At 43.4% G+C, this 70,905-nt stretch overlaps 4 protein-coding genes and 10 non-coding genes across 14 annotated transcripts; 8 read left to right on the forward strand and 6 right to left on the reverse strand.

Moving 5' to 3' along the window:
* The first annotated feature begins 6,914 nt into the window (after positions 1-6,914).
* LOC140715768 (histone H3) lies at positions 6,915-7,363 on the forward strand. The gene has a single exon (XM_073028140.1). The coding sequence runs from the start codon at positions 6,953-6,955 to the stop codon at positions 7,361-7,363; it is 411 nt and encodes a 136-aa protein (XP_072884241.1). The 5' UTR covers positions 6,915-6,952.
* Positions 7,364-11,015: 3,652 nt separating this feature from the next.
* Positions 11,016-11,470, forward strand: LOC140716079 (histone H2AX-like). The gene has a single exon (XM_073028772.1). It carries the CDS (start codon positions 11,046-11,048, stop codon positions 11,424-11,426), a length of 381 nt encoding a protein of 126 aa, XP_072884873.1. The 5' UTR covers positions 11,016-11,045; the 3' UTR covers positions 11,427-11,470.
* A 4,260-nt stretch (positions 11,471-15,730) lies between these two features.
* Positions 15,731-15,804, forward strand: trnat-agu (transfer RNA threonine (anticodon AGU)). Its single transcript has one exon. It is a non-coding gene; the product is annotated as a tRNA-Thr (tRNA).
* A 606-nt stretch (positions 15,805-16,410) lies between these two features.
* trnal-aag (transfer RNA leucine (anticodon AAG)) lies at positions 16,411-16,493 on the reverse strand. The gene has a single exon. It is a non-coding gene; the product is annotated as a tRNA-Leu (tRNA).
* A 4,457-nt stretch (positions 16,494-20,950) lies between these two features.
* On the forward strand, positions 20,951-21,024 carry trnat-agu (transfer RNA threonine (anticodon AGU)). Its single transcript has one exon. It is a non-coding gene; the product is annotated as a tRNA-Thr (tRNA).
* A 591-nt stretch (positions 21,025-21,615) lies between these two features.
* On the reverse strand, positions 21,616-21,697 carry trnal-aag (transfer RNA leucine (anticodon AAG)). The gene has a single exon. It is a non-coding gene; the product is annotated as a tRNA-Leu (tRNA).
* Positions 21,698-26,106: 4,409 nt separating this feature from the next.
* On the forward strand, positions 26,107-26,180 carry trnat-agu (transfer RNA threonine (anticodon AGU)). Its single transcript has one exon. It is a non-coding gene; the product is annotated as a tRNA-Thr (tRNA).
* Positions 26,181-26,736: 556 nt separating this feature from the next.
* trnal-aag (transfer RNA leucine (anticodon AAG)) lies at positions 26,737-26,818 on the reverse strand. The gene has a single exon. It is a non-coding gene; the product is annotated as a tRNA-Leu (tRNA).
* A 2,417-nt stretch (positions 26,819-29,235) lies between these two features.
* On the forward strand, positions 29,236-29,309 carry trnat-agu (transfer RNA threonine (anticodon AGU)). Its single transcript has one exon. It is a non-coding gene; the product is annotated as a tRNA-Thr (tRNA).
* Positions 29,310-29,836: 527 nt separating this feature from the next.
* Positions 29,837-29,918, reverse strand: trnal-aag (transfer RNA leucine (anticodon AAG)). The gene has a single exon. It is a non-coding gene; the product is annotated as a tRNA-Leu (tRNA).
* Positions 29,919-41,248: 11,330 nt separating this feature from the next.
* Positions 41,249-41,330, forward strand: trnal-aag (transfer RNA leucine (anticodon AAG)). The gene has a single exon. It is a non-coding gene; the product is annotated as a tRNA-Leu (tRNA).
* Positions 41,331-41,971: 641 nt separating this feature from the next.
* trnat-agu (transfer RNA threonine (anticodon AGU)) lies at positions 41,972-42,045 on the reverse strand. The gene has a single exon. It is a non-coding gene; the product is annotated as a tRNA-Thr (tRNA).
* Positions 42,046-47,241: 5,196 nt separating this feature from the next.
* LOC140716078 (uncharacterized) lies at positions 47,242-52,880 on the forward strand. Its single transcript, XM_073028771.1, has 2 exons — positions 47,242-47,292; positions 49,764-52,880. The coding sequence occupies exon 2, from the start codon at positions 50,241-50,243 to the stop codon at positions 51,003-51,005; it is 765 nt and encodes a 254-aa protein (XP_072884872.1). The 5' UTR covers positions 47,242-47,292; positions 49,764-50,240; the 3' UTR covers positions 51,006-52,880.
* Positions 52,881-64,456: 11,576 nt separating this feature from the next.
* Positions 64,457-70,065, reverse strand: LOC140716076 (uncharacterized). Its single transcript, XM_073028765.1, has 2 exons — positions 69,865-70,065; positions 64,457-68,398 (listed from the first exon to the last, which is right to left on the reverse strand). The coding sequence occupies exon 2, from the start codon at positions 67,535-67,537 to the stop codon at positions 66,107-66,109; it is 1,431 nt and encodes a 476-aa protein (XP_072884866.1). The 5' UTR covers positions 67,538-68,398; positions 69,865-70,065; the 3' UTR covers positions 64,457-66,106.
* Between the last annotated feature and the right edge of the window lie 840 nt (positions 70,066-70,905).

Here is a 70,905-nt window from a genome sequence, read left to right on the forward strand (position 1 = left end):
TTCCCTCCCTCTCCTCTGATCTTCTATTCCCCACTGTCCTCTTACCTCTTCTCACCCTGGTGCTCTTACTCCTTCACTTTTTCCTGTGGTCCATTCTCCTCTCCTAACAAATTGCTTTGTCTCCAGTCCTTTTCCTTTCCTACCCACTTGGCTTAACCTGTCACCTTCTAGCTATCCTTCTTCCTCTCCCCCACCTTTGTGTTCTCTTATCTTCCCCCTGCTTTCCAGTCCCGAAAAAGAGTCTCGCCCCGAAAGATCGACTGTTTGTCTATTTTCCATGGATGTTGCCTGACCTGTTGAGTTCCTCCAGCATTTTATGTATGTTGTTTTCGATTTCCAGCATCTGCAGAATCTTTAACAACTTTGTTTGCTGCAAGTATCTTCTCCTGAACAGGGAGAGGGAACCCACCACTATAATAGTGGGTAAAGGCAGCTGAACTCACCATGAAGAATAAACTATTCTTTGAGGATTGTGTAGTGACAGTATTATCTCTGTTTAGTGAGAGTATTTGTGGCGATTTATATCTGATAGGTCTAACTATCCTCGCTTGAGTTTAGAAGTTCACAGCCAGCAAACCCAATACCATCACATAACTCAGGCCTCAATTCCATCCGTTATTCTTCTAAATCTTCTTTGCTACTTAATGAATAGCAAGTTGGATGCGTTTACAAGTGGAACAGCAAGTGTCTGGGAACAAAATGTTCCTGTTGGTGTGAAGGGTAAACTGGCAGTTTTAGGGAAACTTGGTTCATTGAGGAGGTTGGCATGACAGCTTAGACTGGTGAGACTGTCAAGTCAGGTTTATTGTGTTATGAACCCCATAACTGGGTCACTTACCAGCAAAGATAGAGAGGTCCGCTGAAGTCTGATGGTACTATTTTTAAACGTTTTTATTTATAAAGGGGCACAAAAGTAAGGTTAATACAAACAGTCAGATAATATACGTCGTCAATACTCAATCTAAAGCACGGGTATAGTAATAATCAACAATACGAAGTAGCTCTGTCGTTTGTCTAGGGGTAAAACTATTGTCCGATGGAAATATCAAAGTCTCTGAAGTTCATGCAGGCTTTTAGCCTTTCGGAGACCGCTGGGGCTCACGTGTTGGAGAGAGAAAATAAACTTGCCAGCCTGTTGGACTCAAATCGTTGAATCGGGAACTTGAGTTCCCCGTTGTCAGTTAGGAATCCTTTTCGGGGTTATAAGCCACTCGATTCCCTAGCTAGGGGAACCGAATCACACGTGGCTCCCGAACAGCTTCCCGTCCTTACGGGAGCGATGAGCGATGGTGTCTCCATCTGGTGCATCGCTGGCGTACTGCCTCCTGCTGTCCCCTTTTATCGTGACTGGCAGATTTGTAGATGTCACTCAAGGTAGGGTGATACAATCCCCACCCCACATTGCCCGAGGGTGTCCATGTCCCTGATAGCTGGCACGTACTATAGAGTTGCAATTCACACAGGTGTCTCTAAGAACAATGGTCAAATCCGTTGCATTGTCTCTCATTTCCTGGGTCCAAGACCCGAATTAATAGCGATCTTGCGATTCTCCGGAAGGAGGGGGCTGGTCCCGCACCCTTCGGCCCCTCAGAGCTGTGGTATATTCATAACAATTGTCATTTAACAATATACATGTATACGGTCAAACGAGACATTTCTCAAAACTAGAGTGTAAAGCACCATAAACAAACATAACACATAATAACTTATGAAATCAAGGATGAAATCTATAGATGGATTACACATAAATAAAGAAATAAAGTGTGTAAATTAAATATTGCAAGATATTTAAAGTGAACAGATAAGGATAACAGATACTACAGGAAGGATGTGGAAGCCATAGAAAGGGTGCAGAGGAGATTTACAAGGATATTGCCTGGATTGGGGAGCATGCCTTATGAGGATAGGTTGAGTGAACTTGGCCTTTTCTCCTTGGAGCGACAGAGGGTGAGAGGTGACCTGATGGAGGTATATAAGATGATGAGAGGCGTTGATCATGTGAATAGTCAGAGGCTTTTTCCCAGGGTTGAAATGGTTACCACAAGAGGACACAGGTTTAAGGTGCTGGGGAGTAGGTACAGTGGAGATGTCAGGGGTAAGTTTTTTACTCAGAGAGTGGTGAGTGCGTGGAATGGGCTGCCGGCAACGGTGGTGGAGGCGAATACGATAGGGTCTTTTAAGAGACATCTAGGTAAGGCCATGCCACCCTTTTTTTAAGATTTTTGGAGATAGACTTTATTAATTCTGGAATGCTTATTCTTCCACAGATATGACAAAATAATAGAGTCTAAGGAATCAAAAAAAGTTTTAGGAATAAAAATTGGGATTGATTGAAATACATATAAAAATTTAGGGAGAACATACATTTTAACAACATTAATACGACCTACCAAAGACATAGATAGAGGTGACCATTGTGACAGACTCTGTTTTGTAGTATATATATAAGATTGGCAAAATTTTCACGAAAAATATCTTTAAAATTCCTTTATATATAACTTTCGTTTATATTATTGGGCAGCCAATATACTTTGTGCTACCTTTTGGTCTTTTTTCCATAGCCAACCCGAGTGCCCTAATTGGGTGGCAATGGAGTTGAGTTCCACTAAAGATTTATCTATTTCTGCACTTCTTGGCTCTGTACTCCCTAGTAGTTTGTCAAGACTAATTGTTAACCCTCTTGTTAGACACACTTTGCGAATATGGGCTCAGTTTAGGAAATCTTATGGTTTCTATGGTTTTTCCTTTTCTAGTCCTATCTTACATAATCACCTTTTTTTTTACCTACTATGTATGATTCAACATTCCATGATTGGTATAGGAAGGGCATTAGACATTTTGAAGATCGTTTTATTGATAATCGCTTCGCCTCTTTTCAACAGCTCTCTGCTAAGTTCAATCTGCCTAATGCCCATTTTTTTAGATATCTCCTAATTAGACACTTTATTAATCCTTTAATTCCTAACTTCCGTGAAATGCCTGAGAAAAATGTTATGGATTTATTTCTTTCTATTAATCCACTGGGTAAAGGTTTAATATCACATTCATAGTAAATTAGCATTCTTAAGGCGTGCCCCTGTGGATAAAATTAGAATGGCTTGGGAGCATGATTTAAATATCTCTTTATCTGATGAGACTTGGGACTCGATTCTCAAATTGGTTAGTTCAACCTCTCTTTGTGCTTGCCATTGCCTTTTACAGTTTAAGATTGTTCATAGAGCCCATATGTCTAAATCTAAATTATCTCGATTTTACCCTAATATTAGTCCTCTTTGTGATAAATGCAAAAGGGGTGAGGCCTCTCTTATTCATATGTACTGGTCCTGTCCTAGCTTAGAGAAATTTTGGAAAGATGTCTTAATAACTTTGTCCTATATTCTGAATCACCACTTAGAACCTAACCCTTTAATTGCTTTGTTTGTTTTTTTGGGTGAGACAGATATACGTTTGAGTTTGACTAAGTGTTGAATATTATCTTTTGCTTCTCTCCTGGCTAGACGTTTAATCCTCCTTAGATGGAGAGATGTTGCCCCACCCACGCATGCTCAATGGCTTAATGATATTATGTCCTGCTTAGACCTTGAAAAAAATCATTATTCAGTTCTTAATTCGGATATAAAGTTCCATAAGGTCTTGGGACCTTTTATTGAGTACTTTCATAACCTTCCTCTTAAGGTTTTTTTCGGTCCCTTGCTTTCAGCTCCTTTTTTTTGGTAGTAGGCATTATTATCTTCTGTTTTCAAGTGTATTTACAGTTTTGGGGGTTTGAATGTCCTGATTTATATTCTTTATATTGTGTTGTGGTTGGTCTGGAGTTTTTTTTTGTTGTGGGGCTTGGGGAGGATACTAACTTTACATGACTTCAATTTGGGTGCTTTCTCAATTATCTTTTTTGTATTATATTATTATTGTATGTTTATTTTTGCACTGTATTAATTTTCTTCATTTTGGTTTGGGGTTTTTTCCTATCTGTAGTGTTGTAGAAAATGCATAAAAAAACAATTTAAAAAAGAGACATCTAGATAGGTACATGGAGCTTAGAAAAATAGTGGGCTATAGGTAAGCCGAGTAATTTCTAATGTTCAGCACAACTTTGTGGGCCGAAGGGACTGTATCGTGCTGTAGGTTATCTATGTTTCTAGCGCCACTTTGAATGCAATGAGGCTGTGTTTGTAAGTCCGATCGCATTGCCGGATTTCGCCGTCCCTCCTGTGGAAAATAAAAAATGATGTACCTATCACGGGATAGCCCAGCTCCACAGCTCAGTCCTGAAGTGGGAATTAACCACAAACTTTTGGTTGGTTTCAATATTACAGTTGGAAAACAGCGAATGCTGGAGAGAACGAAGTCAGTGCAACAGTGAAACAGATTTATATGAAAACTTTGGCCTTTAATTCGGACAAAACTTTCTTCACAGCAAAGAATCTGGCCTCGGACACAGACAGAAAGCAGTCTGGGTGATGGGGATGCCCGATCTTAATTGGAATGGGTCAGGGCCGGATTAAGCTAGTGCGGGGCCTGTAGCATATGTTATAAAGAGGCCTTAAATTAAAAGAAATACACATACGTATTAAGACATAAAGTATTTACTTGCATAGTAAAGTGATTCATTTTTTTTCATTTGCTATACAGCCAGATAATACGACACGTCTGACACTTCAGTAATTGTATTACTTACATGTAGGTATCAATTTCAAATGTCAAAAGTAACAAAACTACAATTTAAAATTTAGATGTTCTAGATTTCGCATAAACAAATTTATTGATGATAGTGGAAATGTCTATTTCACGCAGAAATTCATGTTCAATGCTTATTAGAGTGAGATTGTTCAATCTGTTTTAACCCCTTGTGCTCCTTAGATAATTTTTAATCCTTTTCAGTTTTGAAAATGAGCGTTCTCCACTGTAGTTGGTAACCATGAGTGACAAGTAGATTCGCAATTAGAGTGTTGCAGCCTTACCCGAAGTACAGCTCCCAATCTCCGGCCTCTCCCCAGACCGTCCCGAACGCACATCGTCCCGCCCACTGACACACCTGAGCCAATCAGAGCATGCTTCTCCCAGCGGTACTGACTGATTGGCTATAAGTGTGCCTGAGGTCGGGCTGCTACCAGGAACTGGAGCTGTCAGTCTCAGTTTGTTGTTTCCCGAACAGTAAATGTTATTATCAGAATGAAACTGGGTCCGCAGCTTTTAGGAAATGCATTGTTATGAACTCAATCCACAGTACTTTGTCAAAGAACAGAAAACAGATGGCTGAAGTCATTAATTTAAGTGTAAATGAACCGGCTACCCAAAACCCACTTTAACAGTGTGAGAATACGGTGAGAATGCCGATTTCACCAGAATGCAGCTTGCAAACACTTAGTACAGGCGGGGCCCGTAGCCTATGCTACTTTTGCTACTAGGTTAATCCGGCCCTGGAATGAGGCGTTTTTGAGGAGAAAGAGAGACAGAGTGGCCGGGAGCTGACTCCAGGGTGTCTCCGCTCCGACCGCTCGCTGCCTTTAAATTCCTTTGCACCGCCGCCTCTCGCTTCGTTTCTCACTCAGTTCTGAGTTTTGAGAGAGTTTCTGCAGAGTTAACGACATGACCGAGACCGCAATCGCTGAATGCCGCTGCAACCGAGGCTCCCAAGAAGAAGGCGGCCGCCCGGACCAAAACTGCCGGTCCCAAACTGGGCGAACAGATCTACAAGATTGTGGCGGGTTGCCGCAGTCACCGAGGGGTGTCCATAGTCGCGAAAAAGAAGGAGTTGGCCGCAAACGGCGTCGATGTGGAAAAGCTGAAAAGTCAGATCAAGATGGTCATTAAAAGGAAATTGGAAAGCGGCTCCCTGGTTCACACCAAGGGCGCAGGTGCCTCTGGCTCCTTGAAGGCCGCTAAAAAGGACAGTACCGCGAAAAAAGTGAAGAAACCAGCGGCCAAGACTTCTCAGATCAAGAAGCCAGCGATCAAGAAAACTGCGGCCAAGAAAGCAGCAAAGAAATCTCCCGCCAAGAAACTGACGGCTAAAAAAGCGGCAGCTAAGAAAACTGCGACGAAGAAGTCTGCGCAGAAGCCCAAGATCCCCGAAAAGATCGCAGCTCCGAAGGCGAAGTCGCCCAAGAAGTCAGCAAAACCCAAGCCGAAGGCAACATCTGTGAAAGCCAAGACGACGGCGGCTGAAAAGTAATTTAAAAAAACGCAACTTGTTCTGAAATACCATATCTGAAACTTACGGTTCTTCTCAGAGCCGCACACACCTCCCAAGAAAGAGCTAGAAAATTTACGGCTGCAGTAAATACTCTCGGGCGGTATGTATAAAGTGACAAGAGCAGTCGTTTTGTCATTCAGCAGCGACTTGGAGCGTGAAGAAATGAAAAATTTAATGATATGGTTTTAATGAATGTTTTGTAGATATATTGAGTGGCGTTTCAGTTCGGTATTGATTCCTGGGGTCTTTTCGAAAACCTCTTGCAGCTGTTTCCCGCAAAACTATTTAGTAAATGCAGTAAATTAAAATCGATCTCAATTCGCTCACGTCGAGAAGCTATTCAATAAACATTCAGATTCAGCTAATTGACGGAAGAAGAAATTATGATTTAAAATGAAGGTGAACTTTAATAATTTATCATTCTATTAATTGTAAGAAACTCGTTTGTTCTTGAAATTGGCGGGCGATTTGAAATTGAACCGGCATCCAATCACTGCAGTCGGATTGGCTGAGTCAGTCACCAGTTTCCATTTTTGGTCAGAGGTAATATTCCCCACCATCACCCATCCCCTCTCCCACCGCCGCCAGAGGCCAGCCTCAAACTGGTAATGGTAAAACAACCAATCACAATGCTGATCAGCCTTGCAAGCAATCAGAGAGCGGGGCGGCCCTTCATCAACTCTTTAAAAACCGGTTCCCGAATCTGCTCAGCACACCAATCCGGTATTTCAGGTTGTATTCAGTCTGCTGAAAGAAATGGCCAGGACCAAGCAAACAGCGCGGAAATCGACTGGCGGGAAAGCTCCCCGCAAACAGCTGGCCACCAAAGCGGCGCGGAAGAGCGCTCCAGCCACCGGCGGAGTGAAAAAGCCTCATCGTTACCGCCCCGGCACTGTGGCGCTGAGGGAGATCCGGCGCTACCAGAAATCCACCGAGCTGCTCATCCGCAAACTGCCCTTCCAGCGCCTGGTGCGAGAAATTGCTCAGGACTTCAAGACCGACCTGCGCTTTCAGAGCTCTGCCGTAATGGCTCTGCAGGAGGCCAGCGAAGCCTACCTCGTTGGGCTCTTTGAGGACACCAACCTGTGCGCCATCCACGCCAAGCGAGTCACCATCATGCCCAAAGACATCCAGCTGGCCCGCCGCATCCGCGGGGAGCGCGCCTAAATTCGCCCTCGGCACCAAGCATCTTAAAAGGCTCTTTTAAGAGCCACTAATCCCACAGTGAAAAGGGCTGTCACTTGTCCCCTGACCGCCTGTATTACCTACAGGCCATTTTTCTCTGAGAAATGTTATCTCCCCCTGTGAAATAACCTCTCCCTGACCGTCAGCGTGTTCCTGTCCCAGATCCCTGTCGTGTACTGTAGTTTATTTGTGGCAAGTTTTGCAGGAAGTTGCCATTACTGTTTGTCTTGCCTTTAATAACCAGTTCTATTTCTAGTCGATTCCATGATAGTTTAACGGGGACACTGTAGTCTGTAGATGCTGTGATTGCAGTTCTTTCACAGAACCAGCTTTTTTATACGGGTTGCAAACTGGCCTTAGACCGCAGTTTGATAAGAGAGGCTAGTGTATCACTAACTGACGTTATTTTCACCGCGAAAACAAACTGGATTGGATTTTGGGAGCTAAATGGCCAGACACATTCAAACAGGCAAGTTGGGCTGATACCTAAAAATATAAACTTGTTCGAAGTACTAATATATATTGCGTGCTGCGGATCAATAAATAACTTTTCCGGCTGGCTTCTCAAATTTCAGGTCACCCGGGGAACTAACAGTTACTTTCGGCGCTTTTCTTGCTGGTCTCTGTTCATTGGTGAATAAGGTGGCTCTCTGATTGGCTTATTGCACTCACCAGAAAAGAATGGGAATTTTATCCCTAGACCCTTGGGGAGCTAATACGGTATCTATAATTACAGTACTTTGTATTATACATTGATTAGAACAGACTCAAATTATTCTATGTTGTACTGGGTCTGCTGCCCCCTCCCTTTTGAAATCGCTGGTTGTTATCCAAGCCCAGGTTTTACATCTGTTTGTGATGCTGTTAAGTCTTCTGTTTCTGCTCTGCAGGTAGAAATGCTGATTCCATTGTTATTTGCGAAGTTTGCAGACGGCTATGAATTATTTGTTACACCTCAATGGTCATGAGGATGATCATCCAGCTCAGCATACTGGAAGATTGTTGGGATCATCAAGAACACAAAATTTGCATTTCTGGGTGGGAAGGAAATGATCAGGCAGAGAACATGGCTCTGTCCAATATGACCAAGGCTCCTTGTGTGGCTTTATCCATTATTCCTCTTTAGGTGTGTTTAGTTCCTTTCCCTGGGAGTAGATTTGACTCTTTAGGAGAGGAGTGTTACCATGTGCCTGGTGTGTAACTGAAGAGGTAATGCTGTCTCAATCTGTGCATCATCAATATGACTGAATGGTTCCATTGTTTACAGAAGGTTCTAAAGGTCCAGCATCTCATAACATTGGTGCAGCAGTCTTTAACCCAGAATTTCAAGTGTTAGTTAGAAAAAGGATATCCAGTGATCTTTCAGCTTGTACTGTTGAAATGGTTGCAATCCTTCTTACCTTGCAGTGGATAGAGGATATACAGCCTAAGTGTGTTGTTGTCTGTTCTGATTCCTTGGCCATACCAGTTTAAATGCCAAAAGATCATCAGATATACTGTAGGAGCAGAATTAGGTCATTTGGCCTATCGAGCTTTCTCTGCCTTTTCATCATGGCTGTCCCACTTCCCTCTCAGTCATAATCTCCTGGCTTCTCCCTGTAACCCTTTTGGCCTTGTCTAATAAACCATCTTTCAACGTCTGCCTTAAATTGCTTGGCAAGCAATTTAAATTGCCTTTTGGCCTTGTCTAATAAACCATCTTTCAACGTCTGCCTTAAATTGCTTGACGTTGTGGCAAGCAATTCCACAGATGCACCACTGTCTGGCTAACAGAATTCCCCCTCATCTCCCTTTTAAATAGATGTCCCCCTGATTGTTTTTTTACAAAACTATAAAAGTTTAATTTACACAAGTACACAAAGTGAAAACATTCAGTATTTACAAGACATTGAATAAATATTAATTAAAATATGAATATTACCACCTATAAAACAGTCAATTGCAGGGAGCCCACTGCTCCAGGAAATCCCCCACTGTACCCATTGTGACCGCATGCTCACTCTCCAATGACAGCCGGGCACGAATGTGTCCTCATAAGAGGGGCAGGCAGTCGGTCCTGACAGACTTTCTGTCACCTGAATCTGTGAATGACCAACTTGGTGGGGTCCAGGAGCAAGCCCACCAGTAGCTCCTCCTCGCTGGGTGCCCATGTATGTGGAGCACGGAGCTGAAGTACAACCAGAACCTGAGCAGCAGCCCCTTCAGAGAGTTAAACATGGATGCAACTAGTCTTAAACTCCTCCACAATAAGAAACTTTCTCATCATATCTACTCTATCAAGGCCTATAATATAGGCCTAATGCTATATCAAATATATCATTTGATATTTTAATGTGGTTTTCTCATTCTTCTGCATTCCAGTAAGTAGAGGTCAGAACCATCAAAAGCTCTTTATATGCTAAGCCTTTCAATCACAGAATTATTTTTGAATCTCCTTTCAACCCTTTACAATATCAGCACACCTTTTCTTAGATAATGGTCCCTCAATTGCTCATTGTACTCAGCGAGGACTTACAGATGCTTTATAAAGCCTCACCATTGCATTCTTGCTCTTATATTCTACTCCTCTAAAATAAGTGCCAAAATTACATTTGCCTTCCTCACCACTGACTCAAACTCCAAATTATCCTTCAGGAAATCCTGCACAATGATTCCCAAGGACATCTGCACCTCAGATTTTTTTTTCCCCTTTTAGAAATAGTCTATGCTTTTATTTCTTCTACCAATGTGCATAAGCAAACACTCCCTGACACTGTATTGAATCTGCTACTTCTTTGCCTATTCTCCTAATCTGTCTGTCCTTCTGCAGATTGTCTGCTTGTACCTCCACCTATCTTTGTATTATCCACAAACTTGGCACAAAGGCTCAATTGCATCATTCAGCTCATTGACATATAACTTAAAGAGAAGCAGTCCCAACACAGACCCTTGTGGAACACCGGCATCCCCTTGCCACTTTGTACATCTGAAGAAACTTTTGGTCTCCTCTTTATTATTGTTGCTTAGTTTACCTTCGGACTCCATTGTTATAACTTTGTTTTCCTTGTGTTGTTTTTAAAAGATTTCAATTCTCTAACCCCACTAGTTTTTTCTCCATTATATGCTCTCTCTTTGCCTTTGTTATGTTGGCTCTGACTTCCCTTGTTCCCCTTTACATTGCAAAATCTGCAGGCTAAACTCCAGTCGCAGTTTGAAAAGAGTAATACATTGGGAACATGATGCGGTTCATGCAGTGACCGCGAACAGAAGCTGACAATAGATTTTTGAAAGAAATCGGCGAAATAATCGCCAAACACTGTTACAAAAATACCTACACTTATACTAAATGTGGCGGAATTCAGTAATGGTTGAATGGGGAGTCGAAGTCGACAAAGAAACCTGCAATTATTTGATTTTAGATAAGGTTTAAACAAATGATTTTTGGCGGGCTGTTTCAAGTTTCTGCTTGTTTAGGACGGGAAGCGGTTATTTTCCGCGCTTCTGCTGTTGTTTCTTGATTGGTGAATAAGGCAGCTTTCCGATTGTATTATTGGTTCTTTCTATGTGACTAAACTTTGTTGAACCAATCATACGCGTTCCGCTGCATTCCCCCAGAAGGTACAAAAAGGGCATGGGCGCGATGCGATTCCTCATTCTCTGTGAAAGTATTATCGAGATTGTGAAAATGAGTGGACGAGGAAAAACTGGCGGCAAAGCTCGGTCCAAGGCCAAGTCTCGCTCGTCCCGGGCAGGACTGCAGTTCCCGGTGGGCCGTGTTCACAGGCTCCTAAGAAAGGGTAACTATGCTGAGCGGGTGGGTGCAGGCGCCCCGGTCTATCTGGCTGCTGTGCTCGAGTATCTGACGGCTGAAATCCTTGAGCTGGCCGGCAACGCGGCCCGGGACAACAAAAAGACCCGCATCATCCCCAGGCATCTGCAGCTGGCCGTCCGCAACGATGAGGAGCTTAACAAGCTGCTGGGAGGGGTGACCATCGCTCAGGGCGGGGTACTGCCCAACATCCAGGCCGTGCTGTTGCCCAAGAAAACCGGCGGTGTTAGCAAGTGAAGCGACAGAATCTGACCCAGTGACCCAAAGGCTCTTTTCAGAGCCACTCACAGTGTCTGTGGAAGGGCTGCTCTGCGGATACCATGAGCGCCGGGTAAAGGGCTCAGTTTCGGTTTAGATTTTTGTACTGGTTGTTAGGCAGGGCGCATTGAAATTCCTTGGTGGTGCGAAGATCACAGGGTGAACGGTGGGTGTAGTGTGAAACGTCGGAGCTGGGTCCTCAGTTGAATATAGGAGTTGAATCGCTCCAGCGGTGCGATCGGCTTCATATACGTCGTCGATTTCAAGCAGCCGCCTTTTCCAGAACAGCTACGGGCGGGTGGGAGAAGTGGGGTGAACATAATCTCTGCCCAGGTACCGATGTCTGATTGGCAGGCAGTCCGAAATGATTGGCTGCGTTTTCCAATTCGAATAATCCGAACATTTGGCTGTCATCGAGAATGGTTGAGGAAGTTAATTTTGTAGAAACAGGAAAATTATCATAACTTTACTTACATTTATCTTCTAAACAAGCCGGTTTAGATGTGCGGTGGCTTACTGAATCGCGTTCGGAGCTGAGTGAGTTTTCTGTGGGAGTACAAAACGTGGGAATCCACCTCCCTTCCCCCCCCCCACCCCCGAGAGGTGATTGGAATCAATTTTAGTCTCACTACTTTACATTGATCAGCAGTGTAGTACAGGGGAGCAAATTCTTAGCCCACCACAATATCATCCCGCAGTTGCCTCAAATCACTGTCAATTTTCCCCCCATTACCAACCATCAATACTACTTCGCTGCATTCAAAAAAACACCTCAACCTCTACTGTAACGTTTAGAGTACTCACCTCGCATGTTAAGGAAACCACCAAGAAACACAAGATTTGCTTCACTGCTAATTTTTCCGAATGTCATCTATTTCTAATCCGGGTCACTGCTCTCTCTGTGAGGTGCTGGGTGGCTTTTAGAAGAGCCTTTGTGTCGTGTTCAGGAGAACGGAGACTTTTTCAACCGCCGAAGCCATAGAGGGTGCGGCCCTGGCGTTTCAGAGCGTACACCACATCCATGGCAGTGACCGTCTTGCGCTTGGCGTGCTCCGTATAGGTGCTGGCATTGGAGAGGGCCCTGAGAAATTTAATTAGAATTATATTGGGAATGAAAGGGTTAATGTGTGAGGAACATTTGATAGCTCTGGATGTACTCATTGGCGTTTGGAAAAATGAGGAATCTCTTTCAATTCCATCGAATATTTTAAAGGGCTAGATAAACTCTCTTCCATACATGCTGCCTGGTCTGCTGAGTTCCTCCAGCATTTTGCATGTATTGTTCAGGTGTCTAGAATCAAAAGCACAGCTTCAGAATAGCAGGGCACCCACTTAGAGCAATGGTGAGGAGGAATTTATACAGCCAGTGGGTGATGAACCTGTGGAAATCATTGCAACAGATGGCCATGGAGGTAAAGTCACTGGGTATTTTTAAAGTTGAGGTTCATAGGTTTCTGATTGATAAGGGTGTCAAAGGTAGAAGGAATAAGGCAGGAGAATGGAGTTGAGAGGTATAATAAATCAGCCATGATAGAAAGGCAGAGCAGAATTTATGAGCCAAATGGGTTACTTCTACGGATACATCTTACGGACTTATGATCTAAGACAACCCATTCACTGTACTTTAAGTACACAGACTTGTTATGTCCTATGTCTTTAGTGTCTGCATTAAATTCCAGTTGCCATTTTTCAGCAGATTTTTTGTTCATCTCTTCCAGATCCTTCTGCAAGCTGTGACAGAGTGTGAGTGAAGACCTGTACCTAGTGATGTACACAATGCTGCGGGGTGCGCTATTACGGTATTTGTAATCCATACTGTTGCAAGAGGAAGGTATCTTAGAGACTGTCAGTCAAGAAAAGTGAATAGACAGATAGTGTAGTGTAGCCATATAGCCATTCCCCTCAGCAACAGGTTATCATTGGCTACAGTTTCTAAACTGTAGAGAAGCGGGGGTGGGAAGAGAACCTACCAGGGGAAAGCCACAGCAACCAAGTCTCTGGCAATGTGTTTGGCTCTGTAGCTCAGAAAGGAAGGGGGAGAATAGGAGAGCAGTGGTGATAAGGGATTCCATAGTTAGGTAAGCAGACCGGAGATTCTGTAATCATAAAAGGGACTCTCAGATAGTATGTTGCCTCCCACAAGCCAGGATCAGATGAATCAGATTAGATGTACAGTGTTTTGAAGGGGGAGGGTGGGTAGCCAGAGGTTGTGGTACATACTGGTGCCAACAACATAGGTGGGAAAGGGGAGAAGGTCCTGAACAGAGAATATAAGGAGCTAGTCAAGCAGGAAGTCAAGAGTGGTAATCTCTGGATTAGTGCCTACACCATGCGTCAGTGATGGTAGAGACAGAACAATTTTGCATATATGCGGCTGAGGTGCCAAACTTGGGGATCTCTTCTTTGAAAGGTATGACCCATACAAAAAGGACTGGTTGTACTTGAATTTGAATGGGACCAACATCCTTTGGGTAGATTTGTTAGAGCTGTTGGGGAATGTTTCAACTAGTTTGTCAAGGGACTGAGTACCAATGTGATAGGTCAGAGGCTGGGACAGTTTGTATACAGGCAAATGTAGCTTGTACATAGATTGGGAATAAGGATAAGTAGTTGACAGGGCAAAATTGCAGACAATAGGATGGGTTGAGCTGTGACTATTTTAATGCAAGCAATGTCAGGACAAGGGTCATAGGTTAGTACAAGAGCGTTGGTGTTTCCATACCAGGCCATGAAGCAACCAGTCAATATACTCTCCACTATACATTTACAGTATAGCAGTTTATGACAGTTTTAGATGTCAAGCCAATCTTCACAAACTTCTAAGTAAGTAAAGGCACACCAGCCAAATTTTCAATCTCCCTCCTATAAGCTGATTCGTCACTACCTTTGATTGAATCAACAAGAGTGTCCAACAAACTTAAATACAGCATTGGAGCTGGGCGTAGCCTCACTGTCACAAGTATGAAGAGAGTAGAGTAGGGGAGCTAAGCACTCAGCTTTGTGGTGCACCTGTCATGATGGAGATTGTGGAGGACATGTTGTTGCCAATCAGAACTGATGAGGGTCCGCGAGTCAGGAAATCAAGGAAACAATAGCACAAGAAGATATTGAGCCCTAGGTCTTGAAGGTTATTGATTAGTTTTGAGGGGATGATAGTAATGAATGTTGATCTGTAGTTGATGAAAAGCATCCTGGTGTATGTATCTATCTTCAGTGTTCAGATGTTCCAGGATTGAGTAAAGAGCCAATGAAAGTAGCATCTGCTGTTGACCTGTTGTGATGGAAAGCAAATTGGAGCAGGTCCAAGCTGCTTCACAGGGAGAAGTTGATATGTTTCATGGCCAGATTTTCAAAGTAATTCATCATAGTGGATGTAAGTGCTTTTGAATAATAGTCATTGAAGCCACGTTCTTTGGTATAATTGAAGACTGCTTGAGGAAGGTTGGTACCGCAGAATGCCAAAGCAAGTGGTTAAAGATATTAGTAAACAGTCCACCCACTTGATTGGACAGGTCTTTAGAACTCAGCCTGGTACCCCTCTGAGATGTCTGCTTTTCATGGATTCACCCTCCTGAAGGGTATACTCACATCTCCCTCAGAGATCACAGCATTAGTGAGGGGCTGATTCATTATATGTCCTGCTCACATTGTATGACCTTCTCACATGCATCACTTCACATTTGTCTTGTTGAAATTAATTTGCAGAGGGATGGGAACTAAGACGTTTAGGGCAATTAGGAGTAGTTGTGGGAAACAATGATGCTCATTGAGCATACAATGACATAAATCGAAAGGTCAAGCATGGTGGTAATAATGTTCTGAGTTGTGTCTGTTTCAATGCAAGAAGCATTGCAGTAAGATGGAAGAGTTCAGAGAATGGATGAGCATGTAGAATTATGACATTGATTGCAGTAGGGACAACCTCGTTTTGTTGCAGGAGCTGCATGACTGGTAGCTCAGTGTTCTAGGTTTCCAATGTCTTAGATGTGACAGAGAGGGAGGGAGTGTTTTCCTTTATCGATATATAGAGGTCCCACCAGAATCTCCTGTTACAGCAAGGCAGGAGATGTGACCGGAATATGTGTAAGGGAGCACTTTGGATATAATGATAATAATTCCATTTGATTCAGGATAATTATAGAGAAGGATAGGTCTGGTCCTTGGGTTGAAATCATAAATTGGAGAAAGGCCAATGTTGATGGCATCAGGAAGGATTGGTAGAGGTTGCTTTCTGACAAATGGATGTTTTAACTATCATCATTACAGTTGCCTTTTAGTGTGAGGGTTCCGTGGCTTAACTGGTCAAAGCGCCTGTCTAGTAAACAGGAGATCCTGGGTTCAACTCCCAGCGGAGCCTTTTAAGTTATGGGGTGAATTGTCGTGTGAAGAAAGCTACAAAGCAGAAATATGCTCATTGCAAATCATAAATTACACTTCAAGGAACGGAACATATTATTCCTCGAAAATGTGGTAAGTCTGGTGCTTTCTGCGGAGCAAGAAACAGGACGACGTAGTCATACATAGATATTTTTGCTGTAGCGTTTTTACATTGTTGGTCAGCTTTACTAACTTGCCTGGTCTTACTGAGGAATATCACACTGAGTTTCATACGTCTTTCCTATTGAACTCCGAAGAGTTCGCTGCCTATTTCAAGAAACCGGACAGACGGTGTCACTGAAATGAAGTCAAATACATATTGATGTTAATTACTTTTTCACCCACTACTTTCATTAACTAGAGGTCACGAATCCCACCCATCCACACGATCCCCTGCCTGATCTAGAGTGTACAGCAGTCACACAATAATATACTTGGCCATGACACCAATATACTGTAGTATTATCCAGGAACATAGTCATGATGATTTGTGATTCTTATATTTAGCTCTGCAAAACGTTTCGGGTTTCACTTTAATACCACAACTGAAAACCTGGCGGAAAAGAACAATGTACATACTCCGCAATGGCAGTGGTGGGATTCGAACCCACGCCTCCTTGGGAGACTGGAGCCTTAATCCAGCGCCTTAGACCGCTCGGCCACACTACCACGTTTTTTAACTGTTACACAGTGACATGATTTGTTGCTGACCTTAATCTTCAAAGTGTATCATCGGTATAATAATTAGAAATATTCTCCCACATACTATGCTTGAGGTTCCATGCATTTTCCATTTTTTCCAACCCAAAGCAATTCCAGAGGGTACACTGGTACAGAGTTGCCTCTTCAAATTGCCGAGTGCCAGCCAATGGTTTTCCAGATGTCACTGTGAGTACTCTCAGTATATTCATGGAACAGTAGAGATAAATATTCACATTTCCAGCCGATGCGAAAAGTAAAATCACCCCCTAACGACTGATGTTGTCTCATTCAGAGACCTTTGCACGTGTATGCCAAAATGTTGCAAGGTTTTCATTCACATGACTACCTGGTAGGCGCTTCAGATCCCTCCAGACTAAGACTAATAGGCATTGGAGAAGTTTTTTCCCTACTGCGGTCACTTTGCTGAACAGTTAACTGCCGGTTAACTGTCGGCTAACTATTACTTGGATTGCACTACCTGTATGTATAATCTATATTTTCATTTATATTTATCATTATTATTGTTATGAGCAGAGAGACAACATCTGCCGGAAGTAAATTCCTTGTATGTGCATAGGTACTTGGCGATTAAAGTCTGATTCTGATTATGACCAATCCCATCCCCGCGCCCTGACATTTCAAATTAAAACACTCACGTTGACAACGGTTCTCAAAATCTATACTTGGCCCTTTCTGGGATATTTAAAGCTGTTTGAAAATACAAACACAAAACTCCAATATGAGTTGAAACAGATTTTGTGAAGTTGTTTTAGGATTAAATAGCATTGACTTGCAATTACACCGCACCAGACACTGTTCCATCTGCACTGTCCAAATTTTTAATTTAAAAAGTGATGAAGATTACAGTCTTCAAACAGTGGTTATGCGAGGACCAGGTAGCAGGTCATTTGGACACTTGTGTGTTTTTGAGGTGACAAATTCCAGGTTGTTTCCTGAACCACAGGAAATACAAAACACATCAGCAGGAAGAAGACTGCGCAGCTCTGTCATTCAATCACGTCATAGCTGATCCAGATTGTCTGCCCAACTCGTCACTTCCACCGATCTTGTTAATTTATCGTTTCCTTTTTTGTTAATCATTTATTTCCCACCTTATGAATTGGCGAGGACTCTATCTCCTCTGCATTTTGCCTAATTAATTCAGTGGATGACAACGACCTGAAAGAAATGGGATCTTCTGATTGACATGTTTTGTGAATTATTCGATTACTTCAAACCATGATTAAATTGTTTGATACTCTGCCATCACACGACATCAGCCACTCGAATTCTGACCGTATTTGTCATTGTGGAGAAAATACCGTCTCTGGAGGCAATAACTGTTTTTTACTTATTACTTAATCACTCATCAGTAGAAGTTCAACACGCTTGCCTTTGCGCCACAGAGCCCACAGTTACATCTTTTAGTGCAGAAAGATAAACTTACTGAAGAGCAAACTGCAATTTATGGAAAACAATCTTTCGTCCGCCCTCCTTTCACTCAGGAAGAGGGAAAACTAGCAACAATCCAGCAACAATGAATATATTTGAGAGAGGTTTTTTTTATAACAAATAAAACATTTATTCAACACTGCTAAAAAAAAAAGTAAAGAAACGACTAACTTAACCGGAAGAACAGTTCTTAAAGCAAGAAATACAAACTCAGTTCTTTAAAGTAGTATTGCAAAAAGTCCAAAATGATTAAAGGAAAGTCTTTCCTTGAATTAAATCCTCTTTTGTGACGTTACTGCTGATCCCAGTCGAAGTATGCTTTGCTGAGGGATTTACCATTGAAGGAAATAAAACGGCTTAAAGGCACTGACCTCTCCTTGGCGAAGCTCTGCATCCAACTCTTTCTGCTCACACGCGACACCAACTTTCCTCGATCTTTCAGCTTCCCAAACTTCGATGAATCTTCACTCTCGGACTGCACTTTAACAGGCAGTATTGTGACAAAACTGTCCGAAATAAACTTTGAATTAAGGCAGAAAGTAAATCTCCACTTTAAAATAAATCTGCGTCATAACATAGAATACGCAGCGAAACGGGACTCTCTGCCCAATTCAACCACGGACTGCCCCCACTGCCCCCACCGCCCCCAAACACAGGGAGGGGTTATCCTTTTATATCCTGTTGAAAATCTATCACATGACCGCTCACTGGCGAGAAAATGATGTCACTCCACCATCACAAGACCATTACCTCATGTACAGCATAGCCTCAATTACATCATGGTCACGTGACAGGCACAAGGTAACCGCGGGTACGTAACACCATTCTGTTATATTGCAGCTTTCTCAACAAAGTTTCACAAACAACTGGACGGCAAGAATTTTAGGTGACGCAGCAGAATTTTTCAGTCTGAGAAACAAAAACACATCACGTGGTCTTCCCCTCCTATCGACGGCAGCGCGACGCCGATCTTCTGCAGCACCGGTGTGGTTCCGGAGAAGATCTCGTGAGCGGTTTTCAGCGCAACTTCCCCGGGAGCACAGTGCCACATCCTGACATTGACCGCAGAATTCCGGATTCCTTGCAAATTCCTCAGTGATTAAAATAGAATTTGTAGAAGAACCAATGTGTCTCTACTTATGGTTGAGGGGATTACCATTTTTCTCATGAAACCCCAATTAATTCATCTGAATAGAATGTATTTTCAGATCCCTCCATGAAGCAGGCGTCCTGCTGCAACATTTCTGCGGCGCTTCAAACGTTGTTTGCGGTTGTTCCTCATTTAGTAATGTCTATTGGCGGTTGGCTGACCAGCGTGTGATACAGTACCGACACCTACAGTATCATACAAACACACCAAATACTTTTCTTCCAGAAAGTATTCCACCACCGTCCCATTCACATTTATGTCACTATGACGCTATTCAGCACGAGGAGTATTAAAATCACTTAGCAAACAAACTTTTAGCATTACTTTGTAAGGTCAAGAAGTGCGGGGCGTGGTGGGGGAGTAAACAATGAAAGAAGGAAAAGAACAAAAGACAAACATGCGAACACTTCTCTGACCATTAGCAAGAAATGTGATCATTAACACATCTTTAAAGTCTGAATATTTTTTATCCCTCCAAGTCTTTGGTCTGCAGATGTTTGTAGTTTTCAATATAATTTTATTTTTTGTGTCCTACTTTTCGTTTGTGCTGTACAATTCACTACTTCTGCTTTGAAAGTGAGAAATTTTAGTTCATCAACAATCAACGAATTCTTTGTTGGTAGATCATGCACTTTACACACCCGACTGTAATCCATCTGTATTCTGGATATTAATAGCTCTAAAAAGCACAGTCTTCTGCACTTTCTGCAGAGGCTCTGTATGTGAGATGCCTATTTCTTCCTGAATGCGCTGCACTGCCACAGATTTCTTATTTACCGGACACCCTGCATTAGCAGAGCTGTGTTCCCCTCCACTAGGTTCAAGAACAGTTACTTCCCCTCAATCACCTGTCTCTCGCACAAAGCAGGCTAACTACTCTCATTCTGTAACTAGTGTTCCCACAACCAATGATCTCACTTTAAAGAGTCTCTTATCTTGTTATTTCATGATCTCGTGATTTATTGCTATTTATTTATATTTGCGTTTTCACAGTTTCTTGTTCATTGATCCTGTTTACAGTTACTGTTCTATAGATTTGCTGAGTATACCCGCAGGAAAAAGAACCTCACTGTTGGATGTATGTGGTGACATGCGCTGATAATAAATTTTACTTTGAACTTTGAAATACATTTTGGCCTAATGACTTCTCCATTATTACCATAGTGATGAATGGATACTGACTGGATTCCCATACAGTAAAATGGCTACATGTGATAGAGTTTGCTTAGTGTTTTCCTTTATCAATATCCAGAGTTTCCACCAGGATCTCCTGTTTGAGGAAGACATGGCATGTGACCGGAATGTGTGTAAGGGAGCACTTTGGATCTAGTGATAATATTTCCATTTGTTTCAGGATAATTATAGAGAAGGATAGGTCTGGTCCTTGGTTTGAAATCATAAATTGGAAAAAGGCCAATTTTGAAGGCGTCAGAAAGGATTGGGAAAGGTTGCTTTCTGACAAATGGAGGTTTTTCATAGGAGGCCTTAAAAGCGAAACTTTGAGAGTAATGAATTTGTATGCCCCTGCCAGAATAAAACAGGAGGCTATCAGGTTTAGGGAATCTCGGTGTTCAAGACATAGAGGACATATTTACGAAGAAGTAGGTGTGTAGCAGGTATAGGCAGAAAGGAATAAACAATGTACATGAGATGTGGTGAACCTGTATTACGCAGGCAGACTGTATAGGGGGATTCTCTCAGTAGAGTCTACTTTGTTTTATGTCTTCTTTACGGTATGAATCCGAAGCAATTCCCTCGCTAGCAGACGAAGAATAGTTAATGCAAATTAACTATCATCATTACATTTGCCTTTTAGTGTGAGGGTTCCGTGGCTTAACTGGTCAAAGCGCCTGTCTAGTAAACAGGAGATCCTGGGTTCAACTCCCAGCGGAGCCTTTAAGTTATGGGGTGAATTGCCATGGGAAGAAAGCTGCGAAGCGGAAATACGCTCGATGCAAACCATAAATTGCAATGCCTCAAGGAACGGAACATATTTTTCTTCGAAAACCTGGTAAATCTGGTGCTCTCTGCGGAGCAAGAAACGGGACGACGGTGTCATGTAGATAGCATTTTTGCTGTAGCGCTTTTACAGTGTTGGTCAGCTTTACTAACTTGCCTGGTCTTACTTAGGAATATCACACATTTTCATACGTCTTTTCTATTAACTCCGAAGAGTTTGCTGCCTATTGCAAGAAACTGGATAGACGGTGTCACTGAAATGAAGTCAAATACATATTGATGTTAATTACTTTTTCACCCACTACTTTCGTTAGAGGTCACGAATCCCACCCATCCACACGATTCCTCGCCCGATCTAGAGTGTTCAGCAGTCACACAATAATATACTTACTACTATATTGATGTCGTGACCATTTAGGATCGTAGTCATGATGATCTTACATTTAGCTCTGCAAAACGTTTCGGGCTTCACTTTAATACCGCAACTGAAACCCTGGCCGAAAAGAACAAATGTGTACGTACTCGTGATGGCAGTGGTGGGATTCGAACCCACGCCTCCTTGGAGACTGCAGCCTTAATGCAGCGCCTTAGACCGCTCGGCCAAACTACCACATTTTTTAACTGTTACACAGTGACGTGGTTTGACGACGACCGTAATCTTCAAAGTGTTGTATCATTGGTATAATAACTTGAAATATTCTCCCACATACTGTGCTTTAGTTTCCATGCATTTTCCATTTCTTTCCAACCAAAAGCATTCCAGAGGGAACACTGGTACAGAGTTGCCTCTTCAAATTACCGAGTGCCAGACAATGGTTTTCCAGATGTCACTGCGAGTATTCTCACTATATTCATGGAACAGTAGGGTTAAAAATTCACATTTCCAGCTGGTGCGAAAAGTAAAATCACCCCCTAACAACCGATTTTGTCACATTCAGAGACCTTTGCACGTGTACGCCAAAATGTTGCAAGGTTTTCATTCACATGAACCAATCCCAGCCCAGCGCCCTGACATTTCAAATTAAAACACTCACGTTGACAACGGTTCTCAAAATCTATACTTGGCCCTTTCTGGGATTTTAAAAGCTGTTCCAAAATACAAACACAAACCTTCAATACGAGTTGAAACAGATTTTGTGAAGTTGTTTTTGGATTAAATAGCATTGACTTGCAATTGCACCGCACCAGACACTGTTCCATCTGCACTGTCCGAGTTTTTAGTTTAAAAAGTGATGAAGATTACAATCTTCAAACAGTGCTTATGCGGGGACTAGGTACCAGGTCATTTGGGCACTTGTGTGTTTGTGAGGCGACAATTTCCAGGTTGTTTCCTGAACACTGGAGATACAAAACACATCAGCAGGAAGAAAACTGCGCAGCTGTTATTTAATCACGTCATAGCTGATCAGATTGTCTGCCCAACTCGTCACTTCCACCGATCTTGTTAATTTATCGCTTTCTTTTTTGTTATTCATTTATTTCCCGCCTTATGAATTGGCGAGGACTCTATCTCCTCTGCATTTTGCCTAATTAATTCAGTGGATGACAACGACCTGAAAGAAATGGGATCATCTGATTGACATGTTTTGTGAATATCTTGATTACTTCAAACCATGTCTTAAATTGTTCGATTCTCTGTAATCACACGACATCATCGGCCACTTGAATTCCGACCATATTTGTCATTACAGTGCGGAGAAAATACCGTCTCTGGAAGCAAAAACTTTTTTTACTTATTACTTAATCACTCATCAGTAGAAGTTCAACACGCTTTCCTTTGCGCCACGGAGCCCACAGTTACATCCTTTAGTGTAGAAAGATAAACTTACTGAAGAGCAAACTGCAATTTATGGAAAACAATCTGTCATCCGCCCTCCTTTCACTCAGGAAGAGGGAAAACTAGCAACAATCCAGCAACAATGAATGATTATTTGAGACAGGTTTTTTATAACAAATAAAACATTTATTAAACACTGCTAAAAAAAACCCCAAATGTAAACAAACGACTAACTTAACCGGAAGTCAGCTGCCATAAGGCAGCTAGAAAAGTTCTTAAAGCAAGAAAAACAAACTCAATTCTCTATAGTATTGCAAAAACTCCAAAATGATTTACAGTCAATTAAATACTTTCCTTGAATCAAATCCTCTTTTGTGACGTTACTGCTGATCCCAGCCGAAGAATGCTTTGCCGAGCGATTTACCATTGAAGGAAATAAAACGGCTTAAAGGCACTGACCTCTCCTTGGCGAAACTCTGCATCCAACTCTTTCAGCTCTTTTGGCAAAGCAGCAGTTAACACGGACACAGGTTACTAATTCCTCTTGCGAAGAGTAAATAAAGTTCGAACGTGCTTCACAGGCGACATGAACTTTCCTCTGTCTTTCAGCTTCACAAACTTCGATGAATCTTCACTCTCGGACTGCACTTTAACAGGTAGTATTGTGGCAAAACTGTCGGAAATAAACTTTGACTTAAGGCAGAAAGTCAATCTCCACTTTAAAATAAAACTGCGTCATAACATAGAATACGCAGCGAAACGGGACTCTCTGCCCAATTCAACCACGGACTGCCCCCACCGCCCCCAAACACAGGGAGGGGTTCTCCTTTTATATCCTGTTGTAAAACTATCACATGACCGCTCACTGGCGAGAAAATGACGTCACTCCACCATCACAGGACCGTTACCTCATGTCCAGCATAGCCTCAATTACACCATGGTCACGTGACAGGCACAAGATACCCGCCGGTACGTAACACCATTCTGTTATATTGCAGCTTTCTCAACAAAGTTTCACAAACAACTGGACAGCAAGAATTTTAAGTGACGCAGCAGAATTTTTCAGTCTGATCAGTAAACAAAATCACATCGCGTGGTCTTTCCCTCCTATCGACGGCAGCGCGACGCCGATCTTCTGCAGCACCGGTGTGGTTCCGGAGAAGATCTCGTGAGCGGTTTTCAGCGTAACTTCCACCGGGAGCACAGTGCCACATCCTGACATTGACCGCAGAATTCCGGATTCCTTGAGAATTCCGCAGTGATTTAAATAGAATTTGTAGAAGAACCAATGTGTCTCTACTTATGTTTGCGGGGATTACCATTTTTGTCATTAAACCCCAATTAATTCATCTGAATGGAATGATATTTTCAGATCCCTCCATGAAGCAGACGTCCTGTTGCAACATTTCTGCGGCGCTTCAAACGTTGCTTGCGGTTGTTCCTCATTTAGTAATGTTTATTGGCGGTTGGCTGACCAGCGTGAGATACAGTACCGACACCTACAGTATCATACAAACACACCAAATACTTTTCTTCCAGAAAGTATTCCACCACCGTCCCATTCACAGTTATGTCACTATGACCCTATTCAGCACGAGGAGCATTAAAATCACTTAGCAAACAAACTTTTAGCATTACTTTGTAAGGTCAAAATGTGCGGGGCGTGGTGGGGGAGTAAACAATGAAAGAAGGAAAAGAACAAAAGACAAACATGCGAACACTTCTCTGACCATTAGCAAGAAATGTGATCATTAACACATCTTTAAAGTCTGAATATTTTTTATCCCTCGAAGTCTTTGATCTGCAGTGGTTTGTAGTTTTCAATATAATTTTATTTTTTGTGTCCTACTTTTCGTTTGTGCTGTACAATTCACTACTTCTGCTTTGAAAGTGAGAAATTTTAGTTCATCAACAATCAACGAATTCTTTGTTGGCAGATCATGCACTTTACACACCCGACCGTAATCCATCCGTATTCTGGATACTAATAGCTCTAAAAAGCACAGTCTTCTGCACTTTCTGCAGAGTCTCTGCATGTGAGATGCCTATTTCTTCCTGAATGCGCTGCATTGCCACAGATTTCTTATTTACCGGACACTCTGCATTAGCAGAGCTGTGTTCCCCTCCACTAGGTTCAAGAACAGTTACTTCCCCTCAATCACCTGTCTCTTGCACGAAACAGGCTAACTACTCTCATTCTGTACCTAGTGTTCCCACAACCAATGATCTCTCTTTAAGGAGTCTTTTTCTTGTTATTTCATGATCTCGTGATTTATTGCTATTTATTTATTTTTGCATTTGCACAGTGTTTTGTTCATTGATCCTGTTTACAGTTACTGTTCTATAGATTTGCTGAGTATACCCGCAGGAAGAAGAACCTCACTGTTGGATGTATGTGGTGACATGCGCCGATAATAAATTTTACTTTGAACTTTGAAATACCTTTTGGCCAAATGACTTCTCCATTATTACCATAGTGATGACTGGATACTGACTGGATTCCCATACAGTAAAATGGCTACATGTGATAGAGTTTGCTTAGTGTTTTCCTTTATCAATATCCAGAGGTTCCTACAGGATCTCCTGTTAGAGGAAGACATGGCATGTGACCGGAATGTGTGTAAGGGAGCACTTTGGATCTAGTGATAATATTTCCATTTGTTTCAGGATAATTATAGAGAAGGATAGTTCTGGTCCTTGGTTTGAAATCATAAATTGGAGAAAGGCCAATTTTGATGGCGTCAGAAAGGATTGGGAAAGGTTGCTTTCGGACAAATGGAGGTTTTTCATAGGAGGCCTTAAAAGCGAAACTTCCAGAGTAATGAATTTGTATGCCCCTGCCAGAATAAAACAGGAGGCTAACACGAGGAAATCTGCAGATGCTGGAAATTCAAATAACAACACACACAAAATGCTGGTAGAACACAGCAGCATTTTGTGTGTGTTGTTGTTTAAAACAGGAGGCTATCAGGTGTAGGGAATCTCGGTGTTCAAGACATAGAGGACATAGTTACAAAGAAGTAGGTGCGTAGCAGTTATAGGCAGAAAGGAATAAACAATGTACTTGAGATGTGGTGAACATGTATTATGCAGGCAGACTGTATAGGGGTGATTCTCTCAGTAGAGTCTACTTTGTTTTATGTCGTCTTTACGGTGTGAATCCGAAGCAATTCCCTCGCTAGCAGACGAAGAAGAGTTAATGCAAATTAACTATCATCATTACAGTTGCCTTTTAGTGTGAGGGTTCCGTGGCTTAACTGGTCAAAGCGCCTGTCTAGTAAACAGGAGATCCTGGGTTCAACTCCCAGCGGAGCCTTTAAGTTATGTGGTGAAGAATCTGTGAAGTAGAAATACGCTCTCTGCAAATTCAAGGAACGGAACATGTTATTCCTCGAAAACCTGGTAAATCTGATGCTCTCTGCGGAGCAAGAAACATGACGGCTGTGTCATATAGATAACATTTTTGCTATAGCGCGTTTACAGTGTTGGTCAGCTTTACTAACTTGCCTGGTTTTACTGAGGAATATCACACAGTTTCATAGGTCTTTCCTATTGAACTCCGAAGAGTTTGCTGCCTATTTCAAGAAACCGGATAGACGGTGTCACTGAAATGAAGTCAAATACATATTGATGTTAATTACTTTTTCACCCACTACTTTCGTTAAGTAGAGGTCACGATCCCCCGCCCGATCTAGAGTGTTCAGCAGTCACACAATTATATACTTAGTACTATATTGATGTCGTGGCCATCTAGGATGGTAGTCATGATGATTTGTGGTTCTTACATTTAGCTCTGCAAAACGTTTCGGGCTTCACTTTAATACCGCAACTGAAACCCTGGCGGAAAAAAACAAATGTGTACGTACTCGTGATGGCAGTGGTGGGATTCGAACCCACGCCTCCTTGGAGACTGCAGCCTTAATGCAGCGCCTTAGACCGCTCGGCCACACTACCACATTTTTTAACCGTTACACAGTGACGTGGTTTGATGACGACCGTAATCTTCAAAGTGTTGTATCATTGGTATAATAATTTGAAATATTCTCCCACATACTGTGCTTTAGTTTCCATGCATTTTCCATTTCTTTCCAACCCAAAGCATTCCAGATGGAACACTGGTACAGAGTTGCTTCTTCAAATTGCTGAGTGCCAGACAATGGTTTTCCAGATGTCACTGCGAGTATTCTCACTATATTCATGGAACAGTAGGGCTAAATATTCATATTTCCAGCCGGTGCGAAAAGTAAAATCACCCCCTAACGACCGATGTTGTCTTATTCAGCGACCTTTACACGTGTATGCCAAAATGTTGCAGGTTTTCATTCACATGAACGAATCCCAGCCCCGCGCCCTGACATTTCAAATTAAAACACTCACGTTGACAACGTTTCTCGAAATCTATACTCGGCCCTTTCTGGGATATTTAAAGCCCTTCGAAAATACAAACACAAACCTCCAATACGAGTTGAAACAGATTTTGTGAAGGATTAAACAGCATTGACTTGCAATTGCACGTATCAGACACTGTTCCGTCTGCACTGTCCAAATTTTTTATTTAAAAAGTGATGAAGATTACCATCTTCAAACAGTGCTTATGCGGGGACTAGGTACCAGGTCATTTGGGCACTTGTGTGTTTGTGAGGCGACAAATTCCAGGTTGTTTCCTGAACCACGGGAGATACAAAACACATCAGCAGGAAGAAGACTGCGCAGCTGTTATTTAATCACGTCATAGCTGATCAGATTGTGTGCCCAACTTGTCACTTCCACCGATCTTGTTAATTTATCGCATTCTTTTTTGTTAATCATTTATTTCCCGCCTTATGAATTGGCGAGGACTCTATCTCCTCCGCATTTTGCCTAATTAATTCAGTGGATGACAACGACCTGAAAGAAATGGGATCGTCTGATTGACATGTTTTGTGAATGACTCGATTACTTCAAACCATGTCTTAAATTGTTCGAATCTCTGCCATCACACGACATCATCAGCCACTCGAATTCCGACCGTGTTTGTCATTGTGGAGAAAATACCGTCTCTGGAGGCAAAAACTGTTTTTTACTTATTACTTAATCACTCATCAATAGAAGTTTAACACGCTTGCCTTTGCGCCACGGAGCCCACAGTTACATCCTTTAGTGCAGAAAGATAAACTTACTGAAGAGCAAACTGCAATTTATGGAAAACAATCTTTCGTCCACCCTCCTTTCACTCAGGAAGAGGGAAAACTAGCAACAATCCAGCAACAATGAATGTGTATTTGACACAGGATTTTTATAACAAATAAAACATTTATTAAACACTGCTAAAAAACCTCAAAAGTAAACAAATGACTTACTTAACCGGAAGTCAGCTGCCATACGGCAGCTAGAACAGTTCGTAAAGCAAGAAATGCAAACTCAGTTCTTTATAGTATTGCAAAAAGTCCAAAACGATTTACAGTCAATTAAAGGAGAGACTTTCCTTCAATTAAATCTTCTTTTGTGACTTTACTGCTGATCCTAGTCGAGGTATGCTTTGCTACCATTTAAGGAAATAAAACGGCTTAAAGGCACTGACCTCTCCTTGGCGAAACTCTGCATCCAACTCTTTCTCCTCTTTTGGCAAAGCAGCAGTTAACACGGACACAGGTTACTAATTGCTCGTGCAAAGAGTAAATAAAGTTCGAATCTGTTTCACAGGCGACATGAACTTTCCTCTATCTTTCAGCTTCCCAAACTTCGATGAATCTTCACTCTCAAACTGCACTTTAACAGGCAGTATTGCAGCAAAACTGTCGGCAATAACCTTTGACTTAAGGCAGTAAGTAAATCTCCACTTTAAAATAAAACTGCGTCATAACATAGAATACGCAGCGAAACAGGAATCTCTGCCCAATTCAACCACGGACTGCCCCCAAACACAGGGAGGGGTTCTCCTTTTACATCCCGTTGAAAAACTATCACATGACCTCTCACTGGCGGAGAAAATGACGTCACTCCACCATCACAAGACCATTACCTCACGTCCAGCATAGCCTCAATTACATCATGGCCACGTGACAGGCACAAGATACCCGCGGGTACGTAACACCATTCTGTTATAACAGGAGGCTATCAGGTGTAGGGAATCTCGGTGTTCAAGACATAGAGGACATAGTTACGAAGAAGTAGATGCGTAGCAGTTATAGGCAGAAAGGAATAAACAATGTACTTGAGATATGGAGAACATGTATTATGCAGGCAGACTGTATAGGGGCGATTCTCTCAGTAGAGTCTACTTTGTTTTATGTCGTCTTTACGGTATGAATCCGAAGCAATTCCCTCGCTAGCAGACGAAGAAGAGTTAATGCAAATTAACTACCATCATTACAGTTGCCTTTTAGTGTGAGGGTTCCGTGGCTTAACTGGTCAAAGCGCCTGTCTAGTAAACAGGAGATCCTGGGTTCAACTCCCAGCGGAGCCTTTAAATTGTGTGGTGAAGAAACTGTGAAGCAGAAATACGCTCGCTGCAAATTCAAGGAACGGAACATGTTATTCCTCGAAAACCTGGTAAATCTGATGCTTTCTGCGGAGCAAGAAACAGGACGGCTGTGTCATATAGATAACATTTTTGCTATAGCGCGTTTACAGTGTTGGTCAGCTTTACTAACTTGCCTGGTCTTATTGAGGAATATCACACTGAGTTTCATACGCCTTTCCTATTGAACTCCGAAGAGTAATTACATATTGATGTTAATTACTTTTTCACCCACTACTTTCGTTAAATAGAGGTCAAGAATCCCACCCATCCACACGATCCTCCGCCCGATCTACAGTGTTCAGCAGTCACACAATAATATACTTCGCCGCGACGTCAATATAGTACTATCTAGGATCGTAGTCATGATGATTTGTGATTCTTACATTTAGCTCTGCAAAACGTTTCGGGCTTCACTTTAATATCGCAACGGAAACCCTGGCGGAAAAGAACAAATGTGTACGTACTCGTGATGGCAGTGGTGGGATTCGAACCCACGCCTCCTTGGAGACTGGAGCCTTAATCCAGCGCCTTAGACCGCTCGGCCACACTACCACGTTTTTTAACCGTTACACAGTGACGTCATTTGTTGAGGACCTTAATCTTCAAAGTGTTATATCATCGGTATAGTAATTTGAAATATTCTCCCACATACTGTGCTGGAGGTTCCATGCATTTTCCATTTCTTTCCAACCCTAAGCATTCCAGAGGGAATGGATGAGGTAAGAAGCTGGGAGGCGATAGGAGAGGGGGGGGGGGGTGATGAATGAGGGAATATGCTGAGAGGTGATAGGTGGGGGGAAGTGATGGATGAGGGAAGCTGGGAAGTGATATGAGAGTGGGAGTGATGAATGAGGGAAGCTGTGAGGTGATTGGAGAGGGGGAAGTTCTTCAAATTGCCGAGTGCCAGTCAATGGTTTTCCAGATGTCACTGCGAGTATTCTCAGTATATTCATGGAACAGTGGGGCTAAATATTCATATTTCCAGCCGATGCGAAAAGTAAAATTACCCCCTAACGACAGATGTTGTCACATTCAGCGACCTTTGCACGTGCACGCCAAAATGTTGCAAGGTTTTCATTCACATGAACCAATCCCAGCCCCACACCCTGACATTTCAAATTAAAACACTCACGTTGACAACGGTGCTCGAAATCTATACTCGGCCCTTTCTGGGATATTTAAACCCCTTCGAAAATACAAACACAAACCTCCAATATGAGTTGAAACAGATTTTGTGAAGTTGCTTTAGGATTAAATAGCATTGACTTGCAATTGCACCGCACCAGATACTGTTCCGTCAGCACTGTCCGAGTTTTTAATTTAAAAAGTGATGAAGATTACCATCTTCAAACAGTTATGCGGGGACTAGGTACCAGGTCATTTGGGCACTTGTGTGTTTGTGAGGCGACAAATTCCAGGTTCTGAACCACAGGAAATACAAAACACATCAGCAGGAAGAAGACTGCGCAGCTCTGTCATTCATCACGTCATAGCTGATCAGTTGTCTGCCCAACTCGTCACTTCCACCGATCTTGTTAATTTATCGCTTTCATTTTGTTAGTCATTTATTTCCCGCCTCATGAATAGTCGAGGACTCTATCTCCTCCGCATTTTGCCGAATTAATTCAGTGGATGACAACAACCTGAAAGAAATGGGATCTTCTGATTGATGCGTTTTGTGAATGACTCGATTACTTCAAACCACGCGCCGTGATCAGCTACTCGAATTCCGACCGTATTTGTCATTACAGTACTGAGAAAGTACCGTCTCTGGAAACAAAAACTTTTTTTTTACTTATCGAGCAAACACGAGGAAATCTGCAGATGCTGGAAATTCAAACAACACACACAAAATGCTGATGGAACACAGCAGGCCAAGCAGCATCTATAAGGAGAAGCACTGTCGACATTTCGGGCCGAGACCCTTCGTCAGGACTAACTGAAAGGAAGGATAGTAAGAGATTTGAAAGTAGTGGGGGGAGGGGGAAATGCGAAGTGATAGGAGAAGACCGGAGGGGGTGGGATGAAGGTAAGAGCTGGAAAGGTGATTGGCGAAAGTGATACCGAGCTGGAGAAGGGAAAGGATCATGGGACGGGAGGTGTTATGATACCAGCCCCCTCCTTTGTGAGAATTGCAAGAGCCCTAGTGAAAGGGGGGTCAATGACCCGAGAGAGAGAGAGAGCAAGAGAGAGAGAGAGACAGGCTGAATGGACACAGGAAATGGAAAGACAGCAACGTGCTGGATACCGCATTCCACTGGGACAAAAGCTGGGGACTGTGGCATTGTTCTCAGGAGACACCTGGGAACTGCAGACGTGCCAACTCGCAGGGACATTGTAAAGCCCTCGGGCAAAGTGGGCTGGTTGAGAGAGAGATTGCATCACCTGCAACCTGATTGACACCTGAGATCCCGTGAGGCAGTATAAAGAAGGGTCTGAAAGAGGACGACCCTCAGACGCACTGGAACCAACGGAAGATCGCTTTTAACTAACAACGGGGAAGATCGCTCCCCTGATTCCATGGATGTTTTGGGCAAGTTTTTCCGTTTTATCTCTCTCTCTCCCCAACACGTGAAACCAAAAGGGAAAAGCCTGCAGACTGCAGAGTGACTCTTTATATTTCCAATTGGACTCAGTATTATACCCTAGACAACGAAAGAGCTTATTTCTGAGTGATTATTAATGTACCTGCGTTTTAGATTGAGTATTGACGCATGTTATCTGAATGTTTGTATTAACCTTAATTTTTGTGCCCCTTTATTAATAAAACGTTTGAAAATAGTACCATTGGACTTCAACTGACATATCTATCTTTGCTGGTAAGTGAAACCAGTTACTGGTTTCATAACAAGTGGGGTTCTCGTCTCGGGATTTGAAACCAAACGGGAGGGTCAGTGAATCGGGCTGTAAGTCCAAACTTAAATCTGGTTTCGCAGGTAGCCAGACAGAAAAACCAGCAAAGATGGACGTGTGTGAATTTATGAAAAACGCGACTGTGGCGGCGCTAGAGGTGAGCGCCAAATCAGACTTGTTAAATTTGGCGAAGGGGTTAGAGATGGAAAACGAGCAGGATCAAGCTGAGAGGCAAAGACAGCATGAAATTCGGATCAGAGAGTTAGCAGCAGCCGAGAGAGCGGCAGCGGGGAGAGAAAGAGAGAGGGAGGAGCTAAGGAGAGAGCGGTTTAATGTTAGTCGGGAGCTGAGAGTAGTACCTCCGTTCGAAGAGACGGATGTTGATAGTTATTTCTTGCTTTTTGAAAAGGTGGCAGTGAACCAGAAGTGGCCACAAGAGCAGTGGGTCGCGTTGTTACAAAGTGTGTTAGCAAGAGGGAGGATTTGGGCAGCCATGATGCCGACCCGCCGACCGGCGAGTACGGTGGCCCCGCCCCTAGAGTCCCAAAGCTATCGCGCATGCGCGGTCACACGCAGCCTGTCCAGAAAAGCAGTGAGCAGTTTAAATCGGGCCAGCAGTAATCTGGCCAAGATGTTTTTACCGACCCTGTACCATGAGGGTTCCGAGGGTGGTAAAACAGAAAGCAGTAAAGTAAAAGGGGGTAAGGGAGAGGAAATAGCCCTGCCCTTAGTGAAGAGAAAGGTCCTAGAGGTAGGAACTAAAGTTGAGAAACGGATAAAGTTGTTAAAATGTCCAGAGTTGGACATGGTTAATCTGTCTGGTTTGGCAGAATTGTTTGAAGAAGTTCAGAGTTCTAAAGGTGTTCTCGATGGTCCCGAGAGTGAAATGAGGGCAGTCTTAGAGAGGAAGGGTATCCTTGCTGTGGAGAAGTCAGCTGAAATGGCCGAGGAGGTTGTCTCAGCTCGCAGGGTTGCGCCTTCCCCAACGGGGGGCTGCCTAGAGAGTAACTGGAAGGATCGGGGGACGTTAGAATTTGAAAAAGGTACGGGTATTGAAAGCCTGGAAGAGGCCAATGTTCCTTTTGAGTGTGTCCAAGATGGGGGCGCACGTGGTGCTGAACCTGGTAACAGAGCTCAGGGGAAGTCTGAGGTGTTTGATTCAGGGGAACGGGGCGGCCGTCTTTGTGGATCAGATAGGGTTGGTTCAGTAGGAAAAGGGTTAACCTTGGTAACCGTGGGAAGTGTGAGTTCCACGGTGTTTGTATTCGAGAGTGGGGCCAAGGTTAATGCCGAATTTAAGGGGGGAATGAGGATTGTTATTGAAGGAAACGGAAAGTCTGTAGTTCCCAAGTCGAAGGAAGAAATTTTAAACCTGGCAGATCGCTCACAGAGTGAGTCGGGAAATAGCGGGGCCCCCCACTCTATTGTTACGCCAGGGTGGGGTGTGAAGAGGTTGCATTCGAAATGCTACCTGAAAGAGGAGTTGGAATTAAAAACAAATAGCCTGAAGGGTCTTGACAGTTTGGGGCATGGTGTTGAAAAAAATAGCCCGATGAACGAGGCGGGCGGGAGTTCACCACGCCAAATTACTCAAAGTCCCAACGGGGGGACTCGCCAGAAAAGAGGTGACGGTTAATGGGGATGCCATTTTTTTTTTAAACAGCAAAGCAGGTTTTTACGGGTTGCGCCAAAGCCTGTGAATAATAAAGACAGACCTTTGGAAACCTGCCGGCGAAGTAAACCGACCGAAACGATTAGTATTCGCATAAACATTTGTAGATGCACCTAAGCTAAGATCACACCTCCTTAGTTATGTTGCTGAAGAAAGCAAATAAGCTGGTTATTGAGCTGAAGTCTGATGCTGCCAGGCGTTAGCATGGCACGTGAGGTTAAGGTATTAAAGGAAAGGGGCACTGTACTTGTTACCTGTTTAGATGCTGACTTGAATGTATAACTGTATTACTCTGTAGTGAAAAGAAAAGCTTCTGTATTGTGTTAGATTCAAAATTTCTGTAAGACTGTACCACTCTGGGTTTTAACCGCTGGTAAAAACCTTTTTAAGAGGGGAGGTGTTATGATACCAGCCCCCTCCTTTGTGAGAATTGCAAGAGCCCTAGTGAAAGGGGGGTCAATGACCCGAGAGAGAGAGAGAGCAAGAGAGAGAGAGAGACAGGCTGAATGGACACAGGAAATGGAAAGACAGCAACGTGCTGGATACCGCATTCCACTGGGACAAAAGCTGGGGACTGTGGCATTGTTCTCAGGAGACACCTGGGAACTGCAGACGTGCCAACTCGCAGGGACATTGTAAAGCCCTCGGGCAAAGTGGGCTGGTTGAGAGAGAGATTGCATCACCTGCAACCTGATTGACACCTGAGATCCCGTGAGGCAGTATAAAGAAGGGTCTGAAAGAGGACGACCCTCAGACGCACTGGAACCAACGGAAGATCGCTTTTAACTAACAACGGGGAAGATCGCTCCCCTGATTCCATGGATGTTTTGGGCAAGTTTTTCCGTTTTATCTCTCTCTCTCCCCAACACGTGAAACCAAAAGGGAAAAGCCTGCAGACTGCAGAGTGACTCTTTATATTTCCAATTGGACTCAGTATTATACCCTAGACAACGAAAGAGCTTATTTCTGAGTGATTATTAATGTACCTGCGTTTTAGATTGAGTATTGACGCATGTTATCTGAATGTTTGTATTAACCTTAATTTTTGTGCCCCTTTATTAATAAAACGTTTGAAAATAGTACCATTGGACTTCAACTGACATATCTATCTTTGCTGGTAAGTGAAACCAGTTACTGGTTTCATAACAAGTGGGGTTCTCGTCTCGGGATTTGAAACCAAACGGGAGGGTCAGTGAATCGGGCTGTAAGTCCAAACTTAAATCTGGTTTCGCAGGTAGCCAGACAGAAAAACCAGCAAAGATGGACGTGTGTGAATTTATGAAAAACGCGACTGTGGCGGCGCTAGAGGTGAGCGCCAAATCAGACTTGTTAAATTTGGCGAAGGGGTTAGAGATGGAAAACGAGCAGGATCAAGCTGAGAGGCAAAGACAGCATGAAATTCGGATCAGAGAGTTAGCAGCAGCCGAGAGAGCGGCAGCGGGGAGAGAAAGAGAGAGGGAGGAGCTAAGGAGAGAGCGGTTTAATGTTAGTCGGGAGCTGAGAGTAGTACCTCCGTTCGAAGAGACGGATGTTGATAGTTATTTCTTGCTTTTTGAAAAGGTGGCAGTGAACCAGAAGTGGCCACAAGAGCAGTGGGTCGCGTTGTTACAAAGTGTGTTAGCAAGAGGGAGGATTTGGGCAGCCATGATGCCGACCCGCCGACCGGCGAGTACGGTGGCCCCGCCCCTAGAGTCCCAAAGCTATCGCGCATGCGCGGTCACACGCAGCCTGTCCAGAAAAGCAGTGAGCAGTTTAAATCGGGCCAGCAGTAATCTGGCCAAGATGTTTTTACCGACCCTGTACCATGAGGGTTCCGAGGGTGGTAAAACAGAAAGCAGTAAAGTAAAAGGGGGTAAGGGAGAGGAAATAGCCCTGCCCTTAGTGAAGAGAAAGGTCCTAGAGGTAGGAACTAAAGTTGAGAAACGGATAAAGTTGTTAAAATGTCCAGAGTTGGACATGGTTAATCTGTCTGGTTTGGCAGAATTGTTTGAAGAAGTTCAGAGTTCTAAAGGTGTTCTCGATGGTCCCGAGAGTGAAATGAGGGCAGTCTTAGAGAGGAAGGGTATCCTTGCTGTGGAGAAGTCAGCTGAAATGGCCGAGGAGGTTGTCTCAGCTCGCAGGGTTGCGCCTTCCCCAACGGGGGGCTGCCTAGAGAGTAACTGGAAGGATCGGGGGACGTTAGAATTTGAAAAAGGTACGGGTATTGAAAGCCTGGAAGAGGCCAATGTTCCTTTTGAGTGTGTCCAAGATGGGGGCGCACGTGGTGCTGAACCTGGTAACAGAGCTCAGGGGAAGTCTGAGGTGTTTGATTCAGGGGAACGGGGCGGCCGTCTTTGTGGATCAGATAGGGTTGGTTCAGTAGGAAAAGGGTTAACCTTGGTAACCGTGGGAAGTGTGAGTTCCACGGTGTTTGTATTCGAGAGTGGGGCCAAGGTTAATGCCGAATTTAAGGGGGGAATGAGGATTGTTATTGAAGGAAACGGAAAGTCTGTAGTTCCCAAGTCGAAGGAAGAAATTTTAAACCTGGCAGATCGCTCACAGAGTGAGTCGGGAAATAGCGGGGCCCCCCACTCTATTGTTACGCCAGGGTGGGGTGTGAAGAGGTTGCATTCGAAATGCTACCTGAAAGAGGAGTTGGAATTAAAAACAAATAGCCTGAAGGGTCTTGACAGTTTGGGGCATGGTGTTGAAAAAAATAGCCCGATGAACGAGGCGGGCGGGAGTTCACCACGCCAAATTACTCAAAGTCCCAACGGGGGGACTCGCCAGAAAAGAGGTGACGGTTAATGGGGATGCCATTTTTTTTTTAAACAGCAAAGCAGGTTTTTACGGGTTGCGCCAAAGCCTGTGAATAATAAAGACAGACCTTTGGAAACCTGCCGGCGAAGTAAACCGACCGAAACGATTAGTATTCGCATAAACATTTGTAGATGCACCTAAGCTAAGATCACACCTCCTTAGTTATGTTGCTGAAGAAAGCAAATAAGCTGGTTATTGAGCTGAAGTCTGATGCTGCCAGGCGTTAGCATGGCACGTGAGGTTAAGGTATTAAAGGAAAGGGGCACTGTACTTGTTACCTGTTTAGATGCTGACTTGAATGTATAACTGTATTACTCTGTAGTGAAAAGAAAAGCTTCTGTATTGTGTTAGATTCAAAATTTCTGTAAGACTGTACCACTCTGGGTTTTAACCGCTGGTAAAAACCTTTTTAAGAGGGGAGGTGTTATGATACCAGCCCCCTCCTTTGTGAGAATTGCAAGAGCCCTAGTGAAAGGGGGGTCAATGACCCGAGAGAGAGAGAGAGCAAGAGAGAGAGAGAGACAGGCTGAATGGACACAGGAAATGGAAAGACAGCAACGTGCTGGATACCGCATTCCACTGGGACAAAAGCTGGGGACTGTGGCATTGTTCTCAGGAGACACCTGGGAACTGCAGACGTGCCAACTCGCAGGGACATTGTAAAGCCCTCGGGCAAAGTGGGCTGGTTGAGAGAGAGATTGCATCACCTGCAACCTGATTGACACCTGAGATCCCGTGAGGCAGTATAAAGAAGGGTCTGAAAGAGGACGACCCTCAGACGCACTGGAACCAACGGAAGATCGCTTTTAACTAACAACGGGGAAGATCGCTCCCCTGATTCCATGGATGTTTTGGGCAAGTTTTTCCGTTTTATCTCTCTCTCTCCCCAACACGTGAAACCAAAAGGGAAAAGCCTGCAGACTGCAGAGTGACTCTTTATATTTCCAATTGGACTCAGTATTATACCCTAGACAACGAAAGAGCTTATTTCTGAGTGATTATTAATGTACCTGCGTTTTAGATTGAGTATTGACGCATGTTATCTGAATGTTTGTATTAACCTTAATTTTTGTGCCCCTTTATTAATAAAACGTTTGAAAATAGTACCATTGGACTTCAACTGACATATCTATCTTTGCTGGTAAGTGAAACCAGTTACTGGTTTCATAACAGAGGCCTCATGTGAAAGAAAGGAGGTGGGGGGGGGAAGCACCAGAGGGAGATGGAGAACAGGCAAACAACTAAATATATCAAGGATGGGGTAAGAAGGGGAGGAGGGGCATTAACGGAAGTTAGAGAAGTCAATGTTCAGGCCATCAGGTTGGAGGCTACCCAACCGGTAAATAAGGAGTTGTTCCTCCAACCTGAGTCTGGATTCATTTTGACAATAGAGGAGGCCATGGATAAACATATCAGAATGGGAATGGGACGTGGAATTAAAATGTGTGGCCACTGGGAGATCCTGCTTTCTCTGGCAGACCGAGCGCAGGTGTTCAGCGAAACGGTCTCTCAGTCTACGTCGGGTCTCACCAATATATAAAAGGCCACACAGGGAGCACCGGACGCAGTATACCACAACAGCCGACTCACAGGTGAAGTGTCGCCTCAACTGGAAGGATTGTCTGGGGCCCTGAATGGTGGTGAGGGAGGAAGTGTAAGGGCAGGTGTAGCACTTGTTCCGCTTACAAGGATAAGTGCCAGGAGGGAGATCGGTGGGAAGGGATGGGGGGGACGAGTGGACAAGGGAGTCGCGTAGGGAGCGATCCCTGCGGAAAGCAGAAGGGGGAGGGGGAGATGTGCTCGGTATCCCTTTGGAGGTGGCAGAAGTTACGGCGAATTATACATTGCACCTGGAGGTTGTTGGGGTGGTAGGTGAGGACAAGGGGAACTCTATCCCGAGTGGGGTGGCGGGCGGATGGGGTGAGGGCAGATGTGCGGGAAATGGGAGAGATGCGTTTGAGAACAGTTGATGGTGGAAGAAGGGAAACACCTTTGTTCAAAAAAGGAAGACATCTCCTTCATCCTGGAATGAAAAGCTTCATCCTGAGAGCAGATGTGGCGGAGACGGAGGAATTGTGAGAAGGGGACAGCATTTTTGCAAGAGACAGGGTGGGAAGAGGAATAGTCCAGGTAGCTGTGACAGTCTGTAGGCTTATAGTAGATATCAGTAGATAAGCCGTCTCCAGAGATGGAGACAGAAAGATCAAGAAAGGGGAGGGAGGTGTCGGAAATGGACCAGGTAAATTTGAGGGCAGGGTGAAAGTTGGAGGCAAAGTTGATGGAGTCAACGAGCTCAGCATGCGTGCAGGAGGCAGCGCCAATGCAGTCGTTGATGTAGCGAAGGAAAAAAAGGGGACGGATACCAGTATAGGCTTGGAACATGGACTGTTCCACAAAGCCAACAAAAAGGCAGGCATAACTGGGACCCATGCGGGTGCCCATGGCTACAGCCTTGGTTTGGAGGAAGTGGGAGGAGCCAAAGGAGAAATTATTGAGAGTAAAAACTAATTCCGCTAGACGGAGGAGAGTGGTGGTAGAGGGGAATTGGTTAGGTCTGGAATCTAAAAAGAAGCGAAGAGCTTTGAAACCGTCCGGGTGGGAGATGGAGATATATAGGGACTGGACGTCCATGGTGAAAATAAGGCGGTGGGGAGCACTTCTCATGATTTGAATTTTTTCAATGATTTTAAGTTCCCTAGCATTACTGTGTAAGGTTAAAAAGGGTGGTGGTGGGGAGGGTAATGAAGCCCTGCAAAGTGAATTCAAGAGGAGTTAGCTGCTAAATTAAAGGACAACAAATCCAGGGTGGAGATCTCGTGATCGATGCCTGCACAATGTGTTACTGAGGTCTGAAATTGGAAGATAATACAGTTTAATACGTGGCTAAGGAGATGCAGCAAGAGGGAGGTGTTCCCTGTCATCCTGGCCAAAGTAGCATCTCGAGAATACAAAGCTGAAGACCTCAGAGCTAGATTTCAGTACCAGAGGTACATCAGTGACTGTTGTGCATTCTGCTTTACAACAACATGGCTCAGTCCAATACTCTGGAAACAGGGCTCCAGCCCCAGGGCTGCAGCATCCTTTTCCGTGGACAGGACGACAGCATCAGGTAATGACAGAGCTAACGGCGTTTGCTTCATAATTCATACATTATAATGCTTGAGGATATCTTTGACCAACAATCACCAGCATGTCACCTGCTGAGCGCTCGATCACTGTTACACCATCATCAACAATTCTTACCATGCCATGCCGTGTCTGGATTTTGGCACGTCCTAATTCCAAGCTGTACTTCTACTCCCAGTAGAAAAGCACAGACTGAAGACTGTGAAGTTAGGAACAAGCGTAATGGATGAACGTTCACATCACTGCTGTCATCGATGGACTGGACCATATTTAAGCATTGGTATTAGGATGTGAATGACTGTATCACTGCAGTTACCGACTGTTTTCCTCAACTGGCCTGGTTGAAGACCTTCAGGAAGATCAAGAAGGTCACGGTGTGCATTGTTGTGTTTGCTGATCACGGTGCTCAACTGCTCAACTGGCTGACGATTGTCAGGGCCGGCATGTGTATCACTACCTGGATGATGGCAGAGAACCTCCTCGGCAGGTAGGATGGACGACACTTATTGCTGTGCTTCCAGGTTTGAGGAACAGGTCTGAAATAGCGGTGCATCATAGTGAATGAATCATGAAGAAAAGGCCATATTGACAAGACCGGTGGAAGTGAGGACTGGATAGACAATCTGATCTACAATGACGTAATTGAATGGCAGGGCTGGGTAATCTACAACCCGCTAATGTGTACAGGTGTTTGCATTTCCTGTGCTTCAGCAAACAATCTGGAATTTGTCGCCTCTCAGTCACTCAAGTGCCCAGTTCACTTGGTATCTCGAATCCGCATAAACACTGATTGAAGATATTTTTTTTAAGTGAAAACTCGGACTTGGAGGGCAACCCCAGAAGTGTGCAGACGGAACAGTTTCTGGTGCGGTGCAATTGCAAGTCAACACTATTTAATCATAAAAAAAAACTTCACAAAATCTGTTTCAGTCATTTTGGAGGTTTGTGGTGGTGATTTTTAGAACGGCTTTAAGTCTCCCAGAAAGGGCTGAGTGTAGATATTCGAGAACCGTTGTCAATGTGAGTATTTTAATTTGAAATGTTAGGGTACGGAAGCTAGGATTGATTCATGTGAATGAAAACCTTGCAGTATTTTGGAGTGTACGTGCAAAGGTCGCCGAATGTGACAAGATAGGTCGACGGGTCGATAAATCTTACGCTTTAAGTCGGCTGCAAATGTGAATATTTAACTCTAGTGTCCCACGTAATGCTGAGAATACTCGCTCTGACATTTAGCTGCCACCGGCAGTTTGAGGAGACCACTGTGCACCACTATTGTCTCTGGTCTACTTGGTGTTGGGAAAATGTAAAATGCATGAAGCCTCAAGCAGTGCGTGGAAGAATGTTTCAACGCTTACGCCGGTGATATAACACTTTGAAGGTTAACCTGGTTAGCAAATCTACGTCACTGTTTAATGGTTTAAAAGAATGAGGTAGTGTGGCCGAGCGGTCTAAGGCGCTGGATTAAGGCTCCAGTCTCTAAGGAGGCGTGGGTTCGAATCCCACCACTGCCATCGCGAGTACTTTTCTTTTCTGCCGGGGTTTCGGTTCCGGTTTAAAGTGAAGCCCGAAACGTTTTGCAAAGCTAAATATAAGAATGACAAATCATCATGACTACGATCCAGTATTGGTGTCAGGGCCAAGTACTGTATACTGTGCGACTGCCAATTGGGCGAAGGATCCTGTGGATAGGTGGGATTCGTGGACTCTATTTATCGAAAGTAGTGGGTGAAAAAGTAGTTAAGATCAATGTGTATTCTAGCTTACTTCTGTAACGCCGTCTGACCGGATTCTTGAAAAATGGAGCAAACTCGTCGGAGTTCAATTAAAAAGACTTTTGAAACACAATTTTTCAGTTATACCAGGACAAGATCATAAATCAGATCACGGCCGCATGTTGTAAACGATTGTCACTGTGTAACCACCTTACACTGTAATAACGCTATAGCAAGGCCAAAAAAAAAGCTAAATCAGAAATGTTCTCTATTTGAGACGGAGTTTCTTACACCGTACCTTACAACCAGACCTATAACGTTTTCAAGGTCCTTTTTCGGCATTGTGCTGTGTGAAGTGGAATTGACGGCGGAAAGTGGAAGTGATTTGACGATGCGCAAAAAGCCGTCTTCATCACACGGTAATTCACCCCATAACTTAAAGGCTCCGCTGGGAATTGAACCCAGAATCTCCTGTTTACTAGACAGACGCTTTGACCAATTAAGCCACGGAACCCTCGCGCTATCCAGCAACTATAGTCATGACAATTCAGTTGCATTAACACTTGCTCATCTGCTAGCGAGAGAAATGCTTCAGATTTAGACTGTCAAGATGAGATGCAACAAAGTAGACCGTATTGACAGACTCATCCAAAATCGTCTGCATGTATAATATAGGTTCCTACTGTCACCACAGCTCACTCGTTTTCAGAACGTTCTCCAATTGACAGACACTCAGCTGGAAGGCAGTGGCCGATCCAACAGTCCTGAAGCCTCATAAGAAGCGCGGAAGGATTGTCACCGCTCGTCGCGTGTTAATTGGTGAGCTCAAACATGTCTTCAATGAATGTGGCAGTTGCTCCCATGCAATGCTGTGATCGTCATGGCTCTTTAAGGAAGATGTGTAAAAACAATATTCGTGCTGCGAGGATGAATCGCATCTTTGAAGCTGGGAAAGAACTATTCAAGAGTTAGACCTGAAGGCATTTAAACATCAGAGGACAAAGACGTAAGAAATAGTCGAAATAACCAAATTTTTAAAAGAATTGTTAAGAAAATCTCTGACATATCTGTTCGGTATTTTTCAACAGAATAAATAAGGCCGAATGATTGGGTAGTGTAACTTCGTATTTCAGGAACACCCTGGTTAATGTGCCCAAAAATGTTTGTAAGGAAGATTGAATGAAGATTTCGCAGAAATGAAGATTAAACAGAGAGAAATGCAGTAAACGGGCGTTGACCGTTTGGGGAGGTTGGACAAGTCGGCCATTCTGAGGTTTGTTGTGGAGTTATTTTTTGTCAATAGGATGAGGGAATAAAATTGCCCAGAGTTGCTGATGCCACTCCGTTCGATATTACTGTGTGCAGGGAGGGTGGCAATACGCTGCTTAAGGGAAATACGTTTGCCGGCAGGTGGATTATAACGCGCACCATATGGGAAACGCATAACATTACTCAATAGGTGAGAAATTGAATAGCAAGACATCTCGGGTCAGATATATGGGATCACTTCTTTCGGTGATATTAGTGAGTATCACTGCAAAATTTCTGAATTTGTCAAATGTACCGTGTGCTCATGCATGACAATAACCGTGTTAGGTCCTGATCGCTGTACGGATACTTACACCGCCTAATTCTGGGTTCCATCCATATTGTATCCGCTAGGACCTGCCATCCAATGATAATGAGTTCCAGAACTGTACAATTTCCCCATTAAATTTCCGTCTATAATGTTCTGTTTCATTTATATACTGCAGGTTCGTGTCGGTTTATGAGTCCCCATCTCAGTCACGTGGAGAATTAGACGGAGATTGTTATCAAAGTTTGGAGTCTGCAAGGGGAAATAAACACCGCAGGGAATACTTGGTAGATCAGGCAGTAATTGTGGAGAGTAAGAGAATTGTTTCAAAACATTATTTCTTTGCTTGTCAGTAGCAGAAAAATATAGTCCATTCCGGTAGATTTAGATGCCCAGGGAGAAATATTAAAACATTTTCTGAAGCTCCATTCTACTATTTTCGCCCACCTGGGCAGTATTGCTATTTGGTATTGGTTTATATTGTCAGGTGCTACAAGATACAATTAAACCTTGAGTGTTCCAATTCATCCATATCGATCATACTATGAGAGAAGTACTTTGGAGTACTACAAGAGAAAACAAAAACAATGCAGGATCCAATGTGACTGTTACAGTTATACAGTTACTGAGGACAAGAATTCGGCTTGAGAGTATAAGAATACGTTTAAAATGGCACTAACTGCTATTGCGCCGAGTTGTTCACCCTTGTATTTTCTGCCAGTTTCACAGCGAGTAGAAAGGATGTCCAAGGTGGTAGGGGGAGTATGACAATGCTGGCTGCTTTATGGAGGCAGCAGGAAGGGTCAACAGTATCCATGGACGAGAGGTGGTATTCGTGATGGACAGAGTTCTGACTACAACTCTCTGCATTTCTTGGGGTCTTGAGCAGAGCAGATTGCCGACCAAGCTGTGCTTTCTCCAGATAGGCTTCTTTCTGACTTGTGTGCATATTAATGCGAGAACGCCGAATTGCCTTTGTTGTCTGAGGAAGTGGACGTGCCGGTGTGTCTTTTTGGTCGTAGCGTTTACGTAGTTGGATCAGTACAAATGATTGATTATACTTACAACCAGGAACTTAAAGTCCTCAACCATCTCCACCTCCGGACTATTGACAGATACAGGGTAGGTGCTTCACTGTTTCCTAAAGTTAATAGCAAGGTCTTTTGTTTTGATGACATTGATGGAAAGTTTGTTACCCTCATCGTGTAACTGGACTCGATATACCCTTCCTCTGGTCACTTTCTGGGATCCAACTTTCTACGGTGCTGCTATCTGCGAATTTTCCAAGCAATGCCGATGAAGCAGGTGGTTCAGTTTTGGGAGCACCTACCCTCCAGGTGTTTGAGAATAGAGTAATACTGATGAATTTGAATTTGGATTTACCTTTTCGCTCCATTTGTCTTCCGCTCGGATGTCAGGTCATTGCACTCAGCAGAATGTCTGTATCAGATACACCTGTCAGTGCACACCACCTAGGGCAGCATCACCTTGTTAAATATCATTTACTCGTGTCACCACCTCGAAATCCGAGGAAAACAGGAACATCCGGAGAAGAAATACAAAGTGCATAAATGCACAATATTGCTGCAGTACTGCCTGGAAGGAGAAATATGGGAATATTTCTGACTCATAATAACTTGATCGATGATTCTTGTATTAACCCCCGTAGAAATGTACCAAAGCGAAGAACCACCTCAATCCCTGACATCAGTGGGAAGAGACAGTTTTATCACACTATCTACATGCTGTTTATCAATCTCTCATCTCACAGAAGTTATGACGACTAACTAACTAATTAACTAACCTGCTGCCTCATGATTTGAGCCTTTTTCAGCTTAACCTTCAAACCCATCTCTTGTAACAGCTGCAGTAGTTCTTTAAGTTACTCATATTAACACTGGGTGGCGCGCTTCCAAATAACTGTGTTCAAGTCGGAAAAAGCATGTTCGATCCTTTACTCAAAACTGGCCAAGACGAACTATGTTATAACGATCAAAAAACAAACGAAACTAGAATTAGCGATACAGCGAAGTTAACGAAATAAGAGCTCTAATTAGTGTAATTAAACGAAGATAGCAAAATAAGCGTTATTAGCGGTGAACAAAAAATAAATTCCCCGGTTGCCTCCAACTCTCAATTAAACTGACTTCCGACAAAGCGACCATACGTAATTTGCTTCTTCCTTGCCCCAGCCCACGTGACAATTACCCATAACAAACTCGCAACACAAAATATACAATTCCAAATTGTCGATCCTTGGAACAGAAGTCCAACCTTATCCCAGCTGGAAATATGCGTGTGCTTTCATCCAAGCTTCCGATATACAGAAACACCAAACACGAGGAAATCTGCAGATGCTGGAAATTCAAACAACACACACAAAATGCTGGTGGAACACAGCAGGCCAGGCAGCATCTATAAGGAGAGTTTACTCACCGTTCACCTGGTTCGTGTGTGGGAAGGGATTCATTCAGTTAACCCACCTTGTGAGGCTTCAAGGAGTTCTCAATAAGTAGAGGGCACAACTCTGTACTGAGTGAGTAAAGAGATTTACTCAATTATCCCACCTGCTAAAACACTAGCAACTTCACCTCAGGGACGAAGTTGAAATAATTTCTATGGTGACTGAAGCCAGTTGCAAGCTCACGAGGGACTGTTAATGCCAGATTCTGTAGATATTGCAGCTTCTCATCACACCCCGGATTGAACCCTGGTCGCTGAGCATTAGAGGGGTTTGTTCTGCTGATGTTTGCCTTAAATTAGACTGCTGTTTAATATTTTGGATCTGTGCAAATAAATGAATTCTATTTCAAATCCTCCTGTCTCAAGTGTTTACTGTCTCTGTTACACGTCCATAAACAATAGAGAGGCCAAACTGTCCAGCTGATCTCTGCTATTCACCTTTCACTCTCCCTGTGATGACGGGTTGCAACTGGTCACCACTGTGTCGGTGAGGGGGCGTGATGCACCATCAATAACTCTCTGAAACGTGAGGCGAGATATAGGCTTTTATTGACTGGGAGAAAGAACAAGCAGCAATTGACCACCATGCTACATCCTGGAGACTGAGAGGCAGGGCTCAGGCCCCAATCGCCTTTATACCGGGGTCTGTGGGAGGAGCCACGGTCAGTGGGAGGAGCCACAGGAGCAGTCAGCCGGGGGGGGAGGGGGGGGTGTCCAGACAGGTATATGTAGTTCACCACAGGGGGTTATCTTGAATTTCCTCTGACTTTCTGCAGACTGCAGAAGAAGAAAAGTTTACTGAGGTTATGTCCCAAACATTCCTCGTTCCTCAGAGCTTTGGGCGAAGGGAAAACGTCCTGGGTGGTTAAACTTCTTCTTTCCTGCTCTTTTAAATGCTATGCGTTATTTTGACTGATTTCAAAGGGCAGTGTCTTACAGAGCTGGGTTGTTGCAATACACAGCTCTCCTTTAGATTAGGAGAGTTGAATGGTCGGTAAATCTTCTACAGTGCAGGATCGGAAACCAAAGAGAATCCTGAACAAGCCATGCCTTTGGGGCTTCAAATGAGGTGGTAGTTAGAGTATATGGGGAGGAGGAGGGAATCTGACCAGGAGGATGTGGTTACAAATGAAAGATCAGCAAATTTTGGAAAATGATGTTGCTTACTTCTGCAAAAATGCTGGTGGAAACCAGCAGGTCAAGAAGCATCTATGGAGAGGAATAAAGAGTCGTCTTTACGGGCAGAGAACATTCACCATGCTGATGACTGGGGAAGGGGTTCGGCCTGAAGCCTCGGCTATTTATTCTTCGGCATCAATGCCACCTGACTTGCTGACCTCCTCCAGCATTTTGTGTGTGGTGCTCTATATTTCGAGAATGTGCAGGATTCCTGGCGTTTTATACTGCCTTTTTAAATGGGCTGTACTTTGACCGTTGACACACGGAATGCCTGTTCATATTGAATATATTCATTGCGGGAGCTTGTTGTGTTAAAGTAGCTGCCGAGTTTCTGCATAAAAGCATTGTCTGTTCTCGGGGCAAGTGGCGGGAAACCGATGTTTGAATTGATTTTAAATGGCATCTTTCCTACCCAGAAACCTTCACGGTTCAGCATTAGCCGTCGGTGACCCAGCAATCAAATGCGCAAGCGTAAGGGTCATTTATTGTCCCGAGTACGCGCATGCGCTCAATGAACAAAAGGCTCTGAAGATTCGGCAGCAGGTAGGAGCGGTTGTCCGGGTGGGGTTTCCGTACCGCGATTGAGGGACAGCGAATCCGGACACACCATGGCCCCGCACCTGGGACAGTTTCAGTTCTGTCCACCTTTCTCAGCCCACGATCCGTACCCACACCCGGGGAGCTGGACGACAGGCCCCGATGGAGGGTCGAAGGTGGAACCCGTCGTAAATTGGGGGGCCGCTTCGTTGAGTACCCTGCACCATCCCCAAAAGTGGAGCTTCCCGGTGGCCTAATATTTCAATTCCGATTCCCTTTCCCGGTCCGACACATCGATACATCGCCTCCTCTTCCTCCAACCTGATGTTAAGAATATCATTTTCTTCCGATGAACAAATTACCCCCGACCATCTTCTTCTGTTCCATATTCTGACCTTTCACTTATTCTCACCTGCCTGGAGTTGCCTTCTCTTTCCCTTTCCCCTATTCTCCACTCTCCTCGCCTATCTGATTCCTTCTTCTCCAGCCCTCGACCTTTTCCAACCACCTTGCTTCAACTATCACCTTCCACCTAGCCTCTTTCTTTCACCTCACCACACCTTTTAATTCTGGCACTTTCCCCCTTCTTTCTCAATCTTGAAGAAGGGTTCGGCTCAAGACGTTGACTGTTTACACTTTCCCACAGATGCTACCTGACCTGCTGAGTTCCTCCAGCGTTCCGTGTGTGTTGCTTTGGAATTTTAGCACCCGTAGACTTTCTGGTGCTGAGGGTTTCATCAGCGCCGGTGTCCGCTCCTCAACTGAGGGATAATTTCTGTGAGCTAAGGACACCATAGTTTTGCAAACCCAGCACAGTCTCGGTTCTTTCCCTTTCTCCAACCCCCTTGATCTGTACCTGGGCCCCGGGGAATGTTCTGCTGAGTGAAGGTGCTGGTGCCATTTCTGCACTGCATGCAGATTTGCTGGAACTGTGATGAACAGACAGATCTCTTGTTTTTGGGGTTCAGAATTAGCCATGGGTGGAAGTGTCAGTGCTTTCCTTACTAGTGGTTAAAGTGTGTTTGGAAGCACACGTGGAGGGAGTGGATCTCCCAGAAACAGCTCCAGCGATCTAAATACAAGGATCAGGAGCTCAGAGCAAAAATATAGTTCTGAGTTAATCTCTAAAGAGTCTACCTTCCAGTCAATGAAAATATCAGTTATTTCTACACATGAAAAGAAAGACAAAATCCTTCCATCAGCTTTAGTTCTTGAGAAAATCACCTTTGTTCTGCCTCCTCTTGTTCTGGACCATTCTACCTGTGAGAACATGTTTGTCCAATTCTCTCTGGCTGCATAATGATATCAAACATCTTTGTCCTGGGTAACAAGTGACCTGTAGCTTTCACATCACATAAGTGCCACACTCCAATGAGAAATCCATTAGTATTGCCTTCAATTAGTTCACCACCCTCAATCACCTAGAGTGGTGGGGGTAGAGTAATTGGAAAGTATCCAGGATCAGCCATGTAATATCGTATCTGCTCTGTGGCGCTGTGAGACATGAGCAGAACTTGAAATTATAGTAATGGAGAGACACACTGAACCAAGTGACAGACTGAAGATGGGCAGAAATGTCCCGTCAACACACACAAAATGTTGGAGGAACTCAGCAGGCCCAACAGCATCGATGAAAAAGAGTAAACAGTCAACATTTCAGACTGAAACCCTTCATCTGGACTGTAGAAAAAAAGATGAGGTCACGGTAAGATGGTGGGTGGAGGGAAGGAAGAAATACAAGGTGAAGGGTGAAACCGATGAGAAGAAGGGTGAAGTAAAGAGCTGGGAAGTCAATTGGTGAAAGAGATAAAGGGCTGGAGAAGGGTGAATCTGACAAGAGAGGACCTAAAGCCAGGGAAGAAAGAAAAACAGGGAGATGATGGGCAGGTAAATTGAGAGAAGGGAATGAAGTATGGTGAAGGTGGTGGGGGGGGGGGGGGGGGGCGGGGAACAAGTAACAGGTAACAGAAGTTCCAGAAATCTATGTTCAGGCCATTAGGTTGGAGGCTACCCAGACAGAATGCAAGGTGTTGCTCCTCCAACCTGAGTGTTGGCTCATCACAGTAGTAGTGCAGCCTGTGGACTGACATGTTGGAATGGGAATGGGAGGTTGAAATAAAATATGTGACCACTAGGAGATCCCACTTTATCTGGTGGACAGAGCGTAGGTGCTCAGTGAACCAGTCTCCCAATCTACCTCAGGCCTCATCAATCTACGGGAAGCCATACCGGGAGCTCTGGATACAGTAGATGACCCAATAGACTCACAGGTGAAGTGTCACATTCTTATTGAGACAGGAGGATCGTTAGAGAATTTCATGGACAGTCGAGAATCCCCGAGCAATTGAGGTGTTGTTCCCCCAACTTGGGTTGAATCTCGTTGTAACAGTGTGCTGTCAGAGCTCATTAAAGGCCTTAAACTCTCATCTGAAATGTCGTCCTTCACCCATTGATGTATTTTGTCGATCTTTTTACAGATTAGAAACGACAAAAAATTTGTGTACAGAGATCTCAACAACAGCCCGTCAATTTTGCTGCCTCTGTACAGATATCAAAGGAGTGAACAGATATTTCCTTTGTAACACCAGCATATCTGTTGTTGATGAAGAAGTATTTCATCCTGGCTGGAAACGTGCTTTGTGTTTTCTGTTGCAACTCAGTGAAATCCACTGGAACCAGGGTACTGAGAACACACAAGCATTTGTTTACTAGAGATAAGTTCTTCCATTGCATTGACTGTGCAAAGGGTTCACTACATGTAGCATCTGACTCCATTAATTGTCAGAGAACTCACAGCAGGGAGGTATCATTCACCTCTCCGTGAGGCAAAGGATTCTCTCACTCAGCCGACCTTCAGACACAACACAGTGAGGCCATTTACCTGCTCAGACTGTGGGAAGGGATTAAATCAGTCATCTGACCTACTGCTACACCAATCAGTTCACCCTGGGGAGATGCCGTTCACCTGCTCGGACTGTGGGAAGGGATTCACTCGGTCATCCAGCCTGCAGAGACACCAGTCTGTTCACACTGGGGAAAGGCCGTTCACATGTTCTGTGTGTGGAAAGGGATTCACTCGTTCATCCCACCTACAGGCACACCAGTCAATTCACACGGGGGAGAAACCATTCACCTGTTCCTACTGTGGTAAGGGTTTCACTGGATCAACTGACCTACTGGCACATCAGTCAGTTCACACTGGGGAGAAACCGTTCTCATGCTCTGACTGTGGGAAGGGATTCTCTCGGTCATTCAGCCTCCAGAGACACCAGCGAGTTCACACTGGAGAGAGACCGTTCACATGTTCATTGTGTGGGAAGGGATTTACTCGGTCAGGCAGCCTGCAGACACACCAGCGATTTCACACTGGGGAGTGGCCGTTCACATGCTCCGCCTGTGGAAAGAGATTCACTCGGTCATCTGACCTGCTGGCACATCAGTTAGTTCACACTGGGAAGACGCTGTTCTCCTGCTCAGACTGTGGGAAGGGATTCACTCGGTCATTCAGCCTACAGAGACACCAGTCAGTTCACACTGGGGAGAGGCCATTCACATGTTCCGTTTGTGGGAAGCGATTCGCTCGGTCATCCCACCTACAGACACACCAGTCAGTTCATACTGGGGAGAGACTGTTTACCCGCTCAGACTGTGGGAAGGGTTTCACTGGAACAACTGACATACTGACACATCAGCGAGTTCACACTGGGGAAACAGTTTAAGTAAGCTGCATGCTGGATATGTAAAGCGTCACAGTTGCTGAAACCTGCAGCAAGTTCAAAAGTGACTGTTGGTGTCGAACTCTGCAATTATTGCTGCTGTTCATCACACCCTTTTCTGCACCCTGGTCACTGGGCATGGGAGGTATTTCTTGTGATATTGTTCACCTTTAATAGGACTGGAGTTTAATATTCTGGATCTGTGACTAATAAATCAGTTCTGTTTTAAACTCTGTCTCAGTTACCTAGTGAATCTAAACACACCCAGTGTACAGTAGGGAGTCAACAGCCCAGCTGGCCCGTGCCAGAATTTCTGTTCCACAGGAGTCCTCATAAATTCAATCCTGCCATTCACCTCTGGCTCTCCCTGTGGAGATGGGTACCGAACAGTCACCACTCTGTGGGTGAAGAGGTTTCCCTTGAATTTCCTGCATGACTTTCTGCAGACTGAAGAAGACAAATTGACTGCAGTTATTTATGTCTGTCATGTCCTTCATCCCTGAAATCTCTGGGCTGAGGAAGTCTGACACTGGCCGTTAGCCTCCTATGTCCTGCTCATTTCCACATTATGGGTCATATTTACTACTTCTGAAGAGCTGAACAAAGAAACAGAGCAGGGGGCATGTATGTGAATGTCAGAGTAGCAACATTTAGAAGCTGACGGACAAAAAAATTAGGTTGACTTTGACTTGACACATGATGCCTGTTGACTTTGAGTACATTGCTTGTAAGAGCTTGCTCTATTAAATTTCCTACTCAGTTCTGATAAAAATAATAACTTGATTGGTGGCATTCAGCAGAAAGGAGGCAATGCTTGTAAGCACTTTCTATTGCACTGTTCTTACCCAGAAATCTCTGAGCTTCAGAATGTACTATCATTGCGAATCAAGCACAGAGGTGCTGAGTGTCCGTTGGATCTGACTGTTTAATTGTCATTTTCTTTGTAGTTGAACAATTACTTATCTGCTTGCATTTTAAGTAGACTATATGCATTACAGTTTAATATGCCTCTAGTAGATGTATAAAGTAGACCTCTGGAAGTTTCTTTGTACTTTATTAAATGAGTGTTTCCTCATTGGTTAATACTTACTGCAGTAATGACTAAGTATTTTCTAACTGGATTATTTTGAATGGGATTTTTTACCTTTGTGTATAGAAGTAGCTGTTTTATGCTGGATGGCATCATTAATGTCTGTGTGCTTCAAATAGTAGACCCTTGTCACCATTCAGTTCCTGTTCGATCAAATTTTGTATGTTGACGAATCTAATTAAACTGGCAAGGTACAAGGAAGCGGACTTTATGCAGTGGCTAGGGAATGTTCTTTACGGTATGTTCTTTACATGTATGTTTACAGAACCCACCCAGAACAGGCTACTTCTGTGTAATGAGGTCAGAATAATAAGAAAGATTGTGGTGAAGGATCCCCGAGGAAGAAGTGATCACAACATCAGAGGATTCCAGACACAATGTGAGAACAAACACCTGCGTCCAAACCGATATCCTCAACCTGAGTAAGGGCAGTTACCCGGGTGTGAGGGTGGAGTTGTCTGGTGTGGATGGGGCAAATAGGCTCAGGGACTGATCAGTGGCAGGTGTTCAAACAGCTGGTTCGTAAGGCTTAGCAGATGCTGATCCAAATTAGACAGAGGGATCCAGATGAAAGATGAACCATCTGTGGTCAGCCAAAATCATCAAGGTAAATACAGAATCAAAGAGCATATAAAGAGGCAAGGGTTGTTATTGGGCCAAAGTACAGAGAATATGTCAGGAAGCAGTGAAAAGAGACAAAAAATAAAACTAACAAGGAACAGGCAGATATGTTAACTCAATAATTTGATCAGTGTTCATGGTAGGGACACAGCAAACATGCCTTAGCTATCTGATGGGTGACATTTCAGCACTGTGCAATAATCAGTGACAATCACCATTATGAGGGAAAATCTAAAGCAAGCATCACTAGGTCCAAATGACCTATAGCCTAGGGTTTGGAGAGAAAGGGGAGGCATTCATTTAAGTTTATCAAAACTCACTCTGTTCCAGTGGATAGAAAACTTCCAATGTGACTCAGTTGAGAAAGAAGGGTTGAAAACAAAAAGCAGATAACTGTAGTCCTGTTAACTTCTCATATGCTGTTAGCAACATGTTAGAATCTGTGATCTATGAAGAAATAACAAGTCATTTAGAAAAGTTTTCATGTCTTAACTGAGTCAATGGTTCAAATGATCGAGCCGACCATCTGCATTTCCCTGCATTTGGTTCATATTTCTCAAAACCTTTTCTTTCAATCTACTTGTCCAAAAACTTTTTAACATTATTAATATACCTCCCTCAACCACTTCTACTGACAGATCATTCCATACATTGACCACCCTCTGTAGAAAAATTGCCCTTCAGGTTCCTATGAAATCTCTTATCTTTTCATCTTAAACCAATGCTCTCCAATTATTGATTCCCCAACCCTGGCAAAAAAAACCCTGTTTCCTGACCCTATGTAAGCGCCTCATAATTGTATACACCTCTATAATATCACCACACATTCTCTGACACTCACAGAGAAACTGTCCAAACCTGCTGAAACTTCCCATAAATGAGTCACTCAAGACCCAGCAACATCCTCGTAAACTTCCAATTTCTTTCCAGCTTAATGTCCTCCAGCAGAGTGAGAAAAACTAAACACCATATTCTAAATAACAAACAAGAGAAAATTTGCAGATGCTGGAAATCCAAGCAACACACACAAAATGCTGCAGGAACTTGGTAGGCCAGTACTGCAGAAGGGTCTCAGCCCGAAACATCGACTACACTTTTCGATAGATGCTGCCTGGCCTGCTGAATTCCCCAGCATTTTGTGTGTGTTAGCATATTTGAAATACTATATTCTACCTGGGAAACAAGGACACTTATGTCAGAATGCTGTTTCTGGATTTCAGTTCGGTATTCAACGTTATTGTTCCACAGACTGTGGTGAACAAACTCTTACTCTTCAGTCCAAATATACCACTGTGCATCAGGGTGTTGGACTTCCTAACCACAGACCTCAGGTTGTCAGGATGCACAACCATTCCTCTCTCGCCATCATCCTCAGCACAAACGCCCCTTCACCCTCAGGGTGGTCTTGTGAGCCCATTGCTCTACAGTCTGCTCACAAAAGACTATTTGCATGTTTGGCCATGCAATCACATTGTTAAGATTGCCAATGACATCACCAACTATGATGAGACAGTCTACAGGGAAGAGGTGGAAGAGCTAAAGGCCTGCTACTAGGCAAATAACTTCCTAAATGTCAGTAAGACAGCAGAGACGATTATCGAATTCAGAACTCACACCACTCACCCCTCTCTTTACATCGGCAGCAGAATAGCAGAAACTGCGAGCAGTTTCAAATTCCTGGGAGTGCACATCTCGCCCAAACTCTCATGTCCAAGAACACATCCTACACAGTCAGAAAAGCTCACCAACACCTCTACTTTCTGAGGAGGCTGAAGAGAGCTGGACTATGCACATCAATGCTTGCGACTTTCTATAGATGTGTATTAGAGAGCATCCTGACCTGCATAATACATAAACTGCACTGCAGCAAACAGAAAGGCTCTACAATGGGGATTCAAACATGCCTAACACATCACCAGTACCAGTCTACCCAGCATCAGGGACATAGGTGCTGAAAAAGGCCAGCAATACCATGAAGGATCACACTCACCCTGCTCATGGACTGTTTATCTCACTCCCATCAGGGAGGAGGCTATGTAGCAACCACATATAATCAGCAGACTCAGAAACTGTTACCTTCCCGAAGCAGTCAGTTTGATCAACACATCCACCACCTACCCACCCTTGCACACCCCCACCACTACTACTTTCTCATTTCCTGTCAGTCACCTCATGTACAGACACTCCTATGCCTAGCGGCACTTTATAGACATACAATAAGTGTATATAAACAAATAATATATTTGTTATTTTTAATTATTATTGCATTTTTTGCTGCATTGGATCCGGAGTAACAACTATTTTGTTTTCCCTTACACTTGTGTATTGGAAATGACATTAAACAAGCTTAAATCTTGAAATGTGGCCAGAGTGACATGTTGCAAACTGTAATATTACATCCCAACTTTATACTCTATATCCTGACCGTTGACGGCTAGCATTCCAAAGAACTCCTCCGCTACCCTGTCCTGCAACCCGGTTTGAGAACCAGTCAGTTGGTTTGGTGAAAGGTTTGTCTGGTACATTTGTCAAATGTGCCAGAGATCTTTAAGACTTTACAGGGGAAGCTGAAGATGTCCTGTGTTTGGATTTTCAAGGCGCCACATGAAAGGCTAGTGCACAAGACCGGGGCTCACAGTGCTGGGGTAAGTGTGTTAACATGGAATGAAGACTGGTTATGACATAGAAGACAGAAATAGAATAAACAGTACTTTTTCCAGACAGGGAGGATGTGAGGTGTCCCAGGTCTCTACAATCGGATACAAAGTGGGTGAAAACCTGCTGAATGAAGCTTTATGTGGGAAAGTGTGACGGCATGTACAGTGGTAGAAGGAATCGGCAGGCAGACTATCATTTATGTAAAAGGAAATTGTTAATGAGGGAAATAGAGAGGGAACCATGTGTTGTCCTGCACAACAAAACAGTAGACAGGAGCAGTGCAAGGTTTGGAAGGTGAATGGTGCATTGACATTCATTGCTGGCTGGTTGGTGCAGACAAATACTGAAGTGAGTGAGCAGTTTTAAACTCCTGGGAGTGCAGACCACACATAACCTCTCATGGTCCCAGAACCCATCCTCCATAGTTAGGAAAGCTCACCATTTGCTTTACTTTCTGAGGAGGCTCAAGAATGCTGATCTATGCACATCATTACTCAGAACCTTCGACAGACGTGCAGTGGAGAGCATCCTAACATGATGTATCACTGTATGGTACAGATACTGAACTGAAATGAACAGGAGAGCTGGACAACCAGAAGTGAAAACTGCCCAACACATCACCGGTAACATCCTACCCATCATCAACAAAATACTGTATATATACAGAAAGGTGCCAGATGAAGACCAGCAATATCATGAAGGATCTACCCACACTTCTTATGGACTGTTTGTTCCAATCCCATCAGGAAAATGCTATGCAGCATCCACACCAGGACCACTAGACTCAAAAACAGTCACATCCCCCAAGCCATCAGGCTGATCAACATCTCCGCCCATTAACCCCCACACTACCACTACATTCACATCACCAAGCATCACCGTATGTACAGCATACAGTCTATATATAGAACAGTTACATGTACATTGTCTCATAGAATTACTTCTATATTTATAGATCTTTGTTTTTTATTGTGTTCTTGATGCTTATTGTGTTTTCTTATGCTGCATCAGAACTGAACTAACAATCCATTTTGTTCTCCTTTATAATCACATACTGAATAATGACAATAAACAGTTTTGAATCATTGTTACAGTGATGGATTTTGGCAAGTTAAAGCAGGCCAGGGCATACACAGTGAACAAAAGAGTCCTGGGGAGTGTGAATGAACAAAGAGACCTTTGGGTCTCAAGGTCATGAAGAAGCTGAATGGCATGCTTACGTTCATTGGCAAAGGCAGTAAGAGGAGTTGGGACATCATATTAAGTTATACAATTCATCATTGTGCCACATCCAGAGCACCCTGTGCAGTTCTGGTCACCACACTATAGGTAATTAAGCTGGAAAGGTACAGAAAAGATTCACAGGAACGTTGCCTAGGCTGGAGGGATTGAGTTACAAGGAAAGATTGGATGGGCTGGGACTGTTTTCCCCAGCGTAAAGGAGGCTAAAGGGAGACCTGATATAAGTATGAGAGGTGTGGATAAGGTAGAGAGTCAGAATCATTTTCTTGCCATAATCCCCTAATTCTTAACCCTACCAACTCTTTACCCTCTGATTTGCTAAGTAGGAAGTTTATATCCATTGGTGTTCAACTCTTAACAGCTTCCTTAGCTGAACAATCATCCTGCTGATTCTTAAGGGCAGAGACCCTTAAGAAGCCAACATATAAACCAATACTTTGTATACAAAATAATGTTTGATAAGCTTCCAACAGTAAATATAACCTACGACTAGAATGACATGTTTTAGGATCATCAAAACTGAAAAGGAATTTGAACAGATTTCAACTTTACATGGACAAATTTCCTGCACTGACTGTAAGCAACCAGTTCTGTGGTAAATACTGATAAGTGGTTAGTAACAACACACACAAAATGCTGGTGGAACACAGCAGGCCAGGCAGCATCTATAAGAAGCACTGTCGACGTCTCGGCCCGAAACATCCTTATAGATGCTGCCTGGCCTGCTGTGTTCCACCAGCATTTTGTGTGTGTTGTTTGAATTTCCAGCATCTGCAGATTCCCTCGTGTTTGCTCTTTAAGTGGTTAGTAAGTTTCTTTTTATAGTTACCTGTAATTCAGGCACAATAACAGCCATACCACCATTCTCAGCTGAATGTTCTGTTGATTCATCTGTAAAAACTGGTTGCCATATCATAATAATTTTCTTAATATATTGATGAAGCAACAAACTCTCAATCATAACAGAATCCTCAGACTTTATTAAATTGTGTAACCTAGTATCAACTAAAGAAAAAGCAATTGGTTACCATTGGTCCATATTGTGTAATCCAACAAACCCATATTCCTAGGGTAATAAGAACCCAGCCACCCAAAGTAAAAACACTCTTCTTCTGATGTTCCTAACAGCTCCCCAGCACACTGGATCATCATTTTTTGCCCCGTCAAATTAATCCAGTATGTTCACATAAACTTCAGCCCCCGCAATTGTGAGGGTAATTGTTCCACTTCAACTAGTAAAGACGAAACAAGGGACGACCTGTTTTACATATTTTAGTAATATGGTACTACCATGTCTGATTGTTATCCATTCACGTGCCTAGAAATCTTACCGCCGACACTTCTTCAAGAATTTGACCATATAATTTCCTGTGAAGTGCAGAGCCACTAATTCGCTTTGTAAAACATAACTTGATTCTTAGCTGTTGAAATACCCTTCTATTTACCCACTGCTCATTTCATACTTGCCCCCCCCCCCCCCCCCCCGCATTTGACCGGGCGTTGCCGAGGGAACGACGTCTGTGAAAAGGGACCCACTGTTACGTCAGCACGCCATCGGTGGCAGATCGTAAGGTGTCACATGACGGTGAGCACAAACCCGAGAGGAAGAGGGAGCTGTCAATCAGAGGAGGCGCTGGGACCTTTGTGAACTTTGTAAATAGGTCACTAAACCCTTCATGAAAACAAAAAGCGTCACCGAAAAACATTTGTCAAAGTAAATTTATTATCAAACTATGTATACGCCATCATATAGTATTTTAAGATTCATTTTCTTACACGCATTTGCAGGAAAATAAATACTTTACAATAAAATTTATGAAAACCAAATATAGTACAGACTGACAAACAACTAATGTACGAAAGAGGACAAATCTTGCAAATAATAAAAAACAATAAATAATTTTCAAAACATAAGTTGTATAGAACTTGAAAGGGAGCCAGTAGGTTGTCAACTTTAGAGTTCAACTTTAGAATTCAAAGTTCAATGTAAAATTTATGATCAGAGTACATACATGTCACCACATACAACCATGAGATTCTTTTTCTGCGGGTATACTAAGCAAATATGTAGAACAGGAACAGTAAACATGGTCAATGGACAGCAAACTGTGCAAATGCAAATATAAATAAATAACAATAAATAACGAGCATGAAGTAACAAGACAGAGTCCTGAAAGTGACACCATCCGCTCTGGGAACACCAGAAGTAGAACAAGTGTGGTTATCCTCTTTTGTTCAAGAGCTTGAGGTTAGTAACTGTTCTTGAACTTGAGGCACTTGTACCTTTGTCCTGATGGCAGCAGCGACAAAAGAGCATGGCCTGGGATTTGAGAATCTTTGATGATGGCTGCTGCTTTTCTACATCAATGTTTCCTGCAGATCTGCTGAATAGTTGGGAGGGTTTCACCCGTGAGGTACTGGGCCAAATTAACTACCTGCTTTTAGGATTTTCCGCTCAAAGGCATTGGTGTTCCCATACCAGGTCATAATACAGTCAGTTAGCACACTTTCCACCACCCATTTGTAGAAATTTCTAAAGGTTTTTGATGACATGCGGAGCCTCCGCAGACTCCTGCAGAAGTTGAAGTGCTGCCATGCTTTCTTTGCAATTATATTTGTATGATGGGTCCAGGACAGGCCCTCTGAGATAGTGACACCCGGGAATTTCATCCAGTGAAGTTATCTCTGCTGTTTCAAGAGCATGACCAGTGTAGAGTAATAACTCTTCCTGAACCTGGTGGCGAGGAACCTCAGGCTCCTGTACCTTCTTTCTCACGAGCAGTGAGAAGAGACCATGGTGTGGATGATGGATGGCCTTGATGATGGATGCTGCTTTCTCATGGCAGTGCTCCTTGTCAATGTACAGAATGATGGAGAGAGCAATGCTTGTGATGAACTGAGCTGTATCCATCTCTTTTTGGAGACTTCTCCATTCCCGGGCATTTGTGTTTCCGGACCAGGCTGTGATCCAACCAGTCAGGATACTCTCCTCTGTGCATCTATATTAGTATGTCAAAGGTATAGGTGACATACTGATTATACCTCCAAGATAGTAACTTCTGGATTACTCCAAGTGCCACGGGATAGTGCAGGTTGGAATGGGGTGATAGCATGGATCTATGAGTGGCTGAGGAGATGGTGCAGGAGACAGGATTTCAAGTTTTTGAATCATTGGAACATTTTCTGAGGAAGGGCTGACCTGTACAACAGGAACAGATTGCACCTGATCTCCAGAGGAAACAATATCCTGGCCAAGTGGTTTGCTCATACTATTCAGGAGAGTTTTGCAGCAGTTGGGAACTGGAGCACCAGGTCAGTAAGTGTAGGATAAGACTTAGAAGGTAAATGTCAAGGAAAGTATTGAATAGTGGAATCGAAATAACAAGTAAGATGGGGCAGATAGATTGATGTGTGTATATTTTAATGGTAAAAGTATTATGAGTAAGGGAGATGATCTCTCCCTTGAGAAAGAAAGTGAGAAAGAGACAGAAAGAAAGAAAGGGAGAAGGGAAGGGGAAGTGGGAAGAGGGAAGGGGGAAGGGGAGGGTACATTTTGCTTTTTCAGGAGGATCTTTGTGTTTGATTTTTACTTCAAGGTCAGGAAATGCATTTAAATTAATTAATTTAATTTGACACATTGTATTTTAAACAACAAGCATATCAATCAGGGAAGCATGGAAGGGTAGCGGCTAAAAAAATGCTCTACAGTACCAGGGATCTGGGATCAATTCTCGTCGCAGCCTGCAGGGAATTTGAATGTTCTCCCTTTGACCAAGTGCATTTCCTACTGGTGCCCTGGTTTCCTCCCACAGTCCAAAGATGTACTGGTCAGTAGGTTAATTAGTCACTGTAAATTGTCCCATAATTAGGTTTGAATTCAAATGGGGGACGCTGGGCAGCAAAGGAGGAAAGGCATGAAGGGCCTATTCCATGCTTATCCCAAAAAAAAATCAATAAATGTCCAGGTTGATAGATATCTATCTATATACATAGATTAATTGAGAGAGAAGGAAACAGAGAGAAAGGTGATAAATAAATTCATAATTTAGCTTCTAAAACATTGTTCCATGTGAATTATTGGTTCTGCTATAATACTCAGTTCTGAGTTTCATCCGACAAGGAATCGACCAAACAAAGGGGTGTTGGCCTGAAATATACCCTGGGCATGTAGGATTTCCAGACATTGTCATTACTGTGCTAATTCAATAACCCCAAATTGAATATAAATGATAAAACTGAAGAGTTTGATAACCCCATGACAGCATTCCAAATGAGACACCTGTTGCAGGTTAGAAACAGCTGTGCGTTGCACACAGTGAAAAACCAGAGCTTGTGAAAAAACGAACAATTAGACATAAAAGGAAAACAATCTAAGGACAACGCATACTCATCAGATGAAATAGAGAATAAAAAAAAGTTCACATACTGGCTTTCAAAAAAAGTTATTTTTTGACAAATGATTTTATCATGACTGATCCAGTTTTCCTCTCAACTCCAATCTCCTGCCTTCTCCTCATAGCCTTTGATCAAGAAATCAGGAATTTATCCAGAAACTGCCGTAAATATACATAAAGATTTGGCCTCCAGTACAATGTCTTTTCCACTTTAAAAAACTTCCACATCTCTTGCCATCGTTGGATGTTTCAGATAAACACCGGTAGTATTGGTAGTGTTCTGATTTGTTCTGTATGTTATTTAAATACAGAATTTGTTACTCAGTTAGATGGTAGTTTGTCTTTTTTATATGGTTTTAACTATTTCCATGAAACTTCTGCTAATTGGGACAACTGCTTAATTGGTCCAAAATGTAGTGGTCCTGATGTGTCTCAATTACTCTGAATCCACTGTAATACCTTGAGATTCATTTTCTTGCAGGCATTCACAGTGAAAATGAAGAAACACAATAGAATCTATGAAAAACCACACATGAACAAAGACTGACCAAAAAAACAATGTGCAAAAGATGACAAACTGCGAACATGAGTTGTAGGAGTCCTTGAAATTGAGTCTGTAGGTTGTGGAATCAGTGCAGAGTTGAAGTGAGTTAAGCTATTCACACTGGCTCAAGTACCTGATGGCTGTAGGGTAACAACTGCTTCAGAACCTTGCGGTACAGGACCTATGGCTCCAGCAACTCCTGCCCAACAGCAGTAGAAGAGATATGAAAGGTTACAAGGAGAAAGCCAGTAAGTGGGACCCAGAACAGGAAAAGGGTCAGCCATTATTGAATGGCAGAGTAAGCTCAATAGGCCAAGTGACTAGTTCTTCTCTCATATTTTATAGTCTTATTACTTCAAGCTGATCCAAACTGTCCTGTAGCAGTCTTCATATTCAGAAATATCTTCCAAAGCCTTTTGTTTGCAAATGACTACTTTACTTAAATTAATCTGTGTTGGGGCTTGTTCTTCCAATCATTTCTTAATTGCATACCAATCATCTGGTAAATTCTGCTTATCCTCTCCTCTATCATCCTCAGATTGACATCACTGGGCCTTGGAGTTCCCAAGATGGCACTGTTTCTTAGGTCAATTCAGTATTGCTGCATTCCACCATGTGACATCACTGTTAATACTGCCCACCAAAGGTCCTTGCTGTGCATTGCAACTTTGTCTGTTTCTAACTCTGAAAAGTGTGACTCCTCACGGTTACATTTATCATGTTGTTTTGACACTCCATCAGTTTACAAGGAAATCCATTTGTTTACTATCTCTATCATACTGTTCCTTCAGCACGTGACATATTCCTTCCTTTTCTCCCAATTGATTAGTTATTTACTTGCTAGTTTATTCACCATGTGCTTGCTTTAGATTACACACTTGATTTTCTAACCTGACACGTTCACATTTAAATCCATTTAATTCATCTTCTAGCTTGGCATGCTCATGCTCTTTTAGCCCTGATAATACAGTTTTTTTAAAAAAAATTCCCAACCACATTTTCTGAATCTTATTCCATGTCTTTTCAACATCACTCATAAGACAAGTTCCACTAGACTCAGCATCAATAGCATATTTCTTCCAGACTTTTTTCACTAATGGCATCAAATTCAGTTGTTCAAATAGGTACTAAAACCCTGTTATCTGTCCTCTCTAGCTGGAGACTCTACACTTTGTTTCTCAACTTTGGACATTGTCTTAGTTGGATCTCAATGAGTACTCTTCACTTAGATAACAATCATAGTATTAGAATCACAATCCAAAATGTATAACTAGAGTTAAAACCCAAAGCATCAAGAGTCACAACCCAAAATATTTTCATAGTGCTGTGCCCAAAAAGTATCAAAAATTGCAAGTCGGAATATTATTAAACAAACACTTTTCATACCGAAATAAGGCCAATTCGTAAGATATGAGAAGTTACACAGGTATAGCATGTTTAACAGTTAAAAATGAAAGGTGATAAACTGCTATATAACTATTATATCATTTTGCCACCAGTAGGTGGAGCCTAACATCACATATTATGAAAAATACGAGTTAAAAATACAATTTATACGTTAGTGAAACTAGAATTTTGGTCTTGCTAAAAACTCATTAATTCAATTAATACCTTACTGAAAACATAAGAACAACTGATTCCAACACTTTCGATCTCCATGTTCTTGAATTAGGTCTGCTAACATGTGTTTCTCATTGATACAAAGGGTAAATGATTTACCTGTGTCATGGATTATTAATGCAGGTGCAGTACACAGTATCATCTATAAAACTTGAAATGCTTTCAGTTGTACTTCATTAGGAATCACGGGGTTGTCTGAGCCCTTGCTGTCCTTCAGCTGATTGTTGATTGGTTGAGCAACAGTTGATGGATCTGTCACTAGCTTGTCAATACATTAATTAGCAATGGACCCTGATGAAGAGTCTTGGCTCAAAGGTTTGACTGTTTACACTTTTGTACGGGTGCTGCCTGACGTGCTGAGTTACTCCACCATTTTGTGTGCCGCACAGTTGAAGTTGCTGCCTGTGCTTTCTGACACTGTTTCAATTTATTTTTGAGCCATGAGCAATTTACATCAATTGAATTAAAAAGACAAGAGATTCTGCAGATGCTGGTAATCCAGAACAATTCACACCAACACAAGTACCTCCAGCATTTTCTGCATGTGACTTTGAATTACAATCTTGCTCTTTCACTCGTTGGTTAATGCAAAGATTTGCTCTTTGGGCATTTCACTGTTTTTATCGTGTTTTTGTAGTTCATCGCAAGCTTTGTGTTTCTTTCAATTAGTAAAAGATTTACTCATCCTATTACACTTCAATCACTCACACATTTAATCGAACTAACCAGATGCTCTTGTCTCTAAATCAATAACAAACATTTCCTGACTCTTATCCCATACGTTCACAATATCACCTAGGAGCCATATTTCATTAGATTTAATATTATTGGTATAATTCAATAATCTTATCAAAATTGAATGTTTCACAACTTTTGGCCATTGCTTTGATGCAATCTTAAATACATACATACTTTTACTTTGATCGCAATCTTGAATTTTTAACAGGTTGTCCTGCAAACTGAATTTTCCCCATGCTCTGCTTGCTTCTACAATTTCATTAGCCTTTTTATCTGTGCTCTACTGCCTGTATGAATTTAATTTTTTGAAGTTTGCACTTTTTAACAGATGTTTATTTAAAAAAAGCAACACAACAGTCCTCCATCCTGATTTCCATCGGGTAATGTAAAAGCCAGAGCTAGTTTTTTTTCTCAGACAATTTACAACATGAAATGAAGTTCTTACCCCATTTTTAGGTGCCAAATATTCTTTCATTGTTCTGGATTATTCTGAGCTCTAAGTGCTGACGACTACTCCAATTGGCGAATTTAGTGTTTCAATCCAAGGTACTTTTAAAAGTCAGGAACGAGGCATGAACTTGTTGCTTCACTATCGTTTTATTAAAAGTTGATAGGAGTGGAACAGTGGCAGGGGTCTACTACTTGAAGAAGAGAGAGAAACAAAAGATGGCACACCTGGCATAAAACAGCTACTTCTATGCCAGAAGCTAAGAAAAACCCCATTCAAATCTAAATATGATAATCCACTTAGAAAGAACTGAGTCAATACTGCAGAAAAAATTAACTAATGACAAAACACTTACTTAATGAATTGCAAAGAAGCCCCAGAATTATACTTTGTATAGCCACTATAGGCATATTAAACTGTAATGAATACAATGGCTGCGTAAAATACAAGGTTAATAATTGTTAAACTGCAAAGACAATAATACTTTAAAATTAAACATTAGGATCCAACAGGCTCTCGGTACCTGTGCACTCGATTCACGGTGATAATACATTTTAAAGCTCACTTAGATTTCCGGGTAACAACAGTGCCATTGAAAGTGTTGACAAACTCTGCCAAATAGTATCATCGGTCAGTATTTTCTTCAGGGTTTAGCAGGCAATTTAACACAGCAAGCTTCCACAGGCAATATACTCAATGTCAATAGGCACCGTGCGTGTCAAAAGTCAAAGTCAACCTGTTTTTTTCTGTCAATCAGCTTCCAAACGTTGCTACTCTGTCATTTGTTGCCACACCCCCTGCTCATCATCATCTCCTCCTACCCCTACCTCTGTGCAGAGTACCAAACTGTGTCCTGTGCTGCCACGTCTCTGGTTTCTGACCCTGCTCCAGTGGACATCCAACTAATGGTTCTCCATTCTGCTTTCAGACTTTCAAGGACAGTGGTTTATATTGACAACCAAGCTCTGTGAGTCACAGCTCTTTAGAAGTAGTGAAAGTGACCATAATGTTGAAATGACCAGGGAATACGGTAAGTTGGTTAACTACCAATTTCAGTCTTCCTCAGGCCAGAGATTTGTGGGGCAAAGAACAGGTTAGTCACCACTGCAGTCAGCTCACCCTCTTCAGTCTGCGGAAAGTCAAGCAGGAAACTTATGGGAAACCTCTTCACCCACAGGTGAACAGCAGGAAAGGATTTAAAGGGAATATCATGAAACAGAAATAATAACAGGCTGTGCTGAGTTGATTCCCTACTGAAAAAAGGGAGTGATGTAGATTCACTCAATACCTGAGACACAGTTTCAAATAGATCTGATTTATTTGTCATGGATCCAGAATATTAAACTCCAGTCCTATTAAACGTGAACATCACCAGAAAAAAACTCTTTCCATGCCCAGTGACCAGGGTATAGAACTGGATTTGATGAACAGCAGCAACAATTGCAAAGTTCAACACCAACAATGACTTTTGAACTTGCGTCTGGATTCAGCAACCAGAATGATTAAATATCCAGCACGCAGCTTATTTAAACTGTTTCCCCAGTGTGAATTTGATAGTGTGTCACAAGGTTGGATGAGTGAGTGAATCCTTTCCCACAGAGCAGGTTAATGCTCTCCCACCCACCAATGTGAACTCAATGATGCACCTTCAGTTGAGATGACCACATGAATTCCATCCCACAGTCTGAGCAGGTGAACGGTCTCTCCCCAGTGTGAACTAACTGGCATTGCAGTAGGGCAGATGACTGGCTAACCCTCACTGTGAACTGACTGGTGTGCCTGTAGCTGAGATGCCCAAGTGAATCCCTTCCCACAGTCTGAGCAGGTGAATGGTTTCTTCCCAGTGTGAACCAACTGGTGTTGCATTAGGGCAGATGACCGAGTGAATCCCTTTCCACAGACGGAGCAGGTAAATGGCCTCTCTCCAGTGTGAACTCGCTGATGTACCTTCAGATAAGATGACTGAGCGAATCCCTTCCCACATTCTGAGCAAGTGAATGGCCTCTCCCCAGTGTGAACTAACTGGTGTGCCAGTAACTGAGATGAGCGAGTGAATCCCTTACCACACACTGAGCAGGTGAATGGTTTCTTCCCAGAGTGAACTAACTGGTGTTGCTGTAGGGCAGATGACCGAGTGAATCCCTTCCCACAGATTGAGCAAGTGAATGGCCTCTCTCCAGTGTGAACTCGTTGATGTACCTTCAGTTCAGATGACCGAACAAATCTCTTCCCACAGTCTGAGCAAATGAATGGCCTCTCTCCAGTGTGAACTGACTGGTGTCTCTGTAGTTGAGAGAACTGAGCGAATCCCTTCCCACATACAGAACAGGTGAATGGCCTCTCTCCTGTGTGAACTCGCTGGTGTGCCAGGAGGTCAGATGTCTGACTGAATCCCTTCCCACAGTCTGAGCAGGTGAATGGTTTCCCCTTAGTGTGAACTAACTGGTGTGTCATAAGCTGAGATGACCGAGTGAATCCCTTCCCACAGTCTGTGCAGGTGAATGGCCTCTCCCCAGTGTGAACTCGCTGATGTATCTTCAGTTCAGATGCCCAAGAAAACCCCTTCCCACAGTCTGAGCAGGTGAATGGCCACTTCTTGGTGTGAACTGACTGGTGTCTCTGCAGGTCAGATGACCGAGTGAATCCCTTCCCACAATCTGAGCAAGTGAACGGCCTCTCCCCACTGTGAACTAACTGGTGGGTCAGCAGGTGAGATGACCGAGTGAACCCCTTCCCACAATCGAAGCAGGTAAATGGTTTCTTCCCAGTGTGAATTGACTGGTGTGCCAGCAGGTCAGATGATCGAGTGAATCCCTTCCCACAGTCTGAGCAGGTGAATGGCCTCTCCCCAGTGTGAACTCGCTGATGTAGCTTCAGTTCAGATGGCCAAGTGAATCCCTTCCCACAGTCTGAGCAAATCAACGGCCTCTCCCCGGTGTGAACCGACTGGTGTCTCTGTAGGTTGCTTAACCGAGTGAATCTATTCCCACACACAGAACAGGTGAATGGTCTCTCTCCCATGTGAACTCGCTTGTGTGACTGCAGGTGGGTTGGCTGAGTGAATCCCTTTCCACATTCGGAGCAGGTCAGTGGCCTCTGCCCAGTGTGAACCCGCTGATGTACTTTCAGATGAGATGACTGAGTGAATTCCTTCCCACAATCTGAGCAGGCATATGACATCTCCTCAGTGTGAACTGACTAGTGTGCCAATTGCTGAGATGACTGAGTGAATCTGTTCCCACAGTCTGAGCAGGTGAACAATCTCTCTCCTGTGTGAATTCACTGATGTAGCTTCAATTGAGATGACTTAGTGGATCCTTTCCCATAGATGAAATACCTCTCTGCAGAGTGAACTGACTGGTGCACCAGTTGTCAAGAAGATTGAGTGAATCTCATCTCACAGTTTGAGCACATGAATGGCCTGTTCCCAGTGTAAATTCATTGGTATCTCATTAGGTGGGATGTGAGTGAATCCCCTCCCACATTCAGAGCTGACGTACAGCCACTCCTGCGTGTGAACTCACTTGTGTGTCAGCAGATCTGATGACGAAGTCAATCTCTTCCCACACATGGAACAGTTCTGCAGTCTCTCTCCCTCTTCTGAACTCACTGGTCTGCTTCTGGTGGATTGGGTAAGTGAATCTCTTCCAAGATACGTAACACGGTCCTCTCTGTAAGAATTTTTGATAAATATTTAACCTGGATGACGTTGAAATGCTTCCTGCAGCCAGCAATGTAGTGAATCCCTCACACAGTCATTACAGTTGAAGAACTGATCTCTCGTGAACAAATGCTGGTGTGTTCTCAGCACCCTGGTTCGAGTGGTTTTTACTGGGTTTCAACAGAAAACCTCCTTTCAGATTCAAAGCACGTTCCAGTTGGGATGAAATACTTCTTTATCTCCAAATAATCAACAATAGATATATTGGTGTTACAAAGGAAATGTCTGATCACTCCTTAAATATCTGGATAAAGACAGCAAAAACCGATGTGTTTGTAGTGTTTCAGATTCCTGTACACAAATTACTTGCAGTTTCTACCCTGTAAAAAGATTTACAAAAGACATCAATAGATAAAGGACAACACTTCAGATGAAATAATTGTAGTCTCTACTGTGAACTCTGACAGCACACTGTCACAGCGAGGTGCAACACAAGTTGTAGGAACAACTCATCTTCTAACTGGCTGCAGATCAGGCATCCAGACCAACCATCAAATTCTCTGTGTTCCTGTCTGCATCAGAATAGCCCATTTATGCCCATCTGTAATCTGTGACGGCTCAGTGTGTCTCTCTCCATTAGTATAATTTCAAGTTACGGTCATGCCCCACAGTGCGATAAAGAGCACATGATATTACATCAACACGTACAAACAAGCTGGATGAACTCAGCAGGTCGGGCAGCATCCGTTGAAATGAGCAGTCAACGTTTCGGGCTGAGACCCTTCGTCAGGACTGAAGAAGGAGGGGCAGGGGCCTTATAAAGAAGGTGGGGGGAGGGTGGAAGGTACCAGGTGAAAGATCAAGGGGAGGGGAAGCAGGGAGGGGGTAAGCAGGAGAAGTGAAGAAGGAATGTAAGGGGAAAGCACTATGGGTAGTAGAAGGCAGAATCATGAGAGAAGTGATAGGCAGCTAACTTCATTTCTTCAGCTCTCCTGCCTATCCCCTCCCTACTTCCCTGATTGTTTTTTCACCTGGCACATTCCACCCTGCCCCTCCACCTTCTTTATAGGGCCTCTGCCCCCTCCTTCTTCAGTCCTGACAAAGGGTCTCGGCCCAAAACGTTGACTGTTCATTTCAACGGATGCTGCCCAACCTGCTGAGTTCATCCAGCTTTTGTACATGTTGATTTGACCACAGCATCTGCAGTGTACTTTATGTTTATGATATTACATGACTGATCCTGGAGACTTTCTAATTACTCTGAACCTTCCATCACACCCCCCCCCCCCGCGCAGTGAATGATAGTGGTGAACACATCAATGGCCTCATCGACAGCAATGCCAATGAATATGAAGGGGAGGGCAGCAGGATTTCTCATTGGAATGTGGCACTTAGTGATGTGAAAGTTGCAGGTCACTTGTTGCCCAAGACAAAGGTGTTTGATATCATTATGTACCCAGACAGAATAGTACAAAATATGTTCTCATAGATAGAAATGTCCAAACCACGGGGAGATAGAACAAAGGTGATTGATTTTGTTCCTTTTTCATGTAGCACTAACACAGACATTTACATTAACTGGAGATAGACTATTCAATTCAGATTAACTCCGAACTATATTTTTGTTCCAAGTTCCTAATTTTGGATTTAGACAGCTGGGACCTGGCGGTGTCTGAGAGATCCATCCGATCCCATTTCCCCTGCCTGTACTTCCAAACACGCCAGAGGACAAAGGTGGAAGTGTCACCCATGGTCGCCACAATACCCAGAATTCCCCACGAACGGGAGCCCAGTCTATTCACCACGGTCTCAGCGACACGCATGCGCCAGAAATGGGCGCCAGTACCTTCGCTAATCAGCAGAAAACTCCCCGGAGCCCGGATACAAATCGTGGGACTGAGAGAGGAAAATGACCGATACTGTCCCGGGATGTGGGGCCACGGCATGTCCGGAGTTCGCGGCAATTATCATAAAGTTCCTGTGCAACCGCCGGTGCCGAATGAACCCTCGCCCGGGCCCACTCCGACCTGCTGCCGATCTTCCGGATCCTTTTGTCCACTGAGCGCATGCGCAATTTAGAAAACGGCTGTGCCCTTTACGCCTGCGCATTAGATCGCTGTCTCTCTGATGAATGCTGAAGCGTGAAGATTTAAAGCTTCAAAAGTTCATTTTTATCAAAGTATGTCTGCAGTATACAACTCTGAGATTCTTCTCCAGATAGCCCCAAAACAAAGAAAACCATGGAAGTAAGTTCAAAGAGAAAGAGCCTAACATCACAAAATATCTTGTCTGAAAAATCTGTTAGAATTCTTCGAGGAAGTGACAAGCAGGGTGGACAAAGGAGAGGCAGTGGATGTCATTGACTTGGATTTTCAGAAGGCGTTTGATAACGTGCCACATATGAGGTTGCTTAACAAGGTAAAAACCTATGGGGTTACAGGAAAGATACTGCATGGATAGAGGAATGGCTGACAGGCAGGAGGCCGCGAGTGGGAATAAAACGGGCCTTTTCTGGTGCTGCCTGTGACTAGTGGTGTTCTTCAGGGGTCGATATTGGAGCCGCTACGTTTCACCTTGTTTGTCAGTGATTTAGATAATGAATTATGGCTTTGTGGCAAAGTTTGAGGATGTTACAAAGATAGGTGGAGGGGTAGGTGGTGCTGAGGAAGCATTGCGATTGTAACAGGAGTTAGACAAATTGGAAGAATGGGCAAAAAGGTGGCAGGTGGAATACAGTGTTGGGAAATGTATCATAATGTATTTTGGTAAAAGGAACAATAGTGCAGACTATTACCTAAATGTGGAAAAAAATGCAAACATCAGAGGTGTAAAGGAACTTTGGAGTCCTTGTGCAAGATCCCCAGAAGGTTAATTCACAGGATGAGTC

This window comes from Hemitrygon akajei, chromosome 24, assembly GCF_048418815.1.
Source record: "Hemitrygon akajei chromosome 24, sHemAka1.3, whole genome shotgun sequence".
Classification (NCBI taxonomy): Eukaryota; Metazoa; Chordata; class Chondrichthyes; order Myliobatiformes; family Dasyatidae; genus Hemitrygon; species Hemitrygon akajei.

Coding starts and splice junctions, on each gene's coding strand:
- LOC140716078 (XM_073028771.1), top strand. CDS start 50,241: ATGCCGTTCACCTGCTCGGACTGTGGGAAGGGATTCACTCGGTCATCC.
- LOC140716079 (XM_073028772.1), top strand. CDS start 11,046: ATGAGTGGACGAGGAAAAACTGGCGGCAAAGCTCGGTCCAAGGCCAAG.
- LOC140715768 (XM_073028140.1), top strand. CDS start 6,953: ATGGCCAGGACCAAGCAAACAGCGCGGAAATCGACTGGCGGGAAAGCT.
- LOC140716076 (XM_073028765.1), bottom strand. CDS start 67,537: ATGTCATATGCCTGCTCAGATTGTGGGAAGGAATTCACTCAGTCATCT.